The sequence below is a fragment of the Mesocricetus auratus genome, unplaced genomic scaffold (assembly GCF_017639785.1).
Source record: "Mesocricetus auratus isolate SY011 unplaced genomic scaffold, BCM_Maur_2.0 Super-Scaffold_100008, whole genome shotgun sequence".
NCBI classification, from domain to species: Eukaryota; Metazoa; Chordata; class Mammalia; order Rodentia; family Cricetidae; genus Mesocricetus; species Mesocricetus auratus.
Genome location: NW_024429192.1, coordinates 47,493,153 through 47,549,999, shown reverse-complemented (window position 1 = coordinate 47,549,999; position 56,847 = coordinate 47,493,153). Strand labels below are relative to the sequence as shown.

Sequence of the window (56,847 nt, the reverse complement as noted above, 5' to 3'; positions counted from 1 at the left end):
CGAGGTGCACTGCTGCTAGCCTGTGTCGGTGTCTCTGCTCCAGGATCCAATCAGAGCCTGTTCAAAGCCTTCCCTTATTTTCACTACTAAACATTCTCTCTTCCCCGACTGCCTTTAAAGCCCTGCCTTCATGTTTAGTAGGTGAATCCCTTGCAGTAGCAAGCTATGGATAACTTCTGTTTTCATCCGTGAAAACAAATTTATTTATGTCCATGTTTTTCTGAAGACCCTACAGAAATAGGATTGGCACCAGCCATCCCTTGGGCTCTAGTTATCTACCAGATCGTCTCACCAAAGCCTGCGGTTACTGCTCACAACTTTCTGTGTCTGCACTGATGGGTGAGAGGTCAGCATTACTCCTCAACTCTGTTGTATTTGACTTCGAGTCATTTGGCTGTCAGGGTACCTAGGTTTTGTTACCAGTTTTCATTGCTGGGCCTCCACAAGAGCAGCAGGTGATCATAACAGCCGAGCCACGCCTCCACGAGGAGCCACACCTCCATCCCAAGCTTTGCTTTTGACCACCTTCTGCCAGCTCTTATAAAACCAACCTAAATCTGGTTTTCCTCCTTCCTGTGTGCACACTCAATACAACCCTAACCTCATGACTACCTCGCTAAATGGCACTATTTTATTAAGAATCATCTGGGCCTTCAGTGACCCTCTAAGATGCACTTCAACAAAATCGTTTGAGAGGCATCTTAGAAAATAAATGGAATATAATCTCTCAGGCCTGGTGGGGAACATTTTTTGACTGGCTCATATGCAAGGGTCACGTCAGAATTCACTGCGCTTTGCACAGGGCTTTGCAGAGGCCGTTTCTTTTTCACCAGTACTGACAGGCACCCTGCCAGGACACGAGTCCCCAGCTAACAGATTTCTAGGTGCCAGCATCTCTCACCTGGAAAGTGAGTTTGCGGGGGGGGGGGGGGCAGGGGGTATGTAATTTGCCCCCACCGCCTTCCCTGCCTCCTGCAGGGGAATGGGAGAGCTTGGATGCAGGTTTGTGCTGTGAAAATACCCCCCTCCATCCTCAGTTAGATACAAGAAGAGATCCCACATCTGTCCCACGGGCCCTGCCTTATTCTTCTCAGAGTCCGCACCATGCTGTCTGTCTCTGGTGCTTAGAGACCCCAACATGCTGTTGAATATCTGTCTGTCCATTACACTGAAAAAAACCTGTGACTCCAGTGAACGATCTCTGTGTCCTCTATCACATCTGAGACCATCCAATAGAGGCCTCCAGTGAAAATCCTATACACAAATTGCTTCACTAAAGATTCTTTGAATAGATGGCCAATGATCCGCTTGACCAAGCAAACACCAAAGTAGAAGCCACTGCACAGGAAACTCTACTCCTCTTGGTCTCCACTTGACTCCACACCCATGTCTCCCCCCCTTATCCTTTTGATTCTTCCTTCCTCCTTCCTTCCTTTTCTCCCACTTCTCCAACAACTCTCTTAAGTTTCGGAAGTCAGGCAAGCAGGCAACTGTAGAATTTAAACCTCAGACCCAAGATCAATTATGAGCTGTAATTAAAGAGCTTCCTAAGCCCCAGCAGAGGATCACATATGCATAGAAAAACTTGAAATTCTTTGACCCAGGAGCACCTCTCTGCCGTGGTGTGTGTTGTCAACTCGATAGAATCTAGGCTCACCGAGGAGACTGGCCTTTGGGAATGCCTGCCGGGGAATTATCTTGATTACATTAACTGATTGTGCGATCTTCAGGGTGGGCGAGACCATTCTCCGAATGTGGGCTCTGCAATGTTTCAAGGGCAGAGTGTACTCAGCACTAACATGCATTCATCTTTGCCTGCTTACTGATTGTGAATGTGGTGGGACCAGCTGCTTCCAGTGCCTGCTGCTATGACAGGCTGTGCCCTTGAACTGTGAGGCAGAATAAGCCTTTTCTCCCTTAAACTGTTTTTGTCAGAGTATTTTATCATGGCAACAGGGAAAGAAACTAGGATGTTGACATTTATCGACTTGTATATATATTGCTTAGAACCTCAGATGCTAATCCTAGGTGACAAAGATTTATTGGACCAATCCAGAGAGGAACCTACAGGAATTTTCTTTCCACAGTCCAATCAAATTTAGGTCAAATAAAACACACAAAAACAAAAGTCAGTTAAAGTCTCAGAAAAGATGTGCTATACACATTTCACTAAGAATTTGCATTTGGGATTGAAGAGATAGCTCAGACAGAAAGGACACCAACAGACCAAGAAAGGACTCAGTCTGTGTCCAGGTTGCCGAGCCAGAGTTTGGTTACTTAGAGGAGCATGGGTGCCTGAGCGTAGCTCTATCACCAGGAAGTTTCTCAGGTAACAGACAGGAAGCCTCACCACTAAAGACTTCTTGTAACATGGATAAAGCATGAAAAAAAGATCCCTGGGTGAGGATTGGCAGCTACATTACATTCCAGTAAAGTGTTTACCTACTATATAGTCTTGAAGAAGTAAGAACCTTGTGAATATTTGTTGAAAGCTCCCAGTACAAGGGGCAACTCATGAACATCTTTGCTTCATAGAGAATCCTTATTCGGGTTTCTTAGTAATTCTCATTGAGAATGTTTCTATCACTTGCCAATAAATCATACCTCACAGTTGAAATTGGAGATTGATGAGCTATCAAAAATGCTGTCACTCCAACTGGCAATCTAAGCAATAGTAGTGAGGCGACCTTAAATGCCCTTCCCCGATAATGAGATTGATGACTACCTCACATGCCTTCCTAGAGCCTCTATCCAGTAACTGATGGAAGCAGAAGCAGACACCCACAGCTAAACACTGAACTGAACTCCTGGAACCCAGTTACAGAGAGGGAGGAGTGATGAGCAAAGGGGTCAAGACCTGGCTGGTGAAACCCACAGAAACAGCTGACCTGAACAAGAGGGAGCTCATAGACCCCAGACTGATGGCTGAGAGGCCAGCATGGGACTGATCCAGACCCCCTGAATGTGGGTGTCAGAGAGGAGGCTTTAGCAATCTATGGGGTCTCAGATAGTAGATCAGTATTTATCCTTGGCGTACAAAAGGACTTTGGGAGCCCATTCCAAGTGGAGGAATGCTCTCTCAGCCTGGGCCTAGGCCCTACCCCGGATGATATGACAGACTTTGGGAATCCCCTATGGAGGGCCTCACCCACCCTGGGCAGTGGAGTGGGGAATAGGGTAGGAGGTGGGGGATGAGGGGAGGGCGAGGGAGCTGGGATTGACATGTGAAGCAGGCTTGTTTATAATTTAAATAAAAATAAATTTAATTTTTTAAAAAATTAAAAAAGACATGTTTTGTCCACAGAAATGACCCAAAGTAAATACATGAAAAAAAAATGCTGTCACTACATGAACCTTTGTTAAAGTCTATTCCTGTAAATGAGGCAAAACCAGCCCAGACTGCAGAATTTATCACATTTTTAGAGTCCCCACCCCTGAATTTTCCCACAGAGTAAATATGTACCAGATAATAGGTTTGTTTCTTGAGTAGAAGAGAAAAAAGTTTTTCTCACCTCTGCTAGGACTCCTGTCAGAAATAAGCAAGAAGGTGGGTGTGGTGGCTCACACCTGTAATCCAAGCACTACCGAGGCTGAGTCATCAGAACCAAAAATTTGAGGGCAGCCTGGGCTAGATAACAAGATTATGTCACAAACCAGCCAGCCAAAAATACATGCAGAGAAATGAACAAGTTGAGAATTTTTTAATTAAAATTTTTATTTGGGGTATGATCTCATGAGTGTGGATGTCCACGGAGGCCAGAAGAGGCATCAGATCCCCCGTGCTGGAGTTACAGGGAGTAAAGATGAGGCAAGGCCAAGAGCTAGATTCGTGGGGAATCGCTTACCTCCTTTGAATCGGACTTAACTATTTTTAGGAAGGGTATATCAAATGACTCCAGGCTGAAACTCCCCAGCTGCTTGAATTTGTGTCTGTAATTTGGGGTGTCCCAACTGTTGTATGAGTGATTTAGGGGTGTAGCTTACCAGAACTGCTATGAAAGAACTCTGTAAGGTGTTAATCCTTCCTAATAAGTATGTAGCCATGACTACAATTTCCAAAGGCTGGTTCTCATGTCCTTATGGTCCATTTCAATGAGGCCTCTGTCTATCCTTGTATGAACCAGTGTATCTATGCATTTAGGCATTTCTCCCCTAATATTAGACTCTGTTGCATGCAGAATAGGTAATTCATAACTAACAGAGATATCAGATAAAAGTGCTCTTGTCAGGAGAGCTAGCCCTGCCCCCACTCGTATGGTATTCCCTCTACAGCAATCAGGAGAGAGGGCCCCACACCTTGCCTGGGCAAAATAATGGAGTTGGCCTGGAGAGTGAGGGGAATCGGGATCTGAGGACTGAGAGCAGGAGAGCTGGCCCTGCTCCTTGTTGTAGACTGCACTGGGTGAGCTGGCTGAGGCAGTGCTGGAGACGTCCCCTGGTAGTGATGATGAGGGAAAGCTAGTGACCTGACCAACCCAGCTACCACCCAGGCCCAGAACCAAGGCTATGAGTTTGTTCACTGCGAGACCCACAGAATCTACAAACTGTTGGTGTATGTTAAGCGGACGAATCTACAGATGAGCAGAGTCTCCACAATACAGGACGGCAACAGAGTGCTCAAGAGGAGCTCTAATGAGAGCCCATGATAGCTGGTGTAGCAGAAGCCAGAGGCCTCGAGTCAGACCAACGACTCAAGGCAGTGAACACTTGCCAGTAAAGATGAATGGACTAAAGGGTAAACTGTGTGACTCAACAGGACACACTACAGCTTCCACAAGAATCTTCTTCTCTCTCTCTTTTTTGTCTTGTTTTGTTGGTTTTGGTTTTTCTTTTTGATTATGATTGGGGGGGTTCAAGGGCAAATGGGAGGAGGCAAGGAGATAAGTGGGATCAGAATGCATGATGAGAAATCCACAAAGTATCAATAAAAGTTAAAAAAAAGAAAGAAAAAAGAAAATCGCTAAGATATGCCCAGTTTAAAACAAAACAAATGAACAAACAAAACAAAACAACCCCCCAAACTGCTCTTGTACCTCATTGGAAGAACTCTTACAAGGTACAGTCATTAAGAAATGTAGTAGTGAACTCCAGAAAGCCATCGTTGACTTTATGTTTCACAACTGCAATTAGCTTTTTCTTTAATAAAATGCCTGAGATAACATATGCATATTGGTTTTTGCTCACAGTTTTATAGGCTCCAGTTTAAGATCTGGCAGACCTTGAACCTTCGACCTTTGGTAGTCGTACTGGGTGGTAGCGGTGAAGACCACGAAGCAAAGAAAACTGCATACCTTGTGACCAGGACAGAAAAGATGTTAAACATCCACAATAAACCTCAAGGGCGTGTCCACAGTGACCCAAGAACTTTTTTCTCTTTATTTGAGAGAGTGTCTCACTATGTAGTCCTGGCTGTCCTGGAATTCACAGGCTGGTCTCTAACTCACAGAGATGTGACTGCTTCTGTCTCCCAACTGCTGGGATTAAAGTTGTGTGCAACCACAACCAGCACCAAGGGTCTCTTTCTATACCCACCTACTTAAAGATTCTACCACCCTGAAGATCAATCATTTAACACATGGACCTTTGGGTGACGCTCAAATCTAGCCTATCACAACCACTAAAGGAAAAAAGTCTGAAATTCCACACTACTGGAGAGTTGCTCCAAGAGAAGACTTCACCATGAAAATACTCGTAGAGCCTATTGTTGAAAATAGGCTACGATCCTTCAAACAAGCAGCTATCTTGATGGACAGTTTCTATCCAAGATGGTGGACAAAGACCCAATCTACTACCTTTTGTTTGTAGCCAGCTCATTGAAAGTTATTCTTGTCATTTATTATAAGCCATTGGTTATTGTAATTGTCTCCTTTCACTTTTACTTGGTCTTATTATAATTGTCCCCTTGCACACCAATAGTAATCAAGGCAATACCCCACAGACTGCCAACAGGCTAATCTGATCTAACTGATTCCTAAGATGAGGCTCTCCTCTTAAGTGATGTTAGGTTGTGACAAGGTGACATTTAAAATTAAGCAGCACAGATTACCAGTGCACACCATCATGCCTGGCTTGGAGATGCAACTTCACTTTTAGGCAGTAGGTACTTTACCAGTCAAGCCGTATCTTCAGCCCTGTGTTTATTTTTTTCAATTAATTTCTTGAATGTGGTAGGTATAATGTTTAGTTCTAATTTTTTTCATATGGAGATATAACAACTCCAGATTCATTTTAAAAAGCTACCCTTTCTCCATTGTTTCACCTTTGTGAAACACTATAATTTTCCACCTTCGTGTGAGTTTCAATGTTTTACTTCACTGACTTATTTGAATGATTGTCTACTAATATCATGACATTAAGATTACTATAACCTTTATAATAAGTCTTAAAATCAGGCATCTTTAGGAATCTAATTTTTGTTCTTTTTATTTTGTATAAATACATAAAATCAAAAAAGACAAAATTTACTATATACATGTACATATATATGTGTGTAAAACTGAGGAAGTAAATGGACCAACACATGTTATTGTCCTACTATCTAGTTTTGTTTCAAAAGAGAAATTGTTATTATCTTTATTTTTGTTCTTGGGTTCATCTAGTTTTTAGATGTTTTTCTTTATCACTGCTTTTGATCAATTTGATTATTATGTACTTTGTAGCTTTCTTTTGTGTGTGTGTGTGTGTGTTCTCATGCTTCATTGGGCATCTGAAACTGAAGGAAATGATGAAGTCTGTGGGTAAATATGTTGATTGGAGGACTGAAGCAGGGATGGAAGCTGACAGAAGTTTTCTTAAAATTAATTCTGTGTTACCAATGAAACAAGAAGCAAGGTCATAGGGGCATGAGTTTCGAGGACGATAAGTAAGAGTATACCACTGTCACTTAAGGGAATGAGAGAATTAATGGGACAGGACCTGTAACAAAATTGTCGATCATTAGGGACCTACCTAAAATGGTGGGCGCGAATTTAAAGGCTGCATGGGGCGATCGTCTGGTAACTTGCCAGGTGACCACAGCAAGTCGGAGGGAAAGGGATGATTAAGTTGACTAACTCGTCCACATCAAATCAGAGTGGAGACTCAGAAGGCAGTGCTGGAACCTAGATGACTCTGAGCATACACCTGCTGATCCATGTGTACGCAGCTCTTTCTTAACACCAGAAGGTCAGGGGCTACAAAGGAAGTTGTCAAGAATAAGAAGCTCATTGTAAATCCTTTAACATGATCAGCGAAGTTATGCTCATCCAGACTCCAGCCAACCAAGCACAGCCGCCAAGCTCCCTCAACTGTTTATCCATTGCAATTTGACATACACCGGTAGAAACGCTCTTTCTTCTTTGATAGTCTACTCGTCCTTCAATTTCTGCTTTCCTGAGAAATTAAAACATTCCTGTACTGTTCTTTTTTTTTTTTTTTTGCCACTATTTCCACCGTACCCATTTCTGTCATTAATAGTTTTCAGCTGTGGTGCTGTAAACTTCCTGCGCGCCAGGTCTGTTTTTTAGCTCCTAGGGAACATAGCGTGTCTGGCACAAGGGTAGGTGGTAAGCGATAATTTTAAGTAAATTAACATTAGTGAAGACAAGTTAAGTGCCGTATGCGGGGCCTGGTGTGCAGGACGTTTCTTTTGGAGACTTCTCGAGGCTTATGACCCGCGCGCCCTTCAGCCCTTTCGGGGAGAACCGCAGATTGCGCTCCGGATGGAAACAGGACAAGAAAACACACGGTCCCAGGCGTCCGCAGGGACCGGTTCAGGGACGCTTAGTTGGGGCTCGCCGGATATACACAAAGGCGTGGGGGCGGGGCTCTGGTAACCCTGGCAACATCCCGGAAGCCCACTTTCCGCGTTCCCCTGTGGCGGGCTCTGAGGTTCTGGAGGCTGAAGTTTTTAGTCGGGGTGGAGGCGGCAGTCGGCCAGCGGCAAGGCAGGTTGGGTGAAGGGGGGCAGGCCTGAGGTCCGCGCAGCAGGCGGGGAGAAGCGGCTGGCGGCGGGAGGGCGGCCCCTCCACCCAGGGCCGCACGGCTGCCCTCCTGCCAGAGCGCGTTTCCGGGTAGTGCCTGGTGCGTCCTCTGCGGGGCGGCCGTGCGCATGCGCGACTCGTCCTGGCGCCCGGCTGGCGGTAGAAACCCGGAGGCTGCCTGTCTGGTGTTCCAGGTGTTATTGTCTTTTCAGGGACTGGCAAAGCACTCGGGGTGTTGGGACAGGGCGTGTCCTTGAAGCTGAGCGGTTGGGACAGGGTTTCTGAGGAAGGGCCGCTTGAGAGTTGGGCAGGTTTGGGATTGGGAGTCGAAAGGATGAAGTTGTTGCAAACGGTGCGGGATTGGCATTGCACGAGAAGGTCGGAGCTTCGTCTTCGTGTGGGAGGGAAAACTGGAAAGAAAATTCAGTCGGGCCACACGAAGAGAGCCCTTGGGGTTGGATTCTTCTCTGCAGTGGGCTCCATTAAAATCTTAGGAGGAAAGCAAATGAGATCTGTCCCTGTAGCTGGGTAAGATTGATGGCAGGGACAGTGTTGCCCTCCAGTTTGTTTTCATACTAGGTAAGGTAAATCTGGTAGAATTCCACCCACCCCCCTTAAAAGCCTGCAAGGCTTCCTGTGGTCTTTAGTATAGTGCTTACATTGCTGTGACCCTCAGCTTTTCCCACACACTCCTCCAGCCTTTCACCCTTCCAAGTCGTTGCTATTCAGACTGAACACAAGTTCTGTAAATGCCCTCTCCCCCTTGCACAAGACGTTTTCTTAGTGCTCCTCTTTTGTTCACGCCTAAGCTTCAGCTTCAACTTTGTGGAGGGAATTGAGGAGAGGAGGTAGCCTTTTTCATGTGTATTGTAGATTATGCTTGCCGTAAAGAATCGACTTTCCAGGCTTGTGTTTTCTCTTTTTAACAAGTCGTTTAGTTATGGGCCTTTGAGAACCCCACCTCTGTGAGGGCATAGACTATTTCTCTCTTTTGTTTTATTTGGTGCCTGGCTCTTAGCAAGTACTTGCAAAGTTATTTGTTGAGTGGAGTGGATGAATGAGTGGAAAAGAAACCTTACAGAAAAATTAATAACAAAATGTTCCTAGCAGAGATGGAGAAGTGTAGACATAAGCTTATGAATAAATGTGACATTTCAATATAATTTGAGATAACAATTCCTTCCCCCTTTAAAGAGGTGCATGTTTTGAATTAAGCGGAGCCAATCCATTTTTAGTGATTTCCAAGCACGTGCTTTATAGTCAGTCACACATTGTTAGTTCTGTACACTCTCCATTATTATTAATGTCACCTTGAGCAATGTGATGACATTCTCTAAGCCTTACTCAGCTCACTTGAGAAAATTAGTAATTATCACGGATGTCATCATCACTTAGATGAAACTTAGTATCCGTGAGGTGGTGGGGAGGTGGGGGGTTGTCTGAGCAGCTTTACAAGTTGAATCAGTCTCATCTTAGAGTCAGTGATAAAGGTCAAGGGTGAATCCTTACAGTCTGATTCCTGGCTGTACTCTAAGCCACTATACCATGTTTCTTTAAGACAGTGGGTGGATCATGGAGTTGTGGGGTTGTGATGAGGCTCTTCATTAATGAAGCATATGTATTAGCATCAGTGAGGCTCTGCATGCGGGTCTACAGATCACTTTACATTGAACTTTTTTTTTTTTTGCAAATGTGTATGCTACATGTGGGTGTGCATATGTGGGTGTGCAGGTCGGAGGTTGATATCGGGTATCTTTGTCAGTTTTTCTCTGCCGTATATATTGGAGTAGGGTTTTTCCCTTGAATCCAGAATTTGCTGATTTTGTAATGTAACTAACCAGTTTGGGGATTGCCTGTCTCTTCCTCTGGAGCCCTGAGGTTACAGGGCTGCCATGCCTTCCTGGTGTTTACATGGTACTGTGGATTGGAACTCAGGTCCTGTGCTTTTAAGGCAACAAGTCACCTACTGAGCCATCTTCTCAGCTCTACATTTAACTTTTTTTTACTGTTGTTAGGTTTTCTTAATATAAATTTTAGGGATTTGTCTGCAGATTTACTGCTGCTTTGCATTTCTACATAGTATATTGAGGATCTGAGTGGTTAAAATATATCAGACTTCCTTTCTTTGAACAGTGTTGTATTTTCTATATTTAAAAAAACCAGCTTTGAGATGTAATTCATGTGCCATAAAAATCCATCCTTTAGATCAGTACATTCATAGTTGTACAGCCATCATCAGCTAATTCCAGAACATTTTCATCTCTCCTCCCCACCCCAGGAGAAAGCTATTCTCTTCTCTTCTCCCAGGCAACCACTAGCATACTTTATATTTTTGTGTATATACCTATTATGGACTTAGATTAAATGGTATCGTGTGATATGTGGCTTTCATGCTTAGTTTTCTTATAGTTAATATACTCAAACTTAATCCACATTGTAACACATCAGTACTATAATTGCCAAATAATGTCCCATTGTATAGCTATATCACATATATTTATATACTCATCAGTTAATGGGCATTTTGAGATGTTTCCACTTTTGTCTATTAAATATAACATTTTTATGAACATTCACTTACAAATTTTTCTGTGGACTAATGTATTTAACTCTCTTGAGTGTTTATGTAGGGGAATTTCTAGGTCATGTGGTAATGGTATTTACATTTTTGAGCAACTTCCTACTAGTCTTCCAAAGCGCATCTGTAAATTTACATCCCAATTAACAAATACCCGAAGATTCTAGTTTCTCCATAGTCTTGTCTGTTCTGGTCCTTTATTTTTTTTTTAATTAAAATCACCCTGGAATGATTTTTGACATGTATTTCATTATGTTGGTTGTTTTTAAAACAGGTTTCTCTTATGTGTATGGATGTTTTACCTGCATGTCTGTATGTGCACCATGTGCCACCTGCTGCCTTTGGAGGTTAGGGAGATGAGTTAGATCCCCTGGAACTGGAATTGCAAGTGCTTGTGAGCCATCATGTAGGTGGTGGGAATTGAATTGCAATTCTCTGGAAGAGCAACAGGGATTCTTAACCACTGAGCCATCTCACCAGCCCCTACCTTTTTTTTTTTTTTTCTCTTGAAACAGGGTTTCTTTGTATAGCTTTGGAGCCTTTCCTGCAACTAGCTTTTGTAGACCAGGCTGGTCTGGAACTTACTGAGTTCCTCTGCCTCCCGAGTGCTGGGATTAAGGGCGTGTGCCACCACCGACTGGCACCAGCCTCTATCTTGATGATCTTCTTATGTGCCTGTTGATCATCTGCAGTATCTTATTTGGAGATGTATATTAAAACCTATGCTCATTTTAAAATTGCATTGTTTGAAAAGTTATAAGTTTCTCTATATAATCTAGATGCAAGGTAAATGATTTGCAAATACCTTTTGCCACTGCAGTAGTTATCTTTTCATTTTCTTGATTGTACCTTTGAGTACAAAGTTAAAAGGGTTGATGAACCATACCATCCTCCCCACATCTTGGTTTCTTGTGCTTTTGGCTCTATACTTCAGAAACTGTTGCTTTACCTGAGGGTTACAGCGATTTATACTCATGTTTTCATCTAAGATCTCTATAGTTCTAGCTCTAACATTTAATATATGACTAATTTTAAGCTAACTTTGTACCCTACGTGAAGTAGTAGCCTGACCTTTTCACAGGAGTATAGAAAACAATAATCTTTGAATTGAATTGTTTTGCCTCCCTTGTTGGAAAATAACTGTCTGTAAATGCAGTGATTTGTTTAGACTTTTGCCTGTTCCATGTCTTGTTAAGTGCTGGCTATGTCTAATACAGTTGAACGTCACAGTTGGCTAACTCTTTACCCCTTAGTTTTCTCATCTATAAAATGAGTCAAAGTATTAATCACTTCATGAAGTTCTTCTTTTTGTTTTGTTTATTTGTTTTATTTTTGTTGTTGTTTTGAGACAGGGTTTCTTTGTGTAGGTAGCCCTGGCTGTCCTGGAACTAGCTCTGTATACCAGACTGGGCTCGAACTCAAGAGATTCACATGCCTCTGCTTCCTTGGTGCTGGGATTAAAGGTGTGAGCCACCATTGCCTGGCTGAGCCTCTTGATTTAAAGAAACTAAGATGTGTGAAGAGCTTAGAATAGTAGCTAGCATATAGCAAGTAATTAGCCTGTCTTAGCTGATGCTCTCATTGCTTCCATTACAGCTGTTATTGCCATCACCATCATAAAACTTAATTGTTGATGACAGATGGTGCTGAGAAGATTGTGTTCATAAGTAGAAGACTGGAACCATATCCCTTTTTCAGTTTGTAAAACTTCAGTTCAAAATTGATCAGAGACCTTAATGAAAAACATGACCCTCCTAGAGGAAACCAGGGAAACCCAAGATTCAGGCACAGACAAGGGCTTTCTGTATAAGACTGTTGATCAATGTGGGCTGATGAGATGGCTCAGCAGGTTAGAGATGAACCTAATACCCACGTTTATCCCTGAGACCCATATGGAAGGAGGAAACAACTCCTGCAAGTTGTTCTCTGGCCCTCATGCATGTGCTGTGGCTTGTGCTCCTTCCTCTCCCCCAGAGGTCAGTAAATAGTGCAATAAAAGCATTGGCAAATGATGTTATGCCCTATTAAAAAGCTGCACAGTTGGAACTCAGAGAGTGAAGAGGCAGCCTACAATATGGGTTGAAGTCTATTTCCCTAGTGTATTTCAGTTATTTGGCAGGGGAGTGAGACCCAGCACATAGAACTTTAAAAAAACTAAACAGAAAAAGATGCTGACTAATCGTTGGTGAAATGAACTGAACAGGCAGTTTTCAAAACAAGTACACATGGCCAGTAAATACATGAGAAAAAATGTTCAGGAACTGGAGAGATGGCTTACTCGTTACGAGTATGTACTGTTCTTGTAGAGGACCGAGTTTGGATCCCAGCACCCATGCAGGGTGGTTCATGACCACCCATAACACCAACTTTGGGGATTCTAACACTCTCTTCTGGCCTCTGTGGGCACCCACATGTGGCATACACACCCCTTTTATAAAAATGTTCAACATCTTCAGCCATCAGTGAAGTGCAAATCAAAGCTACATTGAGATTCTGTCTCACCAGAATGACTATTGTCATCAAGAAAACAGCAGCAATTATTAGTGTGGTTGTTGGGAGCTGGAGAGGAGCTCCTGTGTGTTGTTGGGAGTGTAATTAGTACAACCAGTATGGAAGTTCTTCAAAACTAAGACATGGGAAGAACCACCTTGCGATCCAGTTGTACCACCCTGGGTATATACCAAAGGAAAGGAAGGATGCCACTGCGTACCTGTACATCCATGTTTCTTATGGCACTGTTCTCAGTAGTCAGGTGATAGATTCAGCCTAGATGCCCATCACCTTGTGATCCAGTTGTACCACCCTGGGTATATACCAAAGGAACAAAAGGATGCCACTGCGTACCTGTACATCCATGTTTCTTATGGCACTGTTCTCAGTAGTCAGGTGATAGATTCAGCCTAGATGCCCATCAACAGATAACTGGGTAAAGATTACACAAGGGAGTATTATTCAACCATAAAAGGATTGGGATCAAATCATATGTGTAGGAAAAGAACTAGAAATTATGTTAAATGGAGATAAACCAGACCCAGAAAGGTAAAATATTGCATGTTTTCTCTCTAGATTTAAAGAAAAAGATGTGAAAGTAGGAGGGAGGTCATTTTTGTAAAGAGGGATGAGACCAGGTGGAGGGGGAGAAGAGAGGGCAACTGGGGAGTGATAGAATGAAATACATTATGTACATGGATGAAAATGTTACAAAAGTCTTAATGTATTTATATGTATATATACATATATGCTAATAAAACAAAGTAAAAATAGATAAATAAAAAGGGCCTAGTCATGGGAAAACAAGTCTTAATTGTTGAACTGAAGATAGAACTCAGTGTGAGGGAACTTGCCTGGCATATGTTACACCTGCACGTCAATCTTAGCTCAACACCACTGGGAAAGACAAAATAACTTGTCCTTTTCTAAACATTTGTGGCTTACCTCGTTTGCTGGATTGTAAGCTCTGAAATTAGACAACATGTTTAAAGAGTAAAATGGAATAAGAGAAAGACAATATAGAGAGCAAGGGAGATTTAGAGAAACACTGGAGTAGGCATCTTTATTACAGTAGATTATTTTATTAAAAGTACTTAATGAAAGAGGAAGGCGGTGTATCATAAAGGTGAACACTTGTCTAGCATGTGAAAGGTCCTGTGTTTAATCTCTATTGTGGTGAGAGAGGGTTAGGGGTAATGAACACTGAGGGCTGGTTGGAAGTAGAGCCCGAAAGTTCTGTAATTATTTTGGTAGGTTGTGTGGATTATATGTATTGGTGATTGACTTCAAGTCACCAGTAATGCATGATCACATTAAGGAAAGAAAAGCATTTCCTCTTGGAATCATTTAACCAAGCACAAGTCCAAATTTCAATTCTCTACTTCATGCTCCCTGTGTCCTCTGTCCAGTCTGTTGCATGAGTCTCAATTTGTGCCTGCCTGAAGGCTGTCTGGTAAGTCTGTGCCTGTGTCTGCATGTCGGGGTGTGTGTGTGTGTGTATGTATCTTGTGTACTCACTTGTGTCTGTCTGTGTGTCTATCTTCGCTCAGTATTTACTGTACAGCACAGAAAGCATACCATGGGGGAAAAAGTGGTATACTTTATAGAAATCTTTAACAGATTTTTTTTTGTTGTTGTTGGTTTTTTTTTAATAAGGGATTATGTTACTGGCTCCAAATTATCCTAACTGACCCAGGAAGCAAACTACTACAAACACCATTGTCTATGAACCAGTATCCACAATAGATTCTCATTTTAGAAGGTTGCTTTCAACCTATGTAATTGTTCCTTTCAGCAAAGGGTACAAATGCATTGTTCTGGATCGGGGCATGGAAAGAGTACATTGTTTAAGATCATAGTTATGCCATTATCTTACGTTGCAAAAGTTGATTACATGGGAAATCCAAGGCAAGTAAGGTTGATTGTTCCATAGACAGATTAAACAAACAGGGCAAGTACATCCTAAGATAGCAATCTTTTAAGTGGCTTTCACTTTGGCTGTGAGGTTTAGCAAAAGTTCGTTTCTTAGAATGTGAGAGATGTTTTCATATTTCATTGCCACAGTGGGTAAAGAGGTTGTGAAATAGAAGTCATGCATATTTTTGCAGTCATATGTATAGATTGTAAAAACCTTGGTTTTCAAGTACTGTGGACTGTGAGTCTTTCCCTAACTTTTCATAATGTTTAGTCCCACATGTCAATTTTGATTGCCAGGCTAATGCTGGTAATTTACAAAATCGCCTCCATCCAGGGCTGTGTGAAGATTTATTAGAGGTGGAACCAGACCTTAAGGTTCTCAGAGGTGAGCAAATGTGTGCCTGGTAGGGATGAGTGTTAGCAAGCGTAGAACTGCCCTTTCCTTTCTCATGTTACCCAGTTACTGGCATATTCTCTCTTAGTTGTGAATTTTGTATCTGATGACAGATGTAAATCTTAGTTTTCTATTTTAGGGCATAATTTCTATATTTCTAACATTCTTTATTAAGCAAAAAGTTTTGTTATTTGAAACCTTTTTAATTGCAGTTATTGGCTTCATTTTACTATTAGTTGTAAAATGAGAAATAGCCTATTCCTTTTGCTGGGATTAATTTTTTTCTGATATTTTGAGAGTGTTTTTGTTTGTCCCAGATGTCCCCTTCTCCATGATATACTATTATTTTTTTGCCTGTATTTAAAAAAAATGTTACTATTCCTAGATGTCATTGATCAGAGTGAATCGCTTTGGTCCCCGGGGAGGTGGAAGAAAAACTCTGAAAGTAAAGAAGAAAGCTTCAGTGAGGCAAGAATGGGATGTAAGTCTTGGGATAGTAAAAACAAGCTCTCGGAAATGGACGTATGACTCTTGTCATGTGGTGTGGTGGAGCTCAGGTGTAATAGGCTTGGGTGGGTTGCGAGGCATGTTTCTGGGCTTGGAAGGAAGAGCAGGATATTGCCCTCCCCCCAAGAGTACATATACTAAGGGCAATAACTTGTAGTTCCTTCCAAGAATTAGAGTTTTAGTGAGTTAGAAACTATGTTCTCAAAAAAAGGTTTCTTCTGCAGCATGCTGTAGTGACCACTCTCTTTGTTAAAAAACTTTAGGATTGCCTCATGGAATCCTAGCATGGGGAAATTATATCTTCAGTTAAGTTTACTCATTCCCTGTTTTAAATAGTAGAGTGCTTTATTTCCTGTATAACACTTAAAATAGGCTATTAGCTAGAAGACATTTAGAAATAATCTGTTTTAACATTATATTAATGATATTGGTTCCTAAAAAAAGGATTTTTGGTCTTAGGACTTTAAATCAATTTTCAGCTATTAAAACTCAGTAACTGTTAATAAATATTTTAAAAGCTCATTCTTTTTTCTTTTTAAAGAATACTGTGAATGATCTGACAGTGCACCGGGCAACTCCTGAAGATCTGGTAAGTTTAACCCTGAAAGTTGAGTCCTGGACTGTTTTAGTTAGTGTCTGGTTTCTACCTCCAGATCAGAGACCATCGTCTCTTCTGGAAATTGTTTAGCTTTGTTTTATATGTTTACATATGTATAAAACATAAAGTATATCTTAAGAAATTTCTGATTTTACTGAGGCTTATTAGCTACTGTTAGACTTTTACAGTCTTATCACTTATCTAGATTGACCTATAGTATAGATCTCTGCTTGCCTTTCCTGTCTAGAAATATCTTCAGCATTTTGTTGTTGTTATTATTGTTATTTTAAAGATAGGCCTGTGCTGTGTAGCCCTGACTAGCTTGTCCATGGTGGTGACTAATCTAATTTCTGTCTCTGTAGATGTGCCTAGCCTTGACTTCTCTTACAGATGGAATGCAGTATGTGGTCTCTTATATGTAGCCTCTTTTTCTGGCATATTTTAAAGATTCATCCATATTATAGTATTTATCTTTATTTCATTCATTTCTTTTTTTGTTTTTTGTTTTTACAAGACAGGGTTTCTCTGTATTGTTTTGGAGGCTGTCAGTCCAGCCCGGCCTCGAACTCACAGAGATCCGCTTGCCTCTGCCTCCTGAGTGCTGGGATTAAAGGCATGCACCACCACTGCCTGGCTATTTCATTCCTTTCTATTGTGAAATAATGTTCCATTGAATAGAGATTCCAGATATGATTTATGTGTTAGTCAGTTGTACATCTGGTTTATGCTTTCTTGTCTATTATGAGTAATACCATTGTTGATATTCATGTACAAGTCTCTGTGTGAACATATGTGTATGCAGTCAGTTATGTATATCTGGAATAGAATAGCTAGGTCTTGTGTCTTCCTATTGGACTTTATGAATAACTGCTACACTGTTTTTCAAAGTGCTTTCGTGATTTAAATTCCACCAGAATGTGTGGAGCTTCCAGTTTATACACATCGTTATTGTCACCTTTAAAAATTTTAATACTCCTGGTGGATATAAAGTACTGCCTCGTCGTTTTTCTGATTTGCCTGTTTACAATTCTTGATTACCAGTCTTTTTGGTAGTTTGCATGTTTGCATGGTTAAAACATCATTGGATGACCCATTTTTGTTTGTATTTACAAGTCTGAGCACTAGAGTACTTGTGAAGGCAAATGCCTACTTATTCCTCAGTCACACCAGTGGACTCTTCCCTTCCCACTCTTTAGAGGCTCTGGCTTCTATCTCCTCTGCCTCAGGAGTTTGGATATCTACATCATCTGTGACCTCACTTCCTCATGAAGTTATTGCAGAGCTATACAGTGCATCATTGACTTGGAAGTAATGCAGTTATCATGAAAGGGGTGTACTTTGCCAAAGATGACTTGTATGAGTTTTAACCTGTGAGTTGAAGAACACTGGGTTTTGGTAGTATGTACAACTGTAGTAGAAGTTAATATTTTTGTGTCTTTAGGCTAGACCTCCAAGTTCTAGGTACTTCTTTTAGATCATTTTTGGAAACTTAGAAGCCTATGGAAGTTTTAGCTATGAATGCGCACACATGCATGCATGCACACACACACACACACAGACACAGACACACACACACACACACACACACACACACACACACACACACACACACACACACGCTGAACCAGAAAGGAACAAGAAGTGGTGAACTAGTGTAAGTGGTCTTACATAGGAGCAGGCGACTTCTTTGCTACTGAAAACACTTCTTCACAGTTTTTCCTTCTGTATAGGTTCGCCGTCATGAGATGCACAAGTCAAAGAATAGAGCATTGGTGCACTGGGAGCTTCAAGAAAAAGCTTTGAAGAGAAAATGGAGGAAGCAGAAACCAGAAACTTCAAGTCTTGAAAAAAGAAGATTATCTCTAATGAAGGAGGTAGTGTGAAAATTCATTGTCTTTCAAGTTCTCTTTTCCTGGGGTTGACTTCGTTGGTGAGACTGTAGTACTTACTGCAACCTAACAGTGAGCTACTCCGTGGCTTTACAGAGACAGCAGCGTGGGCGGAGTCTAGTGTACAAAGCAGCAGGATGTTGGGTGGAGGGAGTATAGGGCTGAAAGCACCTGGGTGGGCGGAGTCTAGTTCAGAGAGCAGCAGAATGGGCGGAGTCTGTGCACAGGGCAGTAGGATGGGCAGAGTCTAGTGCAGAGAGCAGCAAGATGGGTGGAGTCTAGTTAACTGCTTTAAATGTTGTTTCCACAACTCATTAGCTCTGTAACCTTAGATTATATAACTCCTTGAATTTTCTTTTCCCCCTTTTCTCTTTCTCCCTTTCAAAAAGTAACTTACAAAGTAGCATGCTCCTTCTACCATGTCATAATACTTAGTTGTGGATGTTGACTCCCGCTCCATCTCTCCACCCTTCCTCCTACCCGCCCCACTGATCCTTCTACCTCCCCATTCCCCATTTCATTTTCATATCACATGTATTCTCACCTTTTTTTTCAGTTTCATGGTTCTGTAAGAAAGCTTTCTGACTTCAGTACATACTTACTCCCACGTAAATATACATACTTAAAAGTTACAAGCTAGCATCCACACATAAGAGAGGATACGCAGATCTCATCTATCCGGGTCTGAATTGCCTAACTTAATATAGTATTTTTAGTTCTATTCATTTGTTTTTATAAATTTTGTAGCTTCATTTACATTAGCTTCATTTTTTAAAAATATATAATCTTTAAAATTCTTAGCTGTGTTACTGGGCAGTGGTTTCACACTCAGTACTTGGTCAGGAGGATCTCTGTGAGTTGGAGGCCAGGCTGGTCTATGGAGTGAGTTCTAGGATAGCCAGGGCAGTTACACAGAGTGTGGAGGAGCACAGCTCATGTTCTGGCAGGAGAGGGAGTGACCCAAGCTGAGGACAGGAAGGCTTCAAGTGTTTACTAAGAAAAACAACGGCTGCCCAAGCTCAGCCAGGTGAGGTCATCACACTAGCAGACCGTGCCCAAGAGGGGATAGGAGACTAGATACATAATAGGAATTCCTTTAAAATTACTGGGTGATGCCCAAACTCACACCAGATGAGGTCATCACACTAGCAGACTGTGCCCAAGAGGGGATAGGAGACTAGATACATAATAGGAATTCCTTTAAAATTACTGGGTGATACTTTTCCCGCCCTGTGGTGGTTTTTTACTTTAAGACGGCTTTACTGTTAAACAATAAATGAGATCCTGCTTGACTGGACTCCCTGTTGTACCTGATTGTCTCCGATTTTGAGGAGGCTGTGGGACTGGCACTCTAGCCTCTCTAACCTTGGGGGGGTGGTGGCAGAGACTCCCAACAATAGAGAAACCCTGTCTCAAAACAAAAACCAGCCCCCCCCCCCAAATTCTTGGCTATGTTATAAGATTTTAATGGCATAGCACTTAAATTTCTTTGAAAAAAAATGTATGTGCATGATGTTTTGCCTTCATGTGTGTCTGTGCACCATGTGCATGCCTGGCGCCTGTGGAGGTCAGAAGAAGGTATCAGGTCCTCAGACAGTTGTGAACTACCATGTGGGAGCTGGAAATTGAACCCAGGTCCTCTGGAAGGGCAACCAGTGTTCTTAGCCACTGAGCCATCTCTCTAGCCCTGGTGACGTAATGCATGCATTTAAAGAGATTACCACAGTCTTTGGCAGATAGTGTTCTATCTCTGTAAACTTCTGTAATTATGTCTCAGTTCAACAGCATAGCAAGAATGAAATAAAATCAAATAATTTTGTGTGCCTGTTGATCTAGGTCATCAGCCATCTACCTCTGGCATAACCTTTTGCCTGCTCCAGTGTTTGAAGACGTAATCAGATTTGTAGGGTGGACAGGCGGGGAGTCAGAAGGAGCTATAGCAGAGCTGAAGTCACAGTGAAGGAATGTGCTGTGTGTGGCTTCTTGACCAGGCTTAGCTTACAGTGTGTGCTCTCAGTGTGGCCTTTCATGGTTCTAAGTTGCAGGCTGTGTTTTGAGAAATTCCTTGGATTCTTAGAGCAGTGGTTCTTAGTCTGTGGGTCGTGACCCCGTGGGGTGAAACAATCCTTTCACAGGGGTCACCTTAGACCATCAGAAAACATAGGTATTTACATTATGATCTATAACAGTAACAAAATTACAGTTAAGAAGTAGAAATGAAGATAATTTTATGGTTTGGGGGTAGGGTCACCCTTGCATGATGACGATAGCTGTGTTAAAGGATTGCAGCGTTAGGGGGGTTGAGAACCACTGTCTTACAGAAATCCTATGCATTAGGAAGAACGGTTTCTCCCAAATAAATGTTTCCGTAACTTGAAAAAGGATCAGTGGGTTCAGAGAATTCAACTTTACATCTTGTGATCTTGGGCCAGTCATTCACGTTTGGTATATGCCTGTTCTCACTGAAAGGCCCCAAACCACAGATCTGACCTAGAAAACCAGATGACCTCGTTGGGAGGAGTCGGACTCGGGGCTTTGGTTTTCTTTCTCTAGCTTTCCTTTTCTTTTCTTTTTTCTTTTTTGAGGCTTTATTTTCATTTTTGTCTATGAGTGTTTGTCTGCACGTATGCTTGTGTGTCTGGTGCCATTGGCGGCGAGAAGAGTGTGTCGATCTCCCCCACCCCAGAACCAAGTCCCAGAGTGTGAGTCACCATGTGAGTGCTGGGTTCCAGTCTGGCTCCCCAGCAAGAGCCACGAGCGCTCTTAACCCGTGATGACCACTGAGCTGTCTCTCCAGCCCTGCTAGCTTTTCAGAGTGGATGTGGGGAGAAGAGCAGTGGGGGGACAGGGTTCTAGGAATGCTGCTTTCTCCCTCTGTACTACCGTGATTCTGAGACTTAGATGTTTCCTCTTAGTAACGGGTCTCACTTAGTAAGGCTACTACAGTGATGTTTGGCTACACGAGCAACCGGCTCCAGGAGACGTAACAGAGACTTAGCAAAAGAGGACAAAGCAGTGTCTTTACTTGAGACCTGATTGTAATTAATACCCTGTATCAACACGATTAGTAAGCTTATCCCTTTACTTTCTGTCTTTGTCAGTTTCTGCTGTAGCCATAGGTATGCTGATCCTATTATATGTTACATCCAACGTAAGTCATAATCCCCAAGCTCTTAACTTCATGGTCTTGGAAGGTCCATTTCACCAATGATAGGAACCTGGTTCATAAGATGATGTCATTTGTATTGTAATACCATGCCAAGCACTGCTAGCATATACAGGTTTTCAGTGTATACCACCCTTCTGCCACCCCTGTAGGGCCCAGGAGGTGCTTAGATCTCTATTGACATGCCAGTATATCTTAGAAGTCAATATGTAGAAATAAATTTACCTTTTTAAAAAATGTCTAGGCTGGGTATAGATTTGCCATGATTTATTTATGATTGTTTTATTTGTGAACACTGATGTTGTGTATTAGAGTGCAGATTAAGCTTCTGGGAAGAAAAGGACTCAAAATACAGTAGTTTAAACACAACACAGAGGTAGCTGGTGGAGGGCCCTACAGTTTCTTCAGCGCATGTCTTAGAACAGGATGACTGTTACAGTCCTTCAGTTGTATGCAAGTAAACAGCACGTGGAAGTAGACAGTGTCTGCTCTCCCTTTTATGCCGGCCAGAGATTTGGCATCATGTCTTGTTCCCTAGAACATTATTTTATGGCCATTCCCGTATTCAAAGAGGGGTTGGAAATTAGGTGCTTCCTTGACTGAAATTTAGGAGTTGTGCTATTAAAGGGCAAAATAGGGAATAAGTAGCAGTGTGTGCCGCTCACAGATTGGCTGTCCCTTGTCACTATAAATGATGCAGTGAATGTTGAGTATTTTTCTGGGTATAGTTGTTTGTTGATGAGTTATTGGCAGAAGTACTAAGTCAAGGGCTGAGCTTTCAGCTCAGTGTTTTTTTTTTTTTAAAAGATTTATTTATTTATTACATATACAGTGTTCTGCCTACATGCCAGAAGAGGGCACCAGATTGAATTGTAGATGGTTGTGAGCCACCATGTGGTTGCTGGGAATTGAACTCAGGACCTCTGGAAGAGCAGTCAGTGCTCTTAACCTCTGAGCCATCTCTCCAGCCCTCAGCTCAGTGTTAGAGCACTTCTTAGGATGTCTCAGGGTTCCGCCCCAAATATTGGGTTCAAAAAGAAAAGAAAAGAAAAGTAAGAGTCAAAGAGTATGTGCATCTTTGGTTTCAGTTACTGAATTTTCTGTGCTTATGGTGTCTGTATTTAAGGGATGTAATAGGATCATAGGCATATACATGATACAGTGAGAAAGTATGTTTGTCACCATACTAGAAAAATTACACAGAAAGTGGAAGAATGATCTCACTAATAACCACATTGGGGCTGGAGAGATGGCCCAGCCATTAAAGGCTACACTCACAACCAGAAATAACTATGTTGATGCCCAGTGTTAATTATAATCAAATTTAAGTAAGACCCATACTGTACGACATTGACACAGTAGAAAACTAAGTTTAAAGAGATTGGGGTTTGTGTACTATTTCTGATGTGGACCTAGAACCCAGTGTTCTGCACCATGTGTGCTCTTGGCCTTGTGAAATTCTAAAGTTTGCTCTGGAAGGAGCAAATTTAGGACTCAGTTTTAGTAGCTGACCCAAATGGCCATAGCAGAAAGGATAACACAAAATGCGACTCACTTTTCTCTTTGTACCTTAAAATAGTAATTGATGCCATTATGTCTATGTTATAGTGAAATTCTAGGCAGAGTGTTTGCTATTAGATGCTTTATTGATTTGAGTCAGTGTTAGAAATGAGTTGCTTTGATTTTAACATTCTTTTCGGCTTAAGAGTGCCATCTGGTGGTGGTAAATAGAATTGACTCGTCTTCAGCCTATGTCTTTGCTTGTATGTATGTACCTTCAATAGAAAGTGCATGATTAGAGGCACAATTGTAGTGGTGCTTTTGTGTAACCATCTCTCCATGGTAAAAACCTAACTTGTTTATAAATACCAAACATAACATTTTTTGTTTAATCCTAAAACCTATACCTTGTTTTGTAAGTCACAGACCATGCGTGACCTGTTTGTTAGTGGATTATCAGAACACCTTTGAGTTTATGGCTCAGAGATACTTATCTTTAATCTGTATTTTTGAATTACATTATTATTACTAATGGGTTATGAAATCGCCATCACTTAAAACTAGAATGGAATAAAACTTAAAAAGTCATTCTTATGTAGAAATCCTATGTAAAAGCCTTACTTTAAAAAGTGTGTGCATTTAGGGAGAGCAGGCCTTACTCCTCGCCTGGACAGCACAGCACAATAGAGCTGGCCCAGTTGGCGGAGGTGTGGGTGAGCCAGCCCCAAAGTTGTGAGTGTAGAAGAGCTGTGTCTGCTAATCATCTGTGACGCAGCGGTGGGGCGTGGGAAGATGTCCCCCCTTACCCCTTGCCCTTGCTGCCTATGACAGATGAGGACGCTAGCCCCCTTACCAGCTGCTGTAAGGAAAGCGGACCCTGCACCTCAGCTGGGCAGCAGAGTAGAGCTGATCCTACCGACAGCAGTGTGGGAGAGCTGGCCCGCCCTCATCTCATATGGTGGTGTGGAGGTGGGGGAGAGCCCCTCCCTTCACTTTCTGTGGCAGTGTGGGAGAGCTGGCCCTGAGGTCATAAGAGTGGGAGAGCTGGCCCTGCCCGGCACCAGTTGCAGCACTTGGGAGGGTGGCATAGTAGAGCTGGCCCTCATGTTCAGGTGTGGGAGAGCCGACCCTGAAAACTGGCCCCTTGTTCATCGCTGCAAGGGGTGAACTCCCCAGAACAATGCAGGAGAGCTCACCCTGGTGGTGAGGACAGAGGAGAGCTGGCGGGCTGACCAACCCTGCAACCACCCAGGGCTAGAACCAGGGTTGGCCCACCCCAAAATCTACACCATCTGTGATCTGTTGGAGCACATGAAGGGGTGCTGTAGACCCAAAGGTACAGGATCTCCATGACATGGGACAACAGGATGTCGGAGAGGAGTCCCAGTGAGGGCCCAGCGTCGCTAGTGTAGTAGAAACCAGAGGCCTCGAACCAGACTCTTTGCAATGAACACTTGCAAGTGAATATATGGACAAAAGGGGTTTATTGTGTGACTCTCTGTGTCACACTACAGCTTCCACGATGAGATTCCCCCTTTTCTCTTAAATTTTATTTTATTGGGGGGGGGGATTGCAAGGGCAGAGGTCAGATGTGAAGGATTGGGGAAATGAATGGGATTGAGATGTATGATGGGAAAGATGTAAAGAGTAAAAGGAAAGTTAAAGTGTATGTGAGTGAGTGTGTATGTACATGTGAGTGTATATGTGCATGTGAGTGTATATGTACATGTGAGTGTTGAGTGTGTATGTACATGTAAGTGTATATGTACATGTGAGTGTGAGTGTGTGCATATATATGTGTATGTGCCTGTGTGTTCAAGATCACAATGTAATACATTTTCTTCGAAGCTACAGATTACTGTAATTGCCCCATCTACTGTTATCTAATATTGCCATTGGCTGGCTTTAGGATGGTCATGGCCCATGGTTAAAAGCAAATCCAGCAACCATAACCAATAAAGGCCGATATTTAAGTTTTTAAAATGTTGTGTTTGGTGCCTTCCTTAGTCCTTTTCCTTAGTGATTTTTAAAAACTAAATATATTCCCCTCTGAACACTGTTTTTTTTTTCTTAATATGTGTGTAGATTCTTTCTGATCAGTACCAGATGCAGGATGTGCTGGAGAAGTCTGATCATCTGATGGCTGCAACCAAAGGTCTGTTTGTTGATGTTCCTCGTAAGCGCGCAGGTATGTGTTCAATCCACACAAAACCCGCTCTTCTTGTTTTTTTCGTTTTGTTTGTTTCATTTTTTCTAGATAGGGTTTCTCTGTAAACAGTCTTGTGAAACAGTCTTGGCTGTCCTAGAATTTGCTCTATAGACCAGGCTGGCCTTGACAGGCTGGCCTTGAACTCACAGAGATCTACCTGCCTCTGTATCCTGAGTGCTGGGATTAAAGATGTGTGTCACCGCTCTTTCTCTCTCTGTTTCTTTATCTCTCTCTTATTTATTATGTAGAGTGTTCTGTCTGCATGTATGCCTGCAGGCCAGCAGAGGGCACCAGATCTCATTAAGGATGGTTGTGAGCCACCATGTGGTTGCTGGGAATTGAACTCAGGACCCCTGGAAGAGTAGTCAGTGTTCTTAACCTCTGAGCCATCTCTCCAGCCCCTTGCTCTTCTTTCTTAAACCCAACTTGTAAGTGATTAGAAGAATTCTAGCTAGCTAGTATATGAAGATTATTGGGGCTAAGAGTCATAATTGGTTTGCTTTTTACTAGGAATATAAAGTGTTACAAATTATTCATCTAAAAGAATTACCTACAAACATATGGTGTGAAGTGCACTGTTTTGTACCTATAAAATGTGGCTTAATTTTTCAGTTTATTAAATTATCACATAATTATAATATGTATATTTACATATAGTTTGAATAAGCCTAACTTAAAATCTAAAGCAACTTCAGTTTCTTGCTAAAAGAAACTTTGGTTATCTTTAGTTGCATTTGATTATCACTGCCCCCATCCCCAGGGTCCGTAGCCAAGACTGGCCTTGAACTCCTGAACGTCCTGCCTCTTAGTTTCTGAGTGCTGACATTATAGGCATGTACCACCATTCTCTGCTCCAACATTATTAATCATAATCTGTATATAACTTGTTTAATCCTTCAGAAACATGGGATTTTTTTTAGTAGAATGTTTTAATTCCAGGTCAGCCATTTATTAGAATAACTCTGGGCTGCTTAATTTCTCCAAGTTTCAGTTTACTGATTTGTCAAATAATAGACTATATCTCATGGAATTTGTGAAGATAAAAGTGAGTTTAGATATAAGTTTGGTACATATACATACGTGTAAGAGGAGCTGCTGTTTGAGATTTCCCTGAAGTGAAGGGAGCCTGTGGCAGTGTAGAACTTGTAAAGCTGTTTAAGCTGATGAAAGAAATCATAATGACTTGGGTTCCTTCTGCAGGGTTTCCAAATGTAACAATGGCTCCAGATTCCTCTCAGAGTCTCATTGGAGTAAATCAAGATCCTGGCACCCAGTCCACCCTTAATGAATCTCTCATAGAGCCTCAGGTAATGCATTGCACTCACAACCAATTGCCCATGCTAAAAGGAAGTTCAACTTGATAGAGGCCCTGTGGTAAACATTTTAAGTGCTTAACTGTCAACCATCGTCCTGTCAATTATACAGAGATGGTAGATAAAGAAAATTGATAAAGGAGATTGGGAAAGATCCACTAGAAAAAGAAAAGAACATCCAAGAAGATAGGAAGTTGAAGGATGAGTGTGTAATTGAGTATGTGGAGCGTGTGTGTGTGTGTGTGTGTGTGTGTGTGTGTGTGTGTGTGTGTGTATGTGTAAGTCATAGGACAACCTTGGTGTCATTCTGAGGAATACTGTCCACCTCCTTTGAGACAGAATTTCTTATTGGTCTGGAATTCACCCACTAAGCCTGGACTGACTCTCAAGGAGCTCCAGGGATCTCCATGTCTCTGCTTCACAGTGCTGAGATTAAAAGCATGCTCTGCTGTGCCTGGCCCTTTAGTGTGTGTTAGGTGTTAGACTAAATTCCTCATGCATATACAACTCTTATTGATTGTAGAGGAAGAGAACTTGTAATGAGTAAGGTGTAATGAGTCAGAGAAGGAAAGGGAAAGATGGAATTGTCTCGTTAGGAATAAGCATGCTGACACTGACCTTGCAGAAGCATTTTGAGTGGAATGGCCAGATAGAGGCAAAGTTGCAGAGCACAGATGGTATCTGCGAAATGGGAAATGATTTTTTTTAAAGAGATTGTTTTGCCAGTAGTGGTTGCTCAACCATGCAATTACTAGCACTAGAAAGCTGAGATAGAGCAATTGTGAATTTTGAGCCAGTCTCAGGTACTTAACAAATTGAGTTAGCCTGGGCTAAACAAAAGCAAAACAGGAACAGAAGATAATCTCAGGGTGCACACAGACTTGTTGTAAGAAGGGAAAGTTTTCTTGCATTTAAATACTGACAGCTAAAGGGAGCTTTAAAGATGTTAGAAGGACACTAGAGGAAGAGTTGAGAAGCTTCGGTGTTTATTTAGTACACATATGAAGGGGTTAGCCTTGAGAGGAGAAATTTCTGTGATGAAAAGGAAGGATGAGTGGGCATGTAATCAATTTGTGCTCTGGTTTTATTTTTGAGATAGGCTCTTAATGAAGTAGATGATGAAGGAGAAGAGAGCACTGCTCACAGTCAGTCAGATGACAGCGAGAGTGAACTGCCTAACTCCCTCAACTCCCAGTCTAAGAGGAACACAGAGAGGTATGTATGCGTGTGTGTGTGTGTCTGTGTGTGTGTGTGTGTGTGTGTGTGCATTTGACCATCACAGAAGAAGCTGTACATGCTGTGAAAAGTCACTCTAAGAGTGCCAGGATGTATTTTTGTTGTTCATTTTTTGAGACAGGGACTCTTAAGTAGTACTGACTGTCCTGGAACGCACTCGTAGACGGCTGACCTTGAACTTTCAGAGATCTGCCTGTCTCTGCTTCCCAGGTACTGGGATTAATGGCATACACTACCACCACCTGACTGTTCTGTATTTTAAAAGTTGTTGTAGGAGTGCAAAAAGCTCTTTATTCCTCTTGTATTCCTTCCTGTAAATACAAGTAAATGTATAGACATATGTCTCCTGCTCTCTTGTTTCATATATAAAAGGTAGCATACTATACTTGAATTTATCACCTGACATGACCTGAAATCACCCCCCAGCCTCCCGAAAGGTCTTAGGGATCACTTGCTTTGTTTTTACAGAACAGTGAAGCAGCTCTGGGCTGTAAATTGAGTGAATGTCAGATTACATTGGTTAATAGTCTAGTTTCTTAATTTTTCAAAGAATTGGGCTCCTGGCTTCTTAACTTGAGCTAATAGTTTTATTTCTCCCACCCCAGTTTTTTCTCTTTACCTGTTTCCTCTCGACTTAGGATTGTAGTATATTTTTTTCAGTTGACAAAAATAAATGGGTTATTTAAGAAACCAAGCCATTTCAGTTGATATTTCTGCTTTTCACTGAGAGTTGCTTATACATATATAACTAAGGCAAAGCAAAGCAAGACCGTGGAACATCCCTGTCATTTCTAGTTTAATCACACTGTGTTCAGGCTGTGGTCTGTAATTTTTCTCCTTGTGGAACTTGGTGATGCTTTCTTTATGAGCTGTCTATGATCACATTTTTGTGAGTATTCCATGTACACGCTTGAGAAGTGGCTATTCTATTGGAAGGTACAACGTTCTGTGTGTACATCATAACACCTACCTTGCAGACTATGTTGTATTTCTTCTGTCTCTTTAGTTAATTTTGCCATATTATAGACCAAGAGTGATGTATTAAAGACTCCTAGTTTTAGCATGCTTCTGTTTTTCTTGTTTTAATAACTTAATTGAAGTTTAATATATCCTTTTTTTGTGACGGTGACTACTGTAGTTATAGGATATGTATATCTATAAATGCTGTATCTTTACTTTGATCAATGGCTTTTAACATTATGATCTCCATTGTCATAGTAAATATCTTTTGGTCCAATCTGTTTTTTCTGAGATTGGGAGTAAAACCTCTACTTCTTGTTTCTGATTGTCTGCACTATCTTTGCTTTTTATATATAGTCTTCTACATTTAGCCTTTTGCAGTTATTTTATATTACTTGTGCTCCATGTATTCAGTAGAGAGTGAGTATGGCCTTCTTAGTCGATTGGAAATTCTGATTGATGAAGTAAGCTGGTAACCCTGGTTGATACAGTAGGTGTGTTAAATGTCAAATTTGCCATATTCACTAATAGTACTGTACCTCGAACGGTAGTTATTGTTTTTCCTTTCTGTTGTTGATTTGATCTCACTGTGAAACTCAGGCTGGCCTCAAACTGCCAGCTTCTGCCTTAGCCTCCTGAGTGTTAGGATTGCAGGCTTGCACACTGTCTTTTTCTATATGTTCATTGTTGGTCCTTAAAAAGTTTTGGTGTTTGGGAAGAGTGTAGTTCTGTTGTGATGGCTGCCTTTGTGTACAAACCTTTTTATAGGACTGTTAGTCCTGTTCTTAATCTTTGCTGCTAGCTGTGTACTTTCTTGATTTTTCTTTGCACATTGACTAGTCGACTGAGCACTTGTGCATTTCTCCCCTATTGTAGTTGCACCCTTAGATTTGAATTGACAGAACATAAAGCATCTACACACTGTGTTTCCTGTATATCGTGACTTTTTTATCTTACAGTCATGAAATTATTAAATGTTCATCAGCCCTTTCATATTTCCTTGATTGTTTTGTAATTGAATCTTGATTAGTTAAAGCCCATGCTGTGGGCCTGTGAATAGAATTCTTGAATTCTTTAGACGTTTTTCTTTTTCCCCTTTTATTGAAAATAGTTTTTGTTTCCTTACAGAATAATATATCTTGATTACAGATTCTCCTCCCTCTTCTCCCAGTTCTTCCCAACTTCTCTTCCCAGCGGGATCCACCCTCTTTCTGTCTCCCATTATAATCATACAGGCTTCTAAGAGATAATAATAAAATTACTATAAATTATAATATACTTTATTTTATTATAAATTATACATAACATTATATAATTTAAATATGAAATATATACTGTGTAGAATATAATAAGATTTTTAAAAGCTGACATCAGAATTTGACAAAGCAAACAGAAAGAAGAGAGCCTAAGAGAATGTACAAGAATCAGAGACCCACTTGTTCTCACACGCAAAACCTCCCATGAAAACACTAAACTGGAAGCCATACTATATATGCAGAGGGCCTGGTGCAGAGTCCTGCAGGCTCTGTGCAGGTAGCCTCAGTTTTGTGACTTCATATGAGTTTTGCTCATGGGGATTTAGAAGGCCATGTTTTCTTGGTGTCCTCCATCTTCTGACTCCTACACTCTTCCCATCTCCTCTCTTACAGGTTCCCTGATCCCTGAAGGGAAGAATTTTTTTTTTTTTTGAGATGTACTGTTTTTACTCCAGCACTACCTCAGCCCACTACTAGCTCATTGAATATTCTCTTCAAAAAAAGAGGAGGCAAGCATTTTAGAGTTCAGCAGCAGTTGAAGTGGTTGGAATTGCCCCTGTATTGTGCAATGACCTTGCAACAAGAAGTATAGCGGCAAATCGGGCTCAGGTTCTCTCTGCTTCACCTCCCAAAGTCTCTTGATACAAGGACAAGAAGGCACTGGGCACAGTGTTGTGAATCTTTGCCAGAAACACAAGAGCTCTCATCTTGTTGGTTTGGGTATAGACACATGGACCTCACAAGATAATGTGAAGGAGCAGTATCCTGTCTCTTTAGGCTTTTCCTGTCACATTCCACCTCAATGACAATTGCCCCGTTCTTCTACAGTGAGCTCCTGTGTTGGCTCTCTTGATAGATTTTTTTTTTAATTTTATTTTCCAGTTTAAATTTAGATAAGAAACGAGGTTGCTTCACAAGTCAGTTCCAGGTCCCTCTCCCATTCCCTCCCCTCCTCCCGTGCCCTCCCCTCAACCCTACCCCCCCTTATCCCCTCATTCCCCCAGGGAGGGTGAGGCCCTCCATGGGGGTGTCCATAGTCTGTCATTTCATATAGGGCAGGGCCTAGACCCTTCCCCAAGAATTCAGGGTGAGAGTGCACCTCACATTGTTCTATTGGAGTCCAAAGTCCGTTTGTACACTTGGGATGGGTACTGATCTGCTGCCCAAGGCTCAGTAGATTCCTGAAGGGAAGAATTTAATGGAGGCATCCTGTTAGGTCTGAGTGTTCTAAGGTCTCTGATTCTCTGCATAATATTTAGACATTTTTCTATAGCTTCTGTATTTGAAGGACTGCTGGCTTTTTTGGCAATAGTCTTCACTCTTGGTTAGCCTTATGTGTTGCTTTTCTGAGGTTTGATGCTATAGTAATTTTCTTGCTTTCATAGGAAATTTGGTGTATTTGTCTAACGACTCAGTTTCCCTCACCTCAACATTTTTTTTCTGCCTTTAGACTAAAGTGTTATTTAGATGTGTCCCATAATTGAGGATCCAGGACAGTTTCCCCTTATCCAACATAGTTGGCCCTTTAAGTTGTAGGTTTGTCTTTCCCTGTCCCTGTTGCTGGGTGTTAGCTGTTCTGTTGATATCCTGCTTCTCCCATTTACATTTGCTTTCTTTATCATTTGTTATCTCCCTAATCTAATCTTACCTCCATTCTTTTTTTTTTTTTTTTTTTTTGGTTTTTCGAGACAGGGTTTCTCTGTGGCTTTGGAGGCTGTCCTGGAACTCACTTTTTTGTAGACCAGGCTAGCCTCGAACTCACAGAGATCCGCCTGCCTCTGCCTCCCGAGTGCTGGGATTAAAGGCGTGCGCCACCAACGCCCGGCTTTACCTCCATTCTTGTATTGCTTTCCTTAACTTCCTCAATGCTCCTTATGAAATTAACACCTAGTATTAATTTTTATTTCTCAGGTAGATTTTCTTTAAAGAATTTCTTTCATCCATTCAATAAATCATTTTTTCTTGGTGTTTACCCATTTAAAAATTTAATTTTTTAGGCTAAGTGTGGTAGCATACGCCTTTAATCCCATCACTCAGGAGGCAGAGACAAGTGGATTTCTATGAGTACAAGGCCATCCTGGTCTACAGAGCTAGTTCTAGGACAGCCAAGGCTATGAAAGAGACCTGTCTTCAAAAAAAATTAATTTTTAGAATTTCTTACTCAAAACATGAACATGTGTACACACACGCAACCTTTTGCTATTGGGAAATGTTTTAAAGTTTGTTTATTGTGCTGATGTTTGAACTTGGACTTGAGTATAGTCAAGTGCTCTGCCACAGAACTGTCTCTAGCCCTTAGTTTTCTCAGGCACAATTTTACTCTGTACGCTAGCTGGGTCTCTAGTTTGTGATCCTTTTGTTTAGTTTCCCAAGTGCTGGGACAACCAGCATGTACAATGACCACATCCTGCTCTTTTAGTTTTTTACTTCTACTGTGAACTAGATATGAACGGCTTAGTACACACACACACACACACACACACACACACACACACACACACACACACACACACACGTAGTATCTTTAAATGCTTATATATGTTTAATTCCATCTGTGTGTTGTTCTGACTTCCTCTTGGTGTTATCAGAAAGGGTTCTTCATTAACCAAATCATTTGAATTTAAATTTTCTGTTTGTAATGTCACTATTGTATGTATGGATTTTGTGGATATAGTTGAGCAACTCCTGGTCTAAGATCATTCCTTTCTGTCAGTTCTATGAGCATTGACAGTGCTGAGAATGTTTGTAGAAAAGACTGAGGTCTGTCATGAAAGGGCTTTCAGGCACTAAGTCCCTAAGCTCCTCTTCTGACTCCTGCCCCATCTCTGGTGCAAAGCATTCACTTCACTATGAGCAGACTGCTGTGCAGATGGGCTCTCTTGAAGAGGAGAGAAACCACATGTGCAGAACCATGCATGCATAATTACTTTAGAGAAAGAAAGAAAGGAAGGAAGGTGAGACTATACAACAAAACTACAAAGGCAAACACTGCTGTGTACAGGACCGTGGGACAGGAACTGGAAGGCAGGTGGATTGATTTCTTCCCTAAGATGAGGGGCCTTTTGACTTCCTACCTGTCTGTATCAGCTTTGTTCTGTTGCTATGATAAAATACATGGACAAAAGCAGCCTAAGGAATCTTGGTTTAAAGTTGCAGAGGAGATCCAGTCCATTATGGCAGGAAGGCATGGCGACAGGAGCACCAGGCCAGCCTGTACATTGCATTGGCAGTCTGGAAGCAGAAAGTGAGAGGAGGGAGTGGGGCCCAGCTATAAATGCTTCCTTCACCCTCAAGCCTCACCTCCAGCAAGGTTCCCTCTCCTAAGGTTCCATAACCTTCCCAAACAGCACCACTGGCTGGGACCAAAGTGTTTGAATGTGTAAGCCTATAGGGTACATTCTTATTCAACTCAATATCGTCTTGTCAGCTAACGTCAATAAAATTGTTGCCTTAGTTGTGAACTGATGAAAACTCTTTCAAACCAAGCACATAAGCAATTGGACAGTTTAAACGATGGCACCTATTAATTGTAATTGTCCCACAATGTATAGGTTTCTTCACCAACTAAAGGAAGAGAATTCTGAATTAATCAATCAATTGTGGACTGATATTCAGCAGAAAATAGCTACCCAGTCACAGAGAACCCCTCCAGGAACTCCATCCTCGGTGCTCTCCGCAGAGGAACAGAAAGGCGAGTTACTCTTTTGTAGTGTTTCCAGTAGCAAACTTTTAGGTTTTGTTTGTTCGTTTTGAACACAGTCATTTTCAAATGCTACTTAACTTTTGGAGTCTTTATGCATTGACTAAAACCCTGATGAATCTGTTTGTGGGGGTGTTTTAGAGAAAACATAGTCCCTTGAAATGCTTTCTGCTGTGTTCTTCCTTCTCAGCTGCTCTTAATGCGACCAACGCTATCAAGAGAATCCAGGCTGGGCTTCAGCCTGAGGAGTCTGCTGAGACTGTGGACTCCAGCTGTGTGGTGGAGCAAGTGCTGAACTCCAGGAAGCAAAAGCAGCTGTTTAATAAAGGTCTACTTTGTCTCCTTTACAAAGATGAATTGTTAAACACGCATCTGTTATAGCTTTATCAGTCACCCAGGAAATATTTTTCCCTGACGCTCATCCAATTGGATGTATTTAAGTATGAGTTTGCTGAGGGAAAGCTAAGAAATTCTTTTTGTGCACATATGTGAGAGAGTTATAGTACCTTAGCTATAAATAACGCAAACTTTGTTTCAACACTGTAGGTTTTTAATCATAAAGACTGTGGTAACTTCTAACTTTTTGAATGGAGAACAATTAAATGTTTTCTCGGTAATTTTGTATTTGTGGCTTTCCTGGTTTTGAAATAGAATTACTTTTGTCGTTCTCAGTGAAAAAAAAACCAGATATGCGTGCTCCTTCCAAGCAGAAGAAGAACATGTTATCTGCCAGCACAACTTCCACAGACTTGCCAAGTAACAACGCCTCCAGCCTGGATGTCCTCAAACACATGATAAATGAAGTGGAGCATGAGATGGAAGAGTATGAGCGGTGGACGGGCCGTGAGGTCAAGGGGCTGCAGGGTGGTCAGGGGCTCACAGGCTTCACTCTGTCGCTGGTGAGCTCTCTCTGCCGCCTGGTTCGGTACCTTAAAGAGGTAAGAATACAGTGTATGTGACTCTTCAGGTATGAATATATGTGGATTGCTTTCTCATTGCTTAATTTATTGCACTCTCCAAATAATTCAAGTTAAATTTGAATAGTTTTGTTTTACTCAGTATTAGTTTATCTGCAGTAAAATTTATGCATGTAATCCCCGTCATTTGACACCTGCTTAGGTAAATAATTCTGATATTGCTGTAAGCTTTAGAAAAATGTCATCAGTAAGAAAAATGTGTAAGTGAATAAAGTAATGTCTTATGCTAGTTGAAGTATTACTATTAGGGTATTTGGGTTTAGAAAGCACTGGTAACGATAGCTTCATTGTGTTGCTTTCCTTTGCTGGCTGCTCCCATAACTCATTTTGGAGAGTTGCTTTGCCTGTAATCTGTAAGTTTCATTGGTGGGAAAACTGTTCATGATTTCTGTAGACTGGGAGTTGTCTAAGTGGAAGATGTCTTACTATTGTGAAAGTAATTTGTACAATAAAGAAATGTTTGCTTATAAATGATAATTGGTCCTCAGGTGGTATAGAATTAGTTAGTAGAACATTTAATTTTCTATACCATCTACTTAAGGAGTTGGGGTGATATCTCAGTTGCTGAAGTGTTGGCTTTGATAGCATGAGGATGAGAGTTTAATTGCAAAAGCCCTTGTGAAAAACAAAAAACCAAAAAACCCTGGGTATGGTGTCTCAGCACTGGGGAAGTGAAGATTACCATCCTTCACTTCATTAGCCAGCCTAATTGCTGAACTCTAGGTCAGTGAGAGACACTGTCTGTGTTTCTGAGAATGACACTTGAGGTTTGCTTGCATGCACACCCTCATATACATGTATATATACACATTAGAATCTACATATAGTTTTATTTACTATGTACTTAAATCTGTTGAACAAATATGGCAATAACATTTAAGAAGATTTTACTTAAGCAGTAGATATATCACTGTAATTTACATGTCATCTGCATGTGTTTTCTTAAAAGTGTCTTGTAATGAAAGCTTTGTTGTACTGTCAGACATGTAAAGGTCTTTTCAGTAGATCCTTATTCTGGGATTATTTCATTCTTTCCTTCAGAGTACTGTTCATGTACCTTTTATGATGTGAATGATATTGTAGTTAGTGGATTTCTTTCCCTTTTATCTTTATTTGATTTGTTCTTTGACAGTTCCATACGCATACATAGTACATTCTGATCACTGTCACCCCCATCCTCTGTATTTCCCTCCCACTCCTGTTATCCTCCCACCTCTCAGCATTCTTTTGCCCTAAGCCTGTAGTCCTGTAAAGCATTGCAGGCTTGGTAACGTGCCTTTTAACTATTCACTTACTTCCAAAGCTATGATTTAATAGTAGAAATAGGCAATATAGTTGAATGTACTTGGTTATTTTTGTTTTGTTTTAAGTTATATTTAACAATCAGTTTTTGATTAACAGTATATCTCACAGCATGAAATTCAAAGATACAGAAGCACTAATTTTCATTCCTACTTAATAGCTAACCTGTTTGTTTCCTTGTAGCCTATGGTTATGACCAGAGACAATGTCTATTTAGAGATGGCTTGTGTATTCAAACAGTATTTAGTCACAGCCCTTCACTTTTTAAATGAAAAAGAAATGTAGTTCTTTAATTCTATATTCTGTTCATAGAAGTGTTACCTCTTTTTAAAGATGGGATGAGGACAGTATGACTTCTAAGAAGTTTTAAATCTCATCATTGTCATGGTTCATGCTTTTAAATCTCATCATTGTCACGGTTCATGCTTTTCTGTAATTATCTTTGCTGTCTTTGTATAAATGAAGTTTTCAGTATGTGATCCTACTTTTGGGAATTTACTTTTGTTTTTGTGTTTTGTAGAGTGAGATTCAACTGCGGAAAGAAGTAGAGACAAGGCAGCAGCTGGAGCAGATGTTAGGTGATCACCGAGAGCTCATCGATGCTCTGACAGCTGAAATTCTTCTCCTCAGAGAAGAACACAGTACCATGCAGGTATTCACACGCTCTCCCAAACACTCCATGTTTAGTAGAGGAGAATGTCTGTTTATGTGCAGGGTTCTTAGAGAACATAGTACCACGCAGGTATTCACATGCTCTCCCAAAGACTGCATGTTTAGTAGAGGAGAATGTCTGTTTGTATGCAGGGTTCTTGGAGAACATAGTACCACAGAGGTATTCATATGCTCTCCCAAACGCTTCGGTGTTTAGTTGTGGAGTATGTCTGTATGCTTGCAGGTTTCTCTTGGAGCTGCCTCTGGCTTAGTTGCACTGTTGCCATTTCCTGTCAGGCTTAGCAGCAGCAGTGGGTATTAATGGCATTTATTATGCCAGGGTCCTCTATTTGAAACTCAAACTGCACATAACAATATAGGATAAGTTTCTAAGAACTATACCGTCGAGTGGAGATAACAGGATCTACATTTAAATAGCTACCAATACTGTGTCCATTCATACAAATTGTGAAGGGGTGTTCTGGTAGCCAGTTGTGGTTTTAGAGCAGAGGAGAGCCTAGCTTTTAAGCCCTCCTGCAGTGACATCATGTTACTCATGGTTGTTTTTAGCGACTTCATACTTGACTAATTGTTCTACCAAAAAGGCATACAATATCTTTTCTAGAAAACTGACTACTTGCATGCTTCTTTAAGTGTGTGTGTGTGTGTGTGTGTGTGTGTGTGTGTGTGTGTGTGTGTGTGTGTGTTAGGTGACAGTATGTGTTCATATGTGTGGAAGTATGTGTGGAGGACAGAGGTTGATATTGGGGTCACCTCAGTGACACTTTATCTTAGTTTTTGAGGTCGGTTTCTCAGTAAAGGTGGAGATCACCAGTTTGGCTAGACTCTGGCCAGTGAGTGGCAAGAATCTTCATGCCTCTGTGCCCCCAGCACTGGGGTTACAAGCATGTACTGGCATTATACACCTATAAAATCACTGTTGCCTCAGACTGCAGTTTCAGGGCAGAAGTAGGAAAGGTAGTAGGCCATGAAAGCAGAGCATTGTATCTAGGAGCCGTCAGATTGATTCAGATGGGACATAGCAGCCTGGTCTAGAGTGGAAACGGGAAATGAGCAAATTTAGAGTATATTTTGATGGTCAACCGATTCCATTGGAAATGGTGTGAGGGGAAGAATGTGAGAGAAAGAGAGTACCTCTGACTTGTGTCACTAGCTGTCATCCTTGGTTTCTCTTACTTTGTCTTTGATACATGGTCTTGGCAGTTCATATAACTACTTTTTCTTCTCTTTTACCTGCCATTTTCTATGCTTCTAAGAACCATATGTCAATATTTATAATTACCTGCATTTTGTGGTTTTAATCAGATTTATTGATTTCACATGACCTATTTACATCTACAATATGGAAAAGACAAAGAAAAAACAAAACAAATCCATCTTAACTTTTGGGCAATAAGTTGACTTTTAATGTAAGAATGAAATTCTAAGCATGTCCAACTATATGACAGAAAGTAAATCATTGGTGTGATAGTTTATTTTAAATTTTAAAATTATATGATATTAATTGGCATATGCATGTGCATAGACAAATGAGTATACATAAAATAGTCATTGCTCATATAAAGATAAAATATAAAATTGTAACAATGCTATATATAAAATGCTGTGTCTTTCTTTTGTCCATAATATTATTTCATCTTTATAATGTTATGTCTTTTAATTTATCCACTTAAATGCCTATGGGATGCTTTATTGTGTTTCCCTACCTAATGTATCTCTCTGTATTGCAGCCAGTCAATAGAGATAATCTATATGAAAAGGTTTTGTAAATTAAAAGCTCTATAAAAAAGGTTAGTTTTAATTTTATAGCAGAGTATTTAGTAACTAGTAGTTTGTGATTTATTTAATCATTTCACCAGCATGATACCTTTAGGGTGTTTGTAATTATGAATAACATTGCTTTAGAGTGGGTATTTAAAATAATGACCTCTCTCTCTCTCTCTCTCTCTCTCACACACACACACACACACACACACACACACACACACACACTCACTCACATCTCTGTACGGCTTACTCTTTAGATAATGGCTTGATGGTTATGCCAGTGTGCTTTTCTTTAGGCAAGACTTCAGCAGTACATGGTCACCACAGATGAGCAGCTTATATCACTCACGCATGCCGTTAAGAACTGCCCTGTGATAAATAACTCCAGACAAGAGAGTCAAGCATCAGAAAGGGCAGCTATGAGTAGAAGACTTGTGGATAATGTAGGTAGGTGGAGTCTTATTAGTCCCAGAGTGTCATTAATGTCCTAATGGCCTTGAGTAGTAATAAGCAAAGAAGCTAGCGCTGATGGATTTGAAGAAGCGGCAGACTAAAATATAACTTATATGTGGTTGCTGCCTTTTGGTGGTCTTTGCTATTAGTATTTCATTAATAGAATGTTGGTGAGTTAAGCTTTGCCATTGAGAAACTTTTAGTTACTCAAGGATGAGAAACCCAGGGGTTATGGTACCTTAAAGGTTCTAGTGAATTCTTGTTATTGCCTGTGGGAAAGTCAGAAATGGCCATGTAGGTGAAAACTGGTTTACATCTTCTTCAGTCTTATGTTAGAAAGTTACTGATGACTTACCAAGTTACCTAGTTTTACAACAACCCTTGTATATGGAAGTCAGTATATTAAAAAGTTTTGTTCTTGCCTTATTTGTCATGACCATTAAGAAGGCTGAGGGTGGGCAGTGGGGTCTGTAAGAGGCTTTCTTTATATAGATTGTGGCTTTCAGAGCTCTTGCTACACAAAACAAGAGCCTGCCTGTGAATTACTGGCAAACAAGGATATAGCTGAGTGACTGAGGACTCTGGGACCATTCATACTACTTAAATGCATTTAAGAATAAATACCTGGGGGCTTAGTGGTTAAGAGCACTTACTACTCTTGCAGAAGACCCAGGTTCAGTTCCCAACATCCCTATGGTGTCTCATAACTGCCTTCAGTTTCAAGGGATCTGAAGCCCTCTCCTAGCCTCTGAGCCCCTGAAAGTGGATGGTATACATTCAAATTCACACACACACACACACACACACACACACACACACACACACACACACTTACGTACGTAAGTACATACATATGTACATAGATAAAAAAATTTAAAATAGACTAAATACATAAAAGGTATCCATGATTCCTTTTTGTTCCTTTCGAATGAATGTCCTTTTGCCTTTCTCAGAGGTTCCTGTTGTAAGCAGTAATGTCTCCATGCCATTGATGTTCAGAGGGGAAGAAGCCGTTGAATTTCCACAGGAAGAGTTGCCTGTTAAACTCTCTCAGGGGCCAGCCCCCACAGAGAACTTGAATCTGACCAATAATTTCCCAACACATATTTTCGAGCCAGCTGTGATGTTAACACCACCCAGGCAGAAGAGCAACTCAGAATTCTCTCCTCTACAGGATGGTGAGCATGGCTCTTCTGCATCTCCATAGAAGCAGGGATTTTTCCTTCACTCATATGTGTGTATATTATAACGTTTTGTACACACACACACACACACACACACACACACACACACACACACACGTGATGAGGGAGGTCAATGCAATATGGAAATGAATATATTTATTTCCCAGAAAAAGAACTTACACACAAACTGGAAGCTCAGAAGCGTGGCAGGTTTCCGAGAGAGTGCTTTCGCTTTTCTTTTCCTTTATCCTCACCTTGCCCATACTCCTGTCCACGCCCTTTTGGGACAGTATTGTGGGCTCATCCCTACACACACGTATTTTAGGGTAATGTCATCCATGTCATGTGTATCCGTATCCTTCCCCTTCCCCCACCATCACTGTGAAATCACTAGATAACTTACTTTTATTCATGGCTTCAGTGGTCCATGGTCAGCTGGCTCTGTTTTTTTATGAGCAGTGGTAGAACAAGACATGGCAGAGGAAAGCTGCTCACTTCATGACATCTCAGAGACAGAGAGAATGAGGAGGCTCTTGAAAAAATAACACGCTTCAAAGGTGTTCCACTGGTGACCAACTGTGTGTGTGTGGCGGGGTAGGGGGGTAGGGGTGTGGGTGTGTGTGCGTATGCACATGTACCGTGGCACACAGAGGAAACTTGTGGTAGTGGATTCTTGCCTTCTACCACGTGGGTTCTAGGCCTGAAATTCAGGTCATCAGGCTTGGTGTCAAGTGCTTTTACCCATTGAGCTGTGTGTTACTGGTTCTTGAAAATTTTTTAATTATTTGTCTTTATTTGTTTATTTTGTGTGTGTGTTCGGAGCTTCACCACCCATGTGTGCCTATGTGGAGGCCAACACTCGACAATATTAAGTCTGTTCTTTATCACTCTCCACCTCTTTTGTTAATTTTATTATTGGGGGGTATGTAGGCATATGGATGCCACAGCTTTATATGTGGAGGTCGGAGGACAACACTTTGGGGAGTTATCTCCTGTGGTGTCTCAGAATGGAACTCCAGCCTTTATGCAAGTGACTAATTGCTGAGACAGCTTCCCAGCTCCTTTTTTGAAGATATTTTTCCATCCCTATTTTTCATGGATTTTTATTTCTTTAAAAATTACTATTATTTTCCTGCAGAGCAGTAGAACTTGACTTTTATTATTGGGACTCAAAGTTTCACAGATTTTCTGTACTTTGACATGTTTTTGGTAAAGGAACTGAGGAGGGTCTAGTGGTTGGAGAAAATAGCAGATCCTTGCTACTAGAATTGTACTTTGCTGTTTGTAAGGCAAATAGGGTGTTGTCAGATGAGTGCTGTGAAAATGGAGACTGCTGGGCTGAGAGGAAGTGCTGGTGGCCTGTCCGTTCCTCGTGGACTGGCTGGGGAGGTTTAGGCTAAGATTCCTTTTCTGAACTCCAACTTTCTTATTCTAGCATGTGAGAACTTTTTACTTTCATGCTTTCTAATTATGTAGTTTAATGTTTCTTCCTTGGGGGCCTGAGGAATTAATAATTTGTCTATAATAAGGAAGTATGCTTCGAGTTAAGATTTCTGTTCAGATTGGATTTTTATTCATTATAGTAATTATTCAGTTTTTTTCCTTTTCCCCCCCTAGTGTCTCACTGTGTAACCCTGGGTATCCTCAGACTCAAGATCTTTCCTCCTCATTTGTGGCTATAGTCGTGCCCATAGGAGTTATATGTGTTAAAGTGCATTGTGACACACAATTTTTCACACAGATGCTAATAGCCTCAGGAATATAAAAGATTGTACACATTCCTTTATGAAAATAATTTAGGCACTCAGAAGTCAAACCTGTCTATTGAAGTACTTCCCTGACTACCAAGGCAGAGTAATATTAGATGTTTATTATTGTCTAAAAACTCTGTCTGCAGTATTGAGGAGAACTGTTCAGACTCGTCCTGCTCCACGAATCCCTCCTACTGTGGAAGTCATAGAGAAAGAACAGAACTGGGAAAAGAAGGCCTTGCCTGTCGAACCAGACATTCAGAACTCAAGTGAGGAAAATCGCCTTTTCACTCAGAGGTGGAGAGTTTCTCACATGGGAGAAGATCTAGAGAACAAAGCCCAGACACAGTTTGTTAATCTATCACAGCCCCCTTGCAATTCCCTTCCTACCTCTCAGCAATCAAGAACTCCTGCGTTCTCAGAAGAGCCCCCAGTGCTTGGAGATGGGCAGCAGCTTAGAACAAATGAGGCGCCGGTACAGAGGAAGGACATAATGACACGGATTGCTGAGTTGACACTGCAGAATTCAGCCATCAAGGCACACCTGAATAATATTACCGGGTCAGTGGGAGAACAAGGGGATGGACTTCGGGAGCCAAGCAAACAGGGAAGTGCCAGTGACATGACCGCTGTAAGTACACAGAAGGGGTTAAGGTTGGACACTGTTAGACCTTTCACTGTTGTGAAAAATTAAACTAAGGGACTAAAGATTTGTTTTCACTCATGATTTCAGAGGCTTTACTCCAGCTGGCAGAATCTATTGCTGAGGACTTGAGGTTAGACAGAGTGTCATGGAAGTAGGAACATATGGCAGAGGTTGCTATCTCATGGTGGTCCAGAGGGTCAGAGGACAAGGTACATCTCTTTAAGATGTGTCCCAGGTTAAGATGTGTTCCAGCTAAGCTCTACCTCCTCTTCATCCCCTTAATGCTAGTATGTTATTGGATCCTTCAGTGGCTCAATCCATTCATTAAAGCCCCCAGGAGCCAGTCACTTCCCTAAACCGACCAGCAGGCAAGCAAGCCCCAGTAGTATGTGAGTTGGTGGTGCATTTCATATTCAAGCCATAATAGGCATCCAAAGAGATTTCATTTCAGAAGTGAGTCCATAGCTTTGACATGTCTTCCTCACAAGATAGGTAAAACTTATCTGTTAATTTGGATTGCAATAAGACAATATGAAAAAAAAAACAAGACATGTGAATGCAGAAAATAGAATTAAGGTAAAATGTGTGGGAGGGCTAAGGGTACGCCAGAAATGAATGATAAAGAATTAGGAGGACATAGAGTGCTTGCTGTACAGCTAGATTTTAATTAAAAGTAATTTTACTCTTCAGGTGGCCTATTAAAAAGTAATTGGCCTTAAGTCATGAATAACTTTTTTCTAGGACACAGAATGGGTTTTCCTATAGAAACTATTTAAAGAATCAGTTAAACTTAATGTGCATATGAACCATCTGAGGAGCTTGCTAAAATGTGGTGCCTGAGTAAGTCTGGGGTGGGACCTTTGCCTTTCTAATCTGTCCCTCACTGATGCCAGGACTGCTGTTCTGGTCTCATTCTGAGGAGCATCATTTTTACATCCTGTAGAGCAGGACTACTTTTTCTTCCCCTTGTATCTGTAGTGCCAAGCGTGGTGGCACCAAGCTCGAAATCCTCACAAGACTGGGGCAGGGTTGTCATGGGTTTGAAGACAGTCAGGACTACTTTAGTGAGTTCTGGGACATAGTATCATATATCTTAAAAACAACAACAATAAACCCCAGCCAACGCTTCTAACTGTTCTTAGTTCCCACTAGCAAGCTTCCCTGCCCCCCCTTTTTTATTTAATTTAAATTAGAAACAAGTTTGCGTCACATGTCAATCCCAGCTACCTCTCCCTCCCCTCCTCTTCCGCCCCCCTTCAACCCTCCCCCAACCCCTTCTTCAATCCCCACTCCACTCTCCAAGGAGGGTGAGGCCCTTCATGGAGAATCTCGAAAGTCTGTCATATGATCTGGGGCAGGGCCTAGGCCCTCTCCCATGTGTCCAGGTGGAGACAGCATTCCTCCATGTGGAATGGGCTCTCAAAGTCCACCTGGATGACAGGGCTAAATGCTGACATATTGCCTGAGGCCCCAAAGGATGCTGAGGCCTCCTCACTGAGACCCACGTTCAGGGGGGGTCTGGATCAGTCCCATGCTGGCCTCTCAGCTATCAGTCTGGGGTCTATGAACTCTCCCTTGTTCAGGTCAGCTGTTTCTGTGGGTTCCATCCACCAAGTCATAACCCCTTTGCTCATCACTCCTCCCTCTCTGCAACTGGGTCCCAGGAGTTCAGTTCAATGTTTAGCTGTGGGTGTCTGCCTCTGTTTCCTTAAGCCACTGGATGAAGGCATATAAGGAAGTCATCAATCATGTTATAGGGAAGGGCATTTAAGGTAGCCTCTCCAGTATTGGTTCGATTGCCAGCTGGTGTCATCCTTGTAGGCCTCTGGACATCTCACTAGTACCAGATCTCTCTTCAAACTTATAATGGCTCCTTCTATTATGGTATCTCTCATCCTTTTCTCCTCTATTCTTTCCCCTACTCAACTATCCTGCTCCCCCATGTCCTCCTCTCCCCGCCTCTTCACCCCCTCTCTTTCTCCCAGCTTCCTCATCCCCTCCCATGCTCCCAATCCCCTCAAGATTCTGTCCTGTTCCCCTTCTCTGGGTTACCATGCATATCTCCCTTAGGGTCCTCCCTGTTTCCCAGACTCTCTGGCTAGGGATTATAGGCTGGCACTCCCGTTTCAGGCTTAAAAATCCATATATGAGTGAGTACATACCATGCTTGTCTTTTTGTGACTGGGTTACCTCACTCAGGATGGTTTCTTCTAGTGCCATCCATTTGCCTGCAAATTTCAAGATTCCATTGTTTTTTTTCTGCTGAGTAGTACTCCATTGTGTAAAGGTACCACATTTTCTCTATCCACTCTTCAGTTGAGGGACACCTAGGTTGTTTCCAGGTTCTGGCTATTACAAATAATGCTGCTATGAACATAGTTGAACAGATGTCCTTGTTGTATGAATGTGCACCTTTTGGGTATACACCTAAGAGTGGAATTGCTGGGTCTTGTAGTAGACTGGTTCCCATTTTTCCAAGGAATCTCTATACAGATTTCCAAAGTGTCTGTATGAGTTGGCACTCCCACCAGCAGTGGAGGAGTGTTCCCCTCTCTCCACATCCTCTCCAGCATAAATTGTCATTGGTGTTTTTGATTTTAGCCATTCTGACAGGAGTAAGATGGTATCTCAGAGTTGTTTTGATTTGCATTTCCCTGATGGCTAAGGATGTTGAGCATTTTCTCAAGTGTTTCTCAGCCATTTTAAACTCCTGTATTGAGAAATTCTCTATTTAGTTCTGTGCCCACTTTTTAATTGGATCCTTTGGTGTTTTGGAGACTTGCTTCTTGAGATCTTTGTAAATTTTGGAGATCAGTCCTCTGCCAGATGTGGGGTTAGTGAATTTCTTTTCCTGATGGGAGTTGCCATTCTGTAAATCTGTCTCTTATTGGTTGTTGAATAAAGCACTGTTGGCCAATAGGGAATCAAGATAGGTGGGACTAGGAGTCGAGGAGGGTTCTGGGAAAGAGAAGCACAGGGAGACATCATGTAGCCGCCGTAGAAGTAACAGGTCCGGACCCTTTCTCCGGTAAGAGAAATACTTAGATTTACAATTATGGGGTAGATACTTAAGTCAGAGATAGCCAGTAAGAAACCAAGCAAACAGCCAACAGCTTCATAATTAATATAGCCTCCTGTGTGTTATTTGGGTACTGAAACTGTGGCAGAGCCCATGTGGTTGACGGGGAGAAACCAAAGTGGCTGGTGGAGGAAAACTATAGGTTACATTTTCCCATTCTGTGGACTGCCTTTTTTTTTTTTCCTGTTGACTGTGTCCTTTGCCTTACAGAAGCTTCTCCGTTTCAGGAGGTCCCATTTATTAATTCTCAGTCTCAGTGTCTCTGCTACTGGTGTTATGTTCAGGAAGCAGTCTCCTGTACCAATTCCTTCAAGGGTACTTCCCACTTTCTCTTCTCAGAGGTTCAGTGTGGCTGGATTTATGTTAAGGTCTTTGATCCATTTGGACTTAAGTTTTGTGCATGACGATAGACATGGATCCATCTGCAGTCTTCTACATGTCAGCATCCAGTTATGCCAGCACCATTTGTTGAAGATGCTTTCTTTTTTTCCGATGTATAATTTTAGCTTCTTTGTCAAAAATCAAGTGTTTGTAGGTGTGTGGGTTAGTATCAGGGTTTTCAATTTGATTCCGTTGGTCTACCTGTCTATTTTTGTGCCAATACCAAGCTGTTTTCAGGACTATAGCTCTATAATAGTGCTTGAAGTCAAGAATGGTGATACCTCCAGAAGTTCCTTTATTGTACATATTTGTTTTGGCTATTCTGGGTCTTTTCTTTTTCCATAAAGTTGATTATTGTTCTTTCAAGGTCTGTGAAGAATTGTGCCGGTAGTTTGATGGGGATTGTATTGAATCTGTAGATTGCTTTTGGCAAGATGGCCATTTTTATTTTGTTGATCCTACCAATTTAAGAGCATGGGAGATCTTTCCATTTTCTGGTGTCTTCTTTAATTTCTTTCTTTAAAGACTCAAAGTTCTTGTTGTACAGGTCTTTCACTTGTTTTATTAGGGTTATCCCCAAATATTTTATGTTGTTTGGGGCTATTGTAAAGGTTGATGTTTCTGTGATTTCTTTCTCAGCCCATTTATCATCTGTATATAATAGGGCTACTGATTTTTTTGAGTTAACCTTTATCCTGCCATGTTGCTGAAGGTGCTTATCAGCTGTAGGAGTTCCCTTGCAGAGTTTTTCTGGTCACTTATGTAAATTATCATATCATCTGCAAATAGTGAAAGTTTGAATTCTTCCTTTCCAGTTTGGATCCCCTTGATCTCCTTTTCTTGTCTCATTGCTCTAGCTAGAAGTTCAAGTTCAATATTGAAGAGATATGGAGAGAGAAGACAGCCTTGTCTTGTTCCTGATTTTAGAGGAATTGCATTGAGTTTCTCTCAATTTAGTTTGATGTTAGCTGTTGGTTTACTGTATATTGCTTTTATTATGTTCAGGTATGTTCCTATTATCCCTGATCTGTCTAGGACCTTTATCATGAAGGGGTGTTGGATTTTTTTCAAAGGCTTTTTCCGCATCAAGTGAGATGATCAAATGGTTTTTCTTTTGCAGTTTGTTTATATGGTGGATTACATTGATAGATTTTCATGTATTGAACCATCCCTGCATCCCTGGGACGAAGCCTACTTGATCATGGTGGATGAGTTTTCTGATGTGTTCTTGGATTCAATTTGCTAGTATTTTATTGAGTATTTTTGCATCAATGTTCGTGAGGGAGATTGGTCTGTAGTTCTGTTTCTTACTTGTGTCTTTATGTGGTTTGGGTATCAAGATAATTGTAGCTTTGTAAAAAAGAGTTTGGCAATGAACCTCCTGATTCTATTGTGTGGAACATTTTGAAGAGTATTGGAATTAGCTCTTCTTTGAATTTCTGGTAGAATTCTGCACTGAAGCCATCTGGACCTGGGCTTTTTTTGGTTGGGAGACTTTTGATGACTGCTTCTGCTTCATTAGGGGTTATATAGTTCTGTTTAGATTGCTTATCTGCTCTTGATTTAATTTTGATAAGTGATATCTATCCAAAAAATTGTCCATTTCCTTTATATTTTCGAATTTTGTGGAGTACAGATTTTCAAAGTATGACCTGAAGATTCTCTCAGTGTCTGTCCTTGTGGCCCCCTTTTCATTCTTGATTTTGTTGATTTGCATGTTCTCTCTCTGCCTTTTAGTTAGTTTGGACAGAAGCTTGTCTATCTTGTTGATTTTCTTGAAGAACCAACTCTTTGTTACATTGATTCTTTGTATTGTTTTCTTTGTTTCAACTTTATTGATTTTAGCACTCAATTTGATTATTTCCTGGCATCTACTCCTGGGAGAGTTTGCTTCTTTTTGTTCCAGAGTTTTCAGTTGTGCTGTTAATTCTCTAATATGACTATTCTCCAGTTTTTTCATATGTGCACTTAGTATTATGAACTTTCCTCTTAAGTACTGCCTTCAAAGTGTCCCATAAGTTTGGGTATGTTGTGTTTTCATTCTCATTGAATTTCAGGAAGTCTTTATTTCTGTCTTTATTTCTTCGTTGACCCAGGAATGGTGCAATTGCACGTTGTTCAATTTCCATGAGTTTGTAGGGTTTTTGCAATTTGTGTTGTTGTTGAATTCTAACTTTAAAGCATGGTGGTCCAATAAGGTACAGGGAATTATTCCAGTTATTATTATTTTTTTTTTGTACCTGTTGAGGTTTGCTATGTTGCCAAGTATGTGGTCGATTTTAGAGAAGGTCCCATGTGGCACTGAGAAGAAGGTATATTCTTTTTTATTTGGATGGAATGTTCTATAGATGTCTGTTTCTTTGTTGAGTTTCTGTCTGGTGGTCCTGTCTAGTGGTGAGAGTGGGGTGTTGAAGTCTCCCACTATAACTGTGTGAGGTCTTATGTGTGTTTTGGGTTTTATTAGTGTTGCTTTTACGAACATGGGAGCCCTTGTATTGGGGCATAGATGTTCAGAATTGAGATTTCATCCTGATGGATTTTTCCTGTGATGAATATGAAATGACCTTCTTCATCTCTTTTGATTGATTTTAGCTTGAAGTCTAATTTGTTTGATACTAGGATAGCTACACCAGCTTGTTTCTTGGATCCATTTGATTGGAAAATCTTAACCCAACCCTTTACTCTGAGGTAATGTCTGTCTTTGAAGTTGAGGTGTGTTTCTTGTATGCAGCAGGAGGATGGATTCTGTCTTCGTATCCATTCTGTTAGCCTGTGTCTTTTTATAGGTAAATTAAGACCATTAATATTGAGGGAAATTAAGGACCATTGAGTGTTAATTCTTGTTTGTTTTTGATTTGTTGTTGGTTGTGTAATTGTGGATTTACCCCTCTTTTTCTTTTGTCTTTTGGTAAAGTTGGATTATCTATTTCCTATGTTTTTGTGAGCATAGTTACCTTCCTTAGATTGAAGTTTTCCTTCCAGTACTTTCTGTAGGGCTGGATTTGTATTGTTTAACTCTGATTTTGTCGTGGAATATCTTGTTTTCTCCATCTATAGGGATTGAAAGCTTTTCTTGGTATAGTAGTCTGGGCTGGCATTCATGGTCTCTTAGTGTTGGTAGAATATCTATCCAGGACCTTCTGGCTTTCAAAGTTTCCATGGAGAAGTCAGGTGTGATTCTGATAGGTTTGCCTTTGTATGTTATTGGCCTTTTTCCTTTGCTGCTCTTAATATTCTTCCTTTATTTTGTATGTTTGGGGGTTTTACTATTATGTGGCAAGGGGACTTCTTTTGGTGGTCCACTCTATTTAGTGTTCTGTAGGCTTTTTTTACTTTCATTGGCAAGTCTTTCTTTAGGTTGGGAAAGTTTTCTTCTATGATTTTGTTGAATATGTTTTCTGTACCTTTGAGCTGGGTTTCTTCACCTTCTTCTATACCTATTATTCTTTGATTTGGTCTTTTCATGGTGTCCCATATTTCCTGGATATTTTGTGTTAGGGATTTGTTGGTCTTCAGATTTTCTTTGGTCGATGAATCTATTTCTCCCAGTGAATCTTCAATGCCTGAGATTCTGTCTTCTAACTCCTGTATTCTGTTGGTTATGCTTGCATCTGTAGTTCCAGATCGTTTACTCACCTTTTCTAGTTCCAGCATTCCTTCAGAATGTGTGTGTGTGTGTGTGTGTGTGTGTGTTATTGTCTCTATTTCAGCTTTCAAACCTTGCCCTGTTTGAATTGTTTCTTGTAATTTTTGGTTTGTCTTTTCTTTCATTTCTTTAAAAGATTTTCTCATTTCTTCCTTTAGGGTCTCTATCATCTTCATGAAGTTGGCTTTTAGGTCATTCTCTTCTGTTTCATCTGTGTTGTGATGTTCAGATCTTGTTGGTGTAGGGTCCCTAGACTCTGGTGGCATCATATTGTTTTTTCTGTTGTCCTTGTATTGTTGTCTTCCCATTCTCTTTCAGTGGTACAGATAGGGTCTCTTCCTTTCCTGGTTCTCTTCCAGTGGGTGCAAGCCGGTCCAGTTCACTGATGGATCTCTCGGTGGGTGCACATGGGTCTCAGATATTCCCTTTCCTGGTGGGTGGGAGCTCCGCCCTCTGCATTCTGCCCTCCGTCCTGGGTGGGGAAGGGCGTAGGCAGGCTCTCTCAGCAGCCTCCTGGTAGCTCGGTCCTCCGGGGGTGAGTCGAGCTTGCTGCAGTTCCCAGTCCAGGAGATTCCGGAGAGCTCCCTGTCCCTTCTTGCTGCCTTCCCCCAGCTCCGGTAATTACTAATCCACTCGCAGCTTCTATGAGTTCAGCTTTTGTAAAATTTCTACAAGAATAAGATCATGTGGATTTGTGTTTTTGTCAACAACGAAATTTTATAAGTATAATAAACTCTATGGACTAATCTGGTAACTTAAACCTTTATTTCATTGTTTGTGGAGAGAAAAGTGAATCTAAGTCTCAAACGGGAGTGCCTGTGGCATGGGAGATATTTTATTTGCCCCTTTTTGAGCAAAGGTGACTCCTGTGGATCTGACAGTGGGTAGGAGTGGGCAGCCTCAGGGACTAGGGGTTTCTGAGGTCCTAAGAGCTTTGAAATTCTGATTGAAGGTTTCAGTGAGGAAAGTGGGAGGTGGGAGTTGGAGCTGCCTCTGTTATCATTCATTCAAGAGGGCAAGCCAGGAAGGAGCGTTGCCAGTGGGCAGCAGCACCAATGCAAGCCTACCTACCTGTGTTTGCACATCATGTTATGCGTTTGTAGAGTTTTGAAGATCATTTGAAAACAGGTTACGGTTGCTTTTAGAAAGGTAATGGTTAAATGCTGAGCCTATGTCCTTTCTAAATAGTACATGTGCCAGCCTGGAAAGGGAGGTCTAATACTGCTGCCCTTACTAGCCCCTTTCTTTTTTAATTGGGAATACAAAATAGACTTTGATCTTTACTGGTTTACTTACTGTATTCTAGAAAACAAAAAAAAGCCCACACGACCTAATAGGTATTTGTTTCAAATTAGTCATTTCTACCAGGAATTGGTTTTCCCCCACAAAGGAATATATTTAGATAAATGAAATTCTTATGAATGATGAAAGTACATTTCTCTTGGGGGTTTTCTCACTAAACTTACTTTATATCTCTGTAACTTTTTGCTTTATTGTTTGACCTTTACTCTCTGTATCTTAGCTCCTTTCTAATCACAGATATTCTTAAGTCAGTCTTTTATAAAAGCAGCCTGGAGGGGCTGACACATGGACCGAGGACTGGTAGGATTTTTATAGTCTCTGCCAGATAATTCATAATGTTTGTTTGAAGACTGACTTATAAAGCCTTGCTTTCAGACTCAGAGATATTCCTGTGTAGTCTGCCCCCACTCAGATCTGTCATCTGTAGGGATGTGGGATTAGGCTCATTGGCAGGTGTCTTTCCTTACGTGAAGCAAATAGTAAAATGTAAGAAAGCACTGTCCCTTTAGACTGTGTGCATGCGGCAGTAGCAGCAGAAGAATTTGTGTATGCCTTTATTTTAGTGCTAATTGTTCAATTAAATGATTTATAAGCTATTTTACCCCATCATTCATATGTATATATAGCAAGGCTTATAAATATCAAATTTCTGTACTTAGAATAAAAATCAGGATTGGGTACCTTTTTTTAATAATGAAATTTTTATGTTCTTTTTTCCCCTGAAGTCTTTTCCAGTAGTTCAATCTGTAGCACCAAGTAGTATGGAGGAACGGATTGCAGAGTTGAACCGACAGAGCATGGAGGCTCGCAGCAAACTGCTCCAGCTGATAGAGCAGCAGAAACTTGTTGGTTTGAACCTTTCCTCATCCCCAGTGTCACCTGTTCAGTCGCCTCTCAGAGCATGGGCCGGTGGGTCAGATTCACGATGTACAAGTAGATATACTTTTCACTGTCAGTTTTGAAAGTTGATAGTGGGTGAAAGAACCTCAGTGCATATTGTGTTCCAGTGCTCCCAATTCTGGACTAGAGGAAACTGACTTGGGTCAGAGAATAAATGACAGGAATAGTGCTGCACTGCGCTCTCTTGTATAGTCAGTCTTTGGCATCCAGGGCAACCCCATCCAAATGAAATATTCATTACAGTACATGTCTCACAGATATGCTGCCAAAAGTACAAGGGGCAAAATTAGACTATAAATTTTATGTTCTCTTAAAACCAGGAAAAAATTTCCCCTCAATTAATTTTTTCAGTTATCTTGTTGCGAAACCTAGAGGGGCCTCTTAAATAATTGAATTGTGACTGAAGAATTTGTTTTATAGTAGTTCCGCTCAAGGAGTGCTGATTAAACGAAGTAGCTCTATGTCAGCTGTTCAGAAATGAACTTACGCCCTCAAGGATGGTGCTACAGTGGGGGTGTTGACTGGAGCCTCGTTGGAGGCCTGGGTTGTGAGGAACTCTAAGGCTCTATTAGTGGTGTCCCTGAGGTGTTCAAGCCTTGGTGCTTACAGGGATCCATGTGTCCTGTGTGTTTGGGTGAAGTCAGGTACCGAAGGACACCAGGGAGAGTTTTCATTTCTGTTGGGATTTAGTTTTTGAAGTTACAAATAAGAAAGCAGATGCTTGGAAATTACCTTTATTTCTGTTATCCCATCTAATACTCAACACACCCAAAATAGAACTCTTGGTTTTATAGGAACCTCTGTGGGGTTTAGTAAAAATAAGAATAAACAATTCGTCAAGAAAACAGATCTTTATAACAGTGGAGGTTCATCTCACCCTCCACTTTTGTGTGTCACACCCATCATCCTGCTGCTACAGGTCTCTTTCCAATACACATAACTATGTGACCCACCAATTTTAAGGGTGGTCTGAATGGCCATGGATTTGCTACTATCCCATAGGGCCTGAGATAGTGTTCATAACTAAAGATAGTGACACCCCCCCCCTCCAGCATTAGCCAGTAGTTCAACAGACAGGGTTATGGCTCCACAAGTTCCTTCACACTCCATGACAGGCCATTGACACACCCACCTTTGTGCAAGCCCAGGATAGGCAACCACAGCTGCTGTGATTCATGATGTCAGTGGCTGGGTCACGCCCGGAAGACAACCCTGCTATATATTCATTCTGCCCCCTTTCCATGATGTCCCGAGCCTTAGAGGAGGGTGTAACTGTCCTGTTGAGAGCTGAGTGCTCCTCCATCTCTTACTCTCAGCACTATGACCAGCCAAGAGTCTGCGTTCACCACTGCCCACTGCAGAGCCAAGCTGCTCTGAATAAGGTGAGAGTGGCATCGCTCTGAGGCTGTAAGCAGAGATACGTAGAAGGCAACTTGACATAACAGTTCGGTCAGGCAACAGTAGTAAGCCTTTCTACCCATTGCCTGTGATCTCCCCAGCCATGGAGCTGTGTGATCAGGTTTATAGTACCAGGCATGGATTCTCATATGGCCAAAACAAAGTCTAATCTCAGTGAAATCTCAGAGTTTTGTAAATAGGCAAACATTTACCAGTGAAATACTTTTATATTCATCATATTCATAGAGGATCCTGTAAATCCTTCCTAAAATGTAGAGATTTCATGGCTATAAGGGAAAATGGAATCCTATTTAATCAAATTGAAAAAGCAAACTTTTGGGCTAGCTCTTTTTAGTTTTTTAATTTTTGTATTCTTTGACACTCACAAAGACATGCATCTTAACCGTGTTTACCCTCACTCATTCCTTCCCTCCACCCACCTTCCTGCTCTCTGATACATCTTAGGGCTCACTGTTTCTCACTTTTTGCTCTGTGTGACAGTACTTGTCAGATGATTCTGGTGTTCTGTGAACTGGCGTGCTGCCAAATTGACAGAACCAGCTGAAGTTTCTTGTCTTAACAGTTTATTTTTAATAATCATCTCTCAAGTGTTTCTATGAACCATTGTGGTAAAAATATAAAAACACCTAAATTTGTAGTATATAATTTCCAGTGATATTGAAATTGAGCAAAATTGTTACTTTTATTAGTGAAAAGTAATATGAAACTAACATTTATTTTTATATTTTAGAAGAAGGAAAGAGAACCATCGAGGTGTCTATTCCAGGAGTGGAGGCTTCAGAGAATTCGAAATGCAATACCGTCTCTCCTGTCAGTGGGATCAGTTCAAGAAGGTAGGCCTGCTGTTATTAAAATATCAAGAGTGTCTATGTGCTGTTCTCTCTGTGCCCAACATCTGTTAAGTTCAGATTCACTCACACAGAGAAAGTAACTGGGGGAGAATAAGGTGGATAAGCTTAGCCAAGTAAGGTTACCTGCTTAAAACAAAAGCGGGCTTATTTATTTATTTGTTTATTTATTTATTTATTTATTTATTGAGACAGGGTTTCTTTGTGGCTTTGGAGGCTGTCCTGGAACTAGCTCTTGTAGACCAGGCTGGCCTCGAACTCACAGAGATCCGCCTGCCTCTGCCTCCTGAGTACTGGGATTAAAGGCGTGCGCCACCACCGCCTGGTGGGTTGAACTTTATATATTTATGGCTACAAAAATATATCCTAGGGTAGGTACATTGACTAGTAGCACTTCACCCATTGCAATAAGTGAACACGACTGATTGACCTAGATGAGCCACATTGAGTGGTCAGGAAGGGGTTTGTTGCCCAGCTTTTCTGTCGCACCCAGCATCCTCGTATTATACCACACGGCTCCAGTTCTCATCGTACCAAGGCTGCCCTGACCACCTTCCCCACTACTGCCCAGCCTTTAAATCTAACCCAAATGATATTATATGGATCATGTGCAGTTACCTGTCAAAATCCACAGAATGTGTCTGTCACACAAAGAGAACCCTGAAGGAAATTAGACTTCTGTTAATAGCAAGTCAGCATTGAGTAGTCAATTGTAATGTGTCCCATCAAGATGTTAGTAATAGGAGAAACTGTTAGAGACAGAGAGTACCTGAGAACACTGTACTGTCCACTCTGTCTTTAAAGCTAAACTATTCCAAGTAGTAAACTACCAGTTTTAAATTTTATGTTGGTGAAATGTTATGAGTGATTTACCTCATTTGAACCTCTCACCAGACCTTTTCAAGCTCTTGCCATTTTTGAGAGCTGTTTCCAAGTTGTTGATGGCTAGTGGTAATGCCTCACTCTCTGATAGATCTCATTTCTCACGGATAGATCTTCAGGGGCTGCTAGTAATTCTTGTTCTCCACTAAATGCCACCTCGGGAAGTGGGCGATTCACACCTGTTAATCCAAGAACAAAGGTACGTTATAAAATATAGTCACTACGTAGGGTCAAGAGTGTGGGGGTGGAGGGTAACTAACTTTCTTCTTAGTTACTATTCTTGTCTTTAAAAGAAATACTATATTTTATCTCAGTTTGAAGAACAATACATTTATTTTGTCTTCTAGGGTAATGAAGTAATAAGTTAAAATTTGATAGGATTCCAAATGTTGTCCAAGACTAGGAAATACTGGTTTCAGGCCTGCTTCCCAAGTGCCATGGTCTTTAGTGGCTTATAGACAGGAGTTGTTGGTCCTACTGTTGGTAGTGTGACTGGGTAAAGTTGGGATCGCCAGAGACCTGGTCTGGTACTTTTATCCCAGTGTGGCATGTCTAAGGTGCTTCTGTTAAATAGGTGATAGATAACACAGAGGGTAAATGAATGCCTTGTACATTTTCATATGTTCTGGTTTGCTCCAGAACTGTCTGGAAGCTAAACATTCACAGTTTGTTCAGATTTTTCACAGAAGACATTTTGATGTGTGTTGATATTACAGAAAAATATAGTTTCTCTCTGTTTGTCATAGAAAATTGTAAGAATATCCTTAGAATTGTAAAAGTTGTTTTCCAGAGGTAAGCCAGTAACAGATATGGGGAAATCATCAGATCATGGAGTGGAGACACACAGCCCAAATGAACTAACTGCCTTAGTTAGCTACTCCAGTTGCCTAGAATTAAAATTTTGTCCTTTCTGATTCGTAAATTCTGAAAAGCTTAAAGTTATCTTTTGATATACCTACGACTCCAATAACCTTCCTTTCATGGGGTTTAAAATTGTCCTTGCGGTTTGAATAAATGTTGGATTTCTCCCTTTGAAGGGTAGGGCTCTTTCTAGAACACCTGCTGAGAATCTCCGTGGGGTCCTGCCAGGAGAGATGACACTCCAGTGCCAGTTAACACACATGGTGACTTTGTGAATGTACTTGGTCTGCATGTCTGAGAATCTCTCTCTAGTGGGCTCATGTCTAACTCCTCTCTGTGTCTCTGTTGGACAGACTGAAAAGCAAAATGAAGAAGGCTGGTTTGCGCTTTCTACTCACATGTCATAGGAGAAGTGAAACTGAGTGTGCCCTCAGTGACTTATTCCCACCTTCCCTTCCCTCTTTGTGGATCCTCTTCAAGTTGTGACATTTTTCTTCAGATGAAACCTACAGAGATATACTTTATAATGGAAACAAGGAAAAGAACAATTATTTTAATATTTTACCTTTTCAAAAACGTTTTTCAGCAAAGCATCTAACCTATGAGTTCCCTGTGAATAAAACTTTGACTGTAGGAAAATTTAAGTTTTATATTTGATTAACCTTGTTAAACTTTTTAGTAATACATTGTTACCCTTGTCATTGATGTTGAGGGTTTTATTTTTGTTATTGTTTACTTCATCTTAAATGTGGATCAGCTTCGCAGAACAACTAAATTGCTTTATGTATGACTTAGAATAAAATTCTTCTAGCTTTCAGAAACATGTGGTACTTTGTTTTCTGTTATTTATCACCCCAAATTGAATGTATTGAAAAACAAAGGCTGAGGCTGTGGTGTCTACCAATAATGCTAACATTCGGAAACTTGAGTAACTCTTTAGTAAATAATGAGTTCCACACCAGGCTGAGCTGTGTAGAGAGCCTTGTCTCAACAAAGGAAAAGGAGATAGGCATAAGAATTCTTATTTTTCTTAAGCAAGTAAAAGAGGCTATATGTTTAATACAAATTTAAATGCAGTTTTTAAGTGTGAAAATATCAAAAAT

At 41.1% G+C, this 56,847-nt stretch overlaps 1 protein-coding gene across 8 annotated transcripts; it reads left to right on the top strand.

Annotated features, from left to right (window-relative positions):
• Window positions 1–7,800: 7,800 nt before the first annotated feature.
• Spice1 (spindle and centriole associated protein 1) lies at window positions 7,801–56,565 on the top strand. Of its 8 annotated transcripts, none has more exons than XM_021229898.2 (18): window positions 7,801–7,925; window positions 15,726–15,821; window positions 16,389–16,436; window positions 18,176–18,319; window positions 25,086–25,188; window positions 26,410–26,516; window positions 27,622–27,737; window positions 33,526–33,665; window positions 33,865–34,002; window positions 34,347–34,612; window positions 36,474–36,605; window positions 38,689–38,839; window positions 39,799–40,023; window positions 41,927–42,411; window positions 51,560–51,743; window positions 53,884–53,986; window positions 54,995–55,082; window positions 55,921–56,565. In XM_021229898.2, the coding sequence occupies exons 2-18, from the start codon at window positions 15,726–15,728 to the stop codon at window positions 56,017–56,019; spliced, it is 2,625 nt and encodes an 874-aa protein (XP_021085557.1). In that variant the 5' UTR covers window positions 7,801–7,925; the 3' UTR covers window positions 56,020–56,565. The 8 variants fall into 8 exon arrangements, 6 of the variants coding, with proteins under 6 accessions (XP_021085557.1, XP_040606723.1, XP_021085555.1 ...); XR_002383768.2 differs by lacking the exon at window positions 7,801–7,925 and adding an exon at window positions 8,061–8,155 and having other exon boundaries at window positions 54,975–55,082; XR_002383767.2 differs by lacking the exon at window positions 7,801–7,925 and adding an exon at window positions 8,062–8,155 and having other exon boundaries at window positions 54,975–55,082; window positions 56,098–56,565.
• The last annotated feature ends 282 nt before the right edge of the window (window positions 56,566–56,847 follow it).

Bases quoted from the DNA above. Each gene is read 5' to 3' on its own strand.
- Spice1 (XM_021229896.2), top strand. From the start codon at position 8,090: ATGCGCGACTCGTCCTGGCGCCCGGCTGGCGGTAGAAACCCGGAGGCT. The intron at 33,666-33,864 runs GCGAGTTACTCT...CTTCCTTCTCAG, and splicing joins CTCCGCAGAGGAACAGAAAG to CTGCTCTTAATGCGACCAAC. The intron at 51,744-53,883 runs GTGGGTCAGATT...TTTATATTTTAG, and splicing joins GCCTCTCAGAGCATGGGCCG to AAGAAGGAAAGAGAACCATC.